Genomic DNA, 67,813 nt, shown 5'->3' with positions numbered 1-67,813 from the left:
CGGTCAACAAACCCTGAAAATTGAAAAGGAAAGAATAAACAGAAGAGAGTGAGTGCATTATCGAATTCGAGGGCAAACCTCATTAACTACAAAAGAAAATAGGATAATAAATTAAAAAAATAAAATAGGGAGAAGGTACTTAGCTTGGCATTTGCCTGACGGGGTTGAGGGCAAGGGTTTTCCAGAAGCATCGACTCTGACCATTAGGAATAAGCAAAGAAACAAATAAGGCGTGAGTGTATAGGCAGTTCGTTGATATTTAATTTTATCCCTAATTTACTAAGGAAACAAAATAAAATGAAAAAACGATTATTTGAATTAGATACGAGATAATACTTAGCTTTTGAATTTGATTTGATATGGTTGCTAAGGCGCCTTTAGGGTTGATCCTGAAAAGAGACAAGGCAGAAGAAGAATGAAGACGAAACAAACCCTTATATAAAATAAACCAAATAGAAAGTTAAATTAAATTAAGTAAAATACTTAACTTTGGGTTTTTGAATCAGGCGCGTAGTCGGGAGATATTTGAAGAATCGATCCTGAAAAAGCACAGAAAAAGAAATATACTCAGTGTATTGGAATGTTCATCGTAAACCCTGATTAGGGCGAAAATTGAATTAGCATAAAATAATTGATTTAATTAATTATTGGTCTCTCGACCTAATTAATTAAATCGGAATAAGAAAATAAAATCGGGGGCCAAAATAATTTTTAAGAACTTTTTGGCATTAAGATAAAATATTTATGAGTTTTTTTTAAAATAATTAAATATAAATGAGAAAAGGAAAATAATAAATGTATAATTTAAAAATATAATAAATATATAAATATATATAATAAACAAATAAAATAAACATATTACATAAAAAAACTATTTTTATAAAATATATATATAAACTTATATTAGAGAGAAAGAAAAGAAAAAAAAACAAATTTGATATATAATACATATATATATATTAAAATAAAAGGCTATGTAATTAAAAATAAAAAAAAATTGCAAAAAAACTTAGCTGTAATCGTATGTGGCGCACGTGTGAGAGTCTATGGTGTACCTACGCTTCAGCTTAGTTAGATCTGGCGAAGGAACGATCTGGGGGTTATGGCAACGAGGGAACACACTAGCGCGAGGACTGAGAAGCATGGGATCCATCTGCACCACTACACACGCGCGCCAAAAATGGTTTGAAACCGGCCAACCAGACGACGCCACGTCTCGTCGTCTTCCCCAGATTTCTGCAACTCCCTTTTTTACAGCGCCTTTTCCATGGAACGCTATAAAAGCTTGGTTTTTAACACCTGCGAAAAATAGCGAACAAGCCAAAACGCATACAAAAATCCTTCGCGACCACCATGTTACGATCGTCCAGACATACTGAATCTCATGGTAACCACAATTAGCTCTGATTTTGCTTAGAACAAAAAAACCTAATTTAAAGTTCTAAACCCTAACATGGCACATCATTCATAACAACATAATAACACACCAAACTTTCCAGAAACAATGAACACAACATTCTAAACACGAATATGCGATTAAATCATGATATGGATGCTTAGACAAATGCAATCGAACCAATTTAGGTTTAGACAAACCGTGAGCTTTTGGCGTTGGTTCTTAGCGTTCTGGAACTCGATGATGATTGAGAATCGTTCAGTGATGATCCTGGAATGTATTGAGATCAATGGAAAACCTTGAATCGGCCTGCAACCAAGAATTGGTATTTGAGATTTTCTTGAGTTTTTATGCTCGGATTTTGTTCTCTTGAGGCTGCAAAAAACGTCCCCCTAGCATTTGGACTTGTTGCATACTTATAGGAGATTGAAATTAGGTCAAAGCTTGGATCAAATCTCAATTAAATCATGAAATTGAATCTTGAGAAATTTGATTGAAATTTGCCATGAAGTCTTTCTAAAAATGTCCAAAATTTGATTCACTTATCTCAATCATCCAAGGCACGAAATTTGATTGAATCTAGAATATATATGATGATTAATGATGATTGAAATTATATTTTTTGTAAAATATTTGATTTTTCTAATTTATATGATTTTAATTCTTTTTTAATTAGAATAAAAATCAAAATAAATCACATAAATCATATATTTTCGTGGGAGGAGATATCTTAGGCTTTGGATAACTTGTGGATAAGGATTGAATCAAAATCTCTTGGGCCCATTTGCAAAAAATTCAAAATTCCTTCACCCTTTTCCCTCCAAAATAGTTCAACTTTGACAAGGTGTATCTCCCTCAATTTTTGAGGTATGGAGGTGTTCTAGGACTTTTTAGAAACCTTAGAGAGTCCTCTAACCAATGTCTTTGGTCTCATATCAAAATTATTTTCCATGCTCATTTTATGTCCTTTTAAAAAAAGTGTCTTTTTGTTGACTTTTGAAAAGGACCTATAATGTATGAAGCCATATCTCTTAAACCATTGACCTATGAGCTCTGATTCTTGGACCATTGGATAGAGGAATGAATTTCCTTTAAAATGAGCTTTGGTGGGAATTTTTCTGATGAAGTATGAATATTTGGTGAATTTTCAAAGTTTGGTTGACTTTTTCAGTTCATGCCCAAAATAGTAACTCTTGACTTTTGACTTCTCTGATCTTTCCTTGCATCATCATGATCAACCCTTGATCAAATGATGATTTTAGGGTTATGAGAATGTTGTTGACCAAATATCTTGAGTTTTGACTGTATAATGACTGTTTTGCCCTTGGGAGTCGACTGTTGACCTAATCAGGATTTGAGGGACTAAATTTGCTCTGTTTGACTTGAAACTTTATATGGAGATACTTTGGGATGTTAGTGACCCTATGGAACCACCTTGAGCCATTGATTCAATGATTTTCCTCTGAATCATTCAAACCCTAGTTTAGAACTTCTGTGTGGGAGACTGTGTTTCGGAGCTTTGTCTTTTGATTTGGTTTTGTGTATGAAAAATAGCATGGGCAAATTTTGGGGTATGACAGCTGCCCCTGTTCAATTATCTTAAACCTGAAGATGTAGAGTGCTTTGCGCGCCAGTCGGTATCTGAAGGTGGAAGATGATTGAACATAAGAATACCAAGAAATTTGCCCTATTTGAAGTAGGGACTTTTGTCGGAGATGGGCTTGTGGATGCCATCTGGTAGTTGAATTTTGAGAAGATGTTGTTTGCGCGTTGACCGTGTCATTACCGTTCGTGGTAGATGAATTAGATCCTTGGGAATTGATCGTGTCAGTATCGTTCGTGATACTTGAATTAGATCTTGGAAAGATGATCGTGTCTTCATCGTTCGTGATGATAGAATTAGATCTGAGGAGATAATCGTGTCTTCATCGTTCGTGATGATAGAATTAGATTCTCTTGTCGTGTCAGCACCATTCGTAGTGACTGAATTAGACCGTGGACGTCAGTGATCGTGTCTACACCGTTCGTGATGATAGAATTAGACATCTGAAATTTGATCGTGTCAGTACCGTTCGTAGTATCTGAATTAGATCTTCTGTCGTGTCAGTACCGTTCGTAGTAGCTGAATTAGACTGAAAAGGGTCAGTGATCGTGTCTACACCGTTCGTGATGATAGAATTAGACCTCTGAAATTTGATCGTGTCAGTACCGTTCGTAGTATCTGAATTAGATCTTCTGTCGTGTCAGTACCGTTCGTAGTAGCTGAATTAGACTGAAAAGGGTCAGTGATCGTGTCTACACCGTTCGTGATGATAGAATTAGATCTCTGAGAGTTGACCGTGTCAGTACCGTTCGTAGTAACCGAATTAGATCTTTTGTCGTGTCAGTACCGTTCGTAGTAGCTGAATTAGACTTTGAAAGTGATCGTGTCATTACCGTTCGTGGTAAATGAATTAGATCTTCGAGCGTTGATCGTGTCAGTACCATTCGTAGTAGCTGAATTAGATCTTGGAAAGTTGGAGATTTCGTTCATTTGTCGGTACCTGTATTCTGAAAAAGGTAAGATTAAATTTATGCAATGTCATGATGCATGGATTACATAATGAGTCTCTCAAAATAAATGAGAAGCTTCGTATGTTATGTATGGATTTTTATGAGGTAATGTATGCAAGGTATGAATGTGAATATGATTTATGAACTATGCTTTATGATGTAGTCTTGATTGGGAAAGTAAGTCTCTGTTTCGTTGTAGTTTTGATATCTGGTTTCGTCTTGAAGATGCTCAACTGGGGATTTATGATTTCTGCTTGGGGATGATCAGAATCTTGATGTTCCCTGATTGGTGATAAAGATATTGATAAATCGTGTTGGAGAAGAGCAAAGTGTTGAAGAAACCAGTAGTGTTGAAGATGTAAATCTCTGTTGGGGAGCCATGTCTTTTGTCGAGAGTATTTGAAGATATCTTCTTAAGAATTGCTCTGTGGGAATATGATCTTGTGAAATTGGAGTTGCGGGAAGGCATGGATGCCCTGAACATTGCCCCCAGTATTATAATAATTACCATTCATGGATTTGATTAGGACACACTGCTAAGTATTGATCAAGATGTCGAACTGGACTTGCATAGATTTTCCCCAGTTGGCAGGAACTTTGGAAAGATTCGCTTCGCGAGAACTTTATAAGATGTGCACTTTAGGAGACATGCCCCTAGTAATCATATGCCCAATATGATGTCCTATGTTGGTTGAGCAGTAGCTTCAGATTTTCTTGGATGCGTGCCCCTGATTATTTTGGCATCCTTGAGAGGTTCTCGGAATCTTGACTTGATTGCCCCAGATTGTTTGGACAAATAGTTTGAAACCCACTTGAGGTGTATGCCTTTGATTGTTTGGCTTTTGAGAGATTATTTGAATCTTGACTTGATTGCCCCTGATTGTTCGGAAAAAACGTGCCATGCCCCTTGTATACATAGCAGACATTGCTTCTGAAGTGGTTTTGTTTGTCGGGATAACTTTCAGTCATTAGTTGTACTCTGTGCAAGTTCTTTCTGATGCTAACATTTGAAATTATGTAGCAGAATATGTTTAATAATGAATTCATGAGATGCAATGCATACGTTTGTCTTGAATTTTTGAAAAACCTTTAAAACCTGAGATGCAAAAACACGACACTTGTAAAAAAATGATATTTGTAATAATGTTTGTAAGAATGAAATACCGACTCCTCGTTTTTGGTAAACCTTAAGGAGTCAGGATACCTTTTTTTTTTGTGACAGTATGCTTTCGAACTAACCATGCTTCAATTAGGACTTTCAAGGGTTGTAACGTGGCTTGGTTCACGGTTTAAGAAACAAAGGATAATGGCTCAAAATTTGATTGTACCCACCCCTCTTCGTGATGAACTTCAGTCCTAAGCTCAGTCAACTCAACTTATGCATTCAGGTTCCAAGAGACTTTTGGATTTGCGCTTTTGACAACGATGATGGTTCATAAGCAGAGAGAACTTTTGAGATGGCAGTCACTTCTTCCTTGGGGTAGTCGCAACTTTGAGTTGTTCAAGAATTTATTGACTTCTTTTTTTCATCTCTTTGATATCCCTAACTTTTGCCTGAACTGTCTCTTTGGAGCTTACAGTCAGCGGGATGCCTCGATTTTTGCCTAAGTCATCTTTTTGTTTTTTGACTTAGCAGGCTTTTCTTTGTATATATGTTTTTTCATTTTTTTTTTTTTGTGAAAGATATTGACTGCCTTGCTTAATGATTGATGATCCATCATTGTCTTTTGATTGACATCTCCAACACTTCTTTGATATGTGTGGATGAACGCTTGTGATTGAAACCTTTGTTGAAAGGTGTACTGAATGATTCTCTTAAAATAGAATGCACAGCCAAATTAACTGAGAACTAACCTGCCCCAGGTTATGATCAAGGTTTTGAAATTTCAAGAAATAAAACTCCTACGCCTTAGGCTCAAAGGGGTTGACGAGGGATTAGCATCCTTATATCTCCACTGTTTAGGAATTGAAATAATGCCTGTACATCGTCAGCATAGTCCGCTCAAAAGCATACTGTATGAGGCTGCGATATCGTTTTCGTCATCCTCCCTCAAAAAGTATACAACTTTAGCAGGAGTTGAGTATCACAAAAACATATGCAGAATAAAGACATAATTTAAAACGAGTGATAACGAAATAATTTATTCAAGACAAATATATGCAATGCACTGATGATGATTATTAAAACAAATAATGTCTATCATAATTTGAATGTTTAAACAAACAGAATAGAAATTGCAAATGAAAGTAAATCTAATGATCTAAAGTTCATCCACTATGACATTAATCATTCTTGTCGTGATTGTGCCTGGGAGCAGGGATCACTATAGGAGTCTGGGGATGAGGGAATTCAATTTCACCAGCATCGATCATGTCTTGAATCTTGTTCTTCAATGGCCAACAATCATTTGTATCATGTCCAGGACTATCATAGTGATACGCACACCTTGCATTAGGATTATAACGAGAAGAGGAAGTACTAGGATTCCTCGGAGGGTCCTTCAAAGTGATTAGCCCTTTCTTCAGCAATTGTTGCAACGCTTCGGCCAGAGTCATATTGATCTTTGCGAATTGGCGCTTGGGTGTATCTGACTTGTGTCCTTGTTGTGGAACTGGTGTAAAGGTCAGGATTGTCCCCACAGATTGGTTGGGTTCATCGCGACTTTTCCGATTGTACTCCGTATTGGCCATATGAGGTTTCTTAGGTGAATTGAAGTCAATGATCTTGCAATCAATGAGGTCTTGGATCATGTGCTTTAATGGTCCACAATCCTCTGTATCATGACCAGGACTGTTTGAATGATAAGCACATCTTGCATGGTACTTGTACCCAGGAGCGGGATTAGTAGGAAGTGAATATGGAGGCAATAGAGTTATCAAGTTCTGATTGAGCAGTTGTTGCAGAGCTTGGGACAGCGGCATATGTAATGGAGTAAATGACCGCTTAGGCTTGGATCTCTGATTATCTTGACCACCTTGATGCTTATATTGATTCTTCTCCTTCTCGATCAGAAGTGCCTTCAATTCTTCTTGCCCCTTGGCCAAGTGAAAGATTACTTTTTGGAACTGGTTATTCTGAGCCTGAAGATTTTTGACAGATTGTTCGAGATCCATCTTTCTTACTGAAATAAACAGCGGAAAGATGAGGCATTTGTTTTTATGAAACCTGTGATGCGATGTTTTATGAATGATATGATTATGCATATGCAATGTTTTCAAGGACTTTAAAATTTAAATTTACTTTAAACAAGGAAGAAAGAACAAGCTTTGTTAATAATAATAATAATAATTAAATTGTTCTTTAGTTATGGTTCTTTGCCACTTTGGCTTACAAAAATAAATATGTAAACAACTAGGAATAATAATAACAATACTAGAATTTCTTCAAGCTTCCCATGGACGCTTCCTCTTTGATCCAATGAAGTTGTTGACGTTCTGTTCTGCTTGAAGTAGCCTTGTGAGTTCTAACACTTGTTTCTCTTTGGCGCGGAATTGAGTCTCAAAAGTATCCCTTTCTTCTTTCAATTGGACCCATGACTTTTGTAGTTCTTCTATATCAGTGGGCATGTCTGGATGGAGAACAACCAAAGGAACCTTTTCTTCACATTCAGGTTCAACAATCACAGGTCTAACATAAGGATATGGCATGACAAAGCGTTGAGCGCGAGTGCGTACCCATCTAAGATAAGGTTCCGAGGGAAGGGAGTTCTTTTGCCCCCAACTTTTGCTATCCACCCTGTACACCTTGTTCCAAGCGCGTATGAACTCTTGGCGTTGATTACGAACATCTTCTTCATAATTGAAAACAACCCCTTCAATGAGCAAGTGATGAGGACCATCCCTTCGAGCATAACCAAATTGTCGTAAAGCTAATGAAGGATTGTAGGTGATTCCTCCTCTAATGCCAAGGAGAGGCACATTAGGGAATTTCCCACAATGATCGATGATAGTGACGTACTCTTGAGACATAACATGCCAACGAATATCTGAGTGAGAAAGCGACATGATTCTTCGAGACCATTGCATCTTTTGATCGTTTCTGACTACTGAGCGTGGAAGGTGCGAAATAAACCACCTAGCCAGCAAGGGTGTGCAACACATAAGAGTCCCTCGCTTCTTCATGACACGAGAGTGAAGGGAATGTAGAATATCTCCAAGTAGCGTAGGCACGGGGTTGTGAGTCAGAAAAATCTTGATTGCATGCACATCAATGAATTGATCAGGATTAGGAAACAAAACCAAACTATATATTAATAAAGCCAAAACATCTTCAAAAGCATGGTAGCTCATGGCCTTCAGAAATTGTCGAGCTTTTCCAAATAAGAATTTGGCTGAGAGATCTTCTACTCCATTCTTGGTGTCCCAGTTGGAGGCGATGTCGGATCTCTTTAGGTGAAGTGCAGCAGCAATAGTCTCGAATTTCGGAGTGCTTTCCAATCCAGTAAAGGGCAGATACTCAGATATAGGTACACCAAGTAAGTTTGAGAACTCCTCCAAAGTAGGTACCAACTGATAATCCGGAAAAGTGAAGCAATGATGTTCGGGATCAAAGAATTGGCATAAGACTCTCATCATATCTTCTTCAAATTGAGAGGTGACCAGTCGAAGAAGATAACCATGTCTTTCAGCAAACTTAGAGTCTCCAGGGACTTCCAAGGCGAGCTCCTTAAGCTCAGAAGGTATCCCTACAAAGTTGAGTCGTACATAATCTCTGGTAGAAAAAGCCATGTCCTGCAAAACAGTGTAAATATAAATTTCTCGGTCCTTGAAATTTGTTAGTGGTTATGATATGTCATGATGTTATGATGTTATGATGTTATGATGCCAAGTAGATAACAAACACAAACAAGTCACACAATTGCCTTAAGGGTAGGCTTGCATGAAGTTCATAGGTATATACCCTTCTTCCTTTCGTTTAGTTGGTTCAACCTGTCCTAAAAAGTAACCAGGTTCTATGGTGCTCATATCCCTGATCTTTCTCGTGGGCATTGTCTCAACATAGCACTCAATCGGCCAGCCAAAAGCATCCCTTGAGTCCAATCTCAATGAGTGTAGCATCGAGTATCAACCGGCTTCAGTCAGGAATCCGAAGCCAGCCATCTCGCTACTTCTTATAAGCCAAAGTCAAGTTCGACTAAGGTTCTAAGGGCGAATTAGTGCTCATGACACCACGCGGTAGCCAAATGTCTCCTCGATCAGATTCAAGGGCCATCAGGACAAACCAAAGCGTCGCACTAACGGTGGCCACCAGTTCAACCATAACGATACATGTCGTACAGTCTCCCTGATCTCATGCCACATACCTAAGGTACTCAGATCCGGGTTAGGATCTTTCACACAACAGAATACCCAAAACAGCCCTGCAAAGATAAAGCAAGCAAAATAAACAATAGAAAACATTTAAGTGAATCCTAAACTTTTAAGGTAACCCCTCTTAATCGAAATAAATCCCCAGCAGAGTCGCCAGTTCTGTAACACGGTGAACTGACTTTTTATTAATCGGAATGTCGCGGTAAGCAAGAGTCGCCACCGACTTTTATTTTATCCAAACAAATTCGGAAAGGCAAAAAGAAACAGAAAAAAACCTTTTTTAAAGAAATCTAAGTTCGGGGGGTAATTTATGCAAAGGGAAGGTGTAAGGCACCCTTTGCATCCATGGTTTTCCATGGGCTCTTAATTGCTTTGCTTGCTCGTTTGTTTAGAAAATGTAGATGAAAGAGATAGGGACTTTAGCTTGTGAATAAGCGTTGCCCTTTTGAAAAATTATGAGAAAGAATATAATAAAAAGGTTTGAGCATTGCAAGGCAATTAGGGGCAATTACCTTAAACTCAGATAATAGGTCTCTTTTTGCCTTTCAGAATGAAAGGGTCTATCCTTGCCATAAGAGGGCAGGAAGCCTTTCGTTTGGAGGTTGAAGGGTCATCGAAGCATCCTTTGCCATAAGACTATCCCATGCCATAGAAGGGCAGGTAGTCTAAGGCAAGGATCAGAATAAGCCATTTTCGTAGGCAGCCAGAAGATACCTCAGCCTTTTTCCGTAGGCAACTTCCGAGGGTCGAGGTCATATAGTGTATCGAAGGCAGCATCATTAGGGTCGTATGACCTTTATTTACCGAGGCAGCATGGCTGAGGTATCCTCGTATTCGAGGGACTTGGCTTATTCTGCAAAAACACAAAGGCAACAGGCAACAGGCAACAAGGCAACAGAGAGGTTACCCCAAAAGGGTGCGTGTGTGCAACAGTCACGTGGTTAATTCAATATATTATCTTGTAAATTAGTGATTCTAGGTTAATTACAATCTTGCACTCCCTAAATTACTAACCACACAATAATATAAAGCAATAAAGGGGGCGGGAAATTGTAACCAGCGGATCCCTTATCAGGGTTTGACACAAGTAATAATAAAGCATAAAATATTAAGGTTAGGGTTTAGGGTTACCAACACTCGTAGTCTTGGCGGTCAACAAACCCTGAAAATTGAAAAGGAAAGAATAAACAGAAGAGAGTGAGTGCATTATCGAATTCGAGGGCAAACCTCATTAACTACAAAAGAAAATAGGATAATAAATTAAAAAAATAAAATAGGGAGAAGGTACTTAGCTTGGCATTTGCCTGACGGGGTTGAGGGCAAGGGTTTTCCAGAAGCATCGACTCTGACCATTAGGAATAAGCAAAGAAACAAATAAGGCGTGAGTGTATAGGCAGTTCGTTGATATTTAATTTTATCCCTAATTTACTAAGGAAACAAAATAAAATGAAAAAACGATTATTTGAATTAGATACGAGATAATACTTAGCTTTTGAATTTGATTTGATATGGTTGCTAAGGCGCCTTTAGGGTTGATCCTGAAAAGAGACAAGGCAGAAGAAGAATGAAGACGAAACAAACCCTTATATAAAATAAACCAAATAGAAAGTTAAATTAAATTAAGTAAAATACTTAACTTTGGGTTTTTGAATCAGGCGCGTAGTCGGGAGATATTTGAAGAATCGATCCTGAAAAAGCACAGAAAAAGAAATATACTCAGTGTATTGGAATGTTCATCGTAAACCCTGATTAGGGCGAAAATTGAATTAGCATAAAATAATTGATTTAATTAATTATTGGTCTCTCGACCTAATTAATTAAATCGGAATAAGAAAATAAAATCGGGGGCCAAAATAATTTTTAAGAACTTTTTGGCATTAAGATAAAATATTTATGAGTTTTTTTTAAAATAATTAAATATAAATGAGAAAAGGAAAATAATAAATGTATAATTTAAAAATATAATAAATATATAAATATATATAATAAACAAATAAAATAAACATATTACATAAAAAAACTATTTTTATAAAATATATATATAAACTTATATTAGAGAGAAAGAAAAGAAAAAAAAAACAAATTTGATATATAATACATATATATATATTAAAATAAAAGGCTATGTAATTAAAAATAAAAAAAAATTGCAAAAAAACTTAGCTGTAATCGTATGTGGCGCACGTGTGAGAGTCTATGGTGTACCTACGCTTCAGCTTAGTTAGATCTGGCGAAGGAACGATCTGGGGGTTATGGCAACGAGGGAACACACTAGCGCGAGGACTGAGAAGCATGGGATCCATCTGCACCACTACACACGCGCGCCAAAAATGGTTTGAAACCGGCCAACCAGACGACGCCACGTCTCGTCGTCTTCCCCAGATTTCTGCAACTCCCTTTTTTACAGCGCCTTTTCCATGGAACGCTATAAAAGCTTGGTTTTTAACACCTGCGAAAAATAGCGAACAAGCCAAAACGCATACAAAAATCCTTCGCGACCACCATGTTACGATCGTCCAGACATACTGAATCTCATGGTAACCACAATTAGCTCTGATTTTGCTTAGAACAAAAAAACCTAATTTAAAGTTCTAAACCCTAACATGGCACATCATTCATAACAACATAATAACACACCAAACTTTCCAGAAACAATGAACACAACATTCTAAACACGAATATGCGATTAAATCATGATATGGATGCTTAGACAAATGCAATCGAACCAATTTAGGTTTAGACAAACCGTGAGCTTTTGGCGTTGGTTCTTAGCGTTCTGGAACTCGATGATGATTGAGAATCGTTCAGTGATGATCCTGGAATGTATTGAGATCAATGGAAAACCTTGAATCGGCCTGCAACCAAGAATTGGTATTTGAGATTTTCTTGAGTTTTTATGCTCGGATTTTGTTCTCTTGAGGCTGCAAAAAACGTCCCCCTAGCATTTGGACTTGTTGCATACTTATAGGAGATTGAAATTAGGTCAAAGCTTGGATCAAATCTCAATTAAATCATGAAATTGAATCTTGAGAAATTTGATTGAAATTTGCCATGAAGTCTTTCTAAAAATGTCCAAAATTTGATTCACTTATCTCAATCATCCAAGGCACGAAATTTGATTGAATCTAGAATATATATGATGATTAATGATGATTGAAATTATATTTTTTGTAAAATATTTGATTTTTCTAATTTATATGATTTTAATTCTTTTTTAATTAGAATAAAAATCAAAATAAATCACATAAATCATATATTTTCGTGGGAGGAGATATCTTAGGCTTTGGATAACTTGTGGATAAGGATTGAATCAAAATCTCTTGGGCCCATTTGCAAAAAATTCAAAATTCCTTCACCCTTTTCCCTCCAAAATAGTTCAACTTTGACAAGGTGTATCTCCCTCAATTTTTGAGGTATGGAGGTGTTCTAGGACTTTTTAGAAACCTTAGAGAGTCCTCTAACCAATGTCTTTGGTCTCATATCAAAATTATTTTCCATGCTCATTTTATGTCCTTTTAAAAAAAGTGTCTTTTTGTTGACTTTTGAAAAGGACCTATAATGTATGAAGCCATATCTCTTAAACCATTGACCTATGAGCTCTGATTCTTGGACCATTGGATAGAGGAATGAATTTCCTTTAAAATGAGCTTTGGTGGGAATTTTTCTGATGAAGTATGAATATTTGGTGAATTTTCAAAGTTTGGTTGACTTTTTCAGTTCATGCCCAAAATAGTAACTCTTGACTTTTGACTTCTCTGATCTTTCCTTGCATCATCATGATCAACCCTTGATCAAATGATGATTTTAGGGTTATGAGAATGTTGTTGACCAAATATCTTGAGTTTTGACTGTATAATGACTGTTTTGCCCTTGGGAGTCGACTGTTGACCTAATCAGGATTTGAGGGACTAAATTTGCTCTGTTTGACTTGAAACTTTATATGGAGATACTTTGGGATGTTAGTGACCCTATGGAACCACCTTGAGCCATTGATTCAATGATTTTCCTCTGAATCATTCAAACCCTAGTTTAGAACTTCTGTGTGGGAGACTGTGTTTCGGAGCTTTGTCTTTTGATTTGGTTTTGTGTATGAAAAATAGCATGGGCAAATTTTGGGGTATGACACGCACGTAACCAATCCACAGAAGGATGGTGCCCCAAATCCTTTGAGTAGTCCTGCATTGAAAATACAGATGATTGATAGACTCGGGTTCAGTACAGAAAATACACGACGGATTCATAGTCTATCCGAATCTTTGGAGTCTATCTCTCGTAGCCAATCTCCCTATAAGAAGCAACCAAAGCTGGAACTTTGCACGGGGTCTTGCCATGTTATGAAAGAAAATAGTATCCCATTTAACTTGTTGTTTATCTCCTCTAAGCCTATGGTAATGCTTGGCAATAACAAACTTCTCTTCAACTAGGGTTATATGCCAGTCTAGTTGCTGCCCGCAGAAGTTCTTACTCTTCACAATCCTCTTCAAAATCCAAGAGCAGTCCTGAGGTGGGGACCAGTCCTAGAAGTTTTTTTTTCTTGGAATCTTTATACCTAGGAATAATTATTTTCAATCTTGTAACAAACATGTTTATACACTTTTTCTTATTCATGTATTCACGGGAATCTTATTTCTAAACTTGAAACAAACACACCCTAAGTCTTTACTACTAGGCCAATATTTATTTATGACAAATAATTTCCATGATTTTTAGTAATACTAAATAATTATGAATTTAAAACAAAAATTATAAAATTTGTACCTATAGAGTCTCGAACTTAAGTCCGTTAAATGATAATCACTATACAACTAGACAAATCAATTTTTATTGTTAATATTCTTAATGATAAATACTTAACTTAATAATTTAGAGCAAACATTTACTTAATTCAAATAACATACAAATAAATATTTAATAATTTCAAATATTACACAAATTTAAAACAAATATAATCAAATAGAAATAATTTATATTATGTTTAATTGAAATTAAATAACACATAAATAAATATTTACATATTTCAAATTAATTTAAATTAAATAATAATTAATTAATTTAATAGTAATTCAATTAACTGTTAAAATATTTAATCAATTTAAATAAAATAATCAATTATTTTTTTAATTATTTAGTTATTTCAAACTAAATAGTGATCAATTAGTTTAATAGTAATTCAATTAAATATTTATTTATTTATTTATTTATATTTGATTAATTATATTTAGGATTTAATGTTACTATAAATCATGGAATTATTTGTGTGACTAAGGAATTTCATTATTGATCTACTCCTAAATATAATAAATCAAATAAAAATAAATAAATTAATATTTAATTGAATTACGATTAAACTCATAGATCACTATTTAGTTTGAATTAACTAAATAATTTTTAAAAATTAATTTATTATTTAATTTAAATGGATTAAATATTTTAACAATTAAGGGTGTGTTTGTTTCAAGGTTACAAAAGATATTCCTGGGAATATGTCTATGGGAATGAAATATTCTCATGTTTGATTCAAGTTTTAAAAAGTTATTCCAAGGAATATTATTTACACATAGTTTTTCAATTCTTATTTCAAGGCATAAAGGGTGAGAATAAAATATTCCCATGGGAATAAAATATTTCTATGGGAATAAGTTAATCCAACTCTAATTTCCAACTATAACTCATAATTATTATTATTTTTATTTTTTTATAATTTAAAATTAAACAAATTTTCTTATTATGCCTAGGAATCTAAATTTCTACCAAACACATAGGTTGGAACAATATTCTCGGGAATAATAATCCTAAGAATAGTATTCCAAAGAATATAATCTTAAGCCATGAAAAAATACACCCTAAGAATTACTATTAAATTAATTATTGTTTTATTTGAATTAGTTCGTAATAAGTAAATATTTATTTATGTGTTATTTAATTTCAATTAAATAGAATATAATATTTTTCTATTTGATTAAATATATAATTTTATTATTAAATTTGTGTATTATTTGAAATTAATAAATATTTATTTGTATGTTATTTGAAATAAGTAAATATTTGTTCTAAATTATTAAGTTAAGTATTCATCATTAAGAGTATTAACAATAGAAATTGATAATTTGTTAGTTGTATTATCATTTAACGGACTTAGGTTTGAGACCCCATTGGTATAAATTTTGTAGTTTTTGTTTTAGATTCATAATTATTTAATATTAGTAGAAATCATGGAAATTATTTGTCACGAATGAATATCTTAGAGGTAAAGAGATGTTGTTTAAAAGTCTTTGGATTCAATTCACAAGAAATTTTTTTGGTTTAGAAGGACTAATATGGCCTGATTAAATTTTATAAGGATTAAATCGGGTCCTTTTTTTGTAAGGGAATAATTTAAGTTGTGTACCCGAGGGCACTAGTTAGCATGATCTTATATATATTTATTATATATCAATATAATAAATATTTTTTTTCTTCTAATTTAAATTAATATTTATATGACAATTCTAATTTAATCATAATTTATAATATTTTTTTCTTCTAAATTTATATATATTTTATATTCATTTTTAACTATCACTTTATTATATTTATTTAATATTTATAACGATATTGCGCGACCCGTACGTTCGCACAGGTAGATGACTAAATTATTTTCTTTATTTTTTTACTAAAATATATACTCCATTATCTATGACTACTTAATTTGTATATTTTTTATATACATTTCTTAATCATCACTTTGCTACATATATTTACTATTTATTACGATATTGTACGACCCGTGCTAACTTAATTATTTTATTTATTTATTTTACTAAAATATACATTTTCATCATGCCGAGACGACTTAATTTCTATTTTTTTTTTACAATTCTAAACCATCACTATACTTTATTTATTTATTATTTATAACGATATTGCGTGACACATGTGAAAACACGAGTGAATGACAACTTTATTATTTTATTTATTTTTTTAATTAAAATATACATTTTCGATATACCGAGACTATTTAATTTATATATATATATATATATATATATATATATATATATTTTATATACATTTCTTAATTGTCAGTATATTATAATTATTTATTATTTACACAAAAATTACGAGACCTATGCAAAAGCATACATCGCTTTCTAGTATTGATAGATTATAACATTTTTATCCCTTAATATTCTAAATTCTCATTTCTATCAAACATTTCTATCTGTATAAAGAAAATAAACATTATCTTAACAAGATTCGTGCACTATACGGGTGGCAAAACAGGCCGTGGCCCGTCGAATCGGGCCCGCGCACCCGCCAAAAAATAGCGGGTTAGGTTGGGATTTTAGGCCCGCCGCTCGTCAAAGCCCGTTCTGCCTAAACCCGCTGCCCGTCATAGTCCACCTCGCCAAAGTCTGCCGCTCCTCCAAAATTCTCTCTTTTTTAGTTAATTGTTCTTGATGGTTTATTTTATATATTTATTTATAAATATATGTAATATTTTTTTAAGTAAAATTTGTTAAAAAGTTGCTTTTATAAAAAATCCTTGTGCTTTGGCCTTGTTCCTGTACTTATAGAGAGCCTATTAGGTTACTATAACTTGGGCAAATCTTGTTGAATCAAAGATTTGCAATTTGGAGAAATTTGATTCATGGAAGCTTCCAAATTTTGTTCAATATTGGTCCAATCTCTTTCAATTTTAATATGCACGAAATTTGGTTAATTAAGTGATATAATTGTTGATTGAAATTGGTTCAAAGATAACTTAATCATAATCTTTGATTTTTTATTGATTTACTTAATTTTAATCCTTTTAAATGAATAAAAATTCCTAATAAATCAAATAAACCAAACAATTTCGTGATAATTGAATCTTGAGGCCTTGGATAACTTGAGAGTGAAGATTGGGTTAAAAGAACTTGGGCCCATTTGCAAAAATATTTAAATTTCTTCATATTTTTCCCTCTAAAATAGTTCAACTTTGACAAGGTCTATCTCCCTCAATTTTTGAGGTATGGAGGAGTTCTAGGACTTTTTAGAAACCTTGAAGAGTCCTCTAACCAGTGTTTTTTGTCCCATGTCAAAATAATTTTCCATGCTCCTTGTGTGTCCTTTTGAAAAAAAATGACTTTTTGTTGACTTTTGAAAAGGACCTATAATGTTTTGGTCTATATCTTCCAAATGAAGCATTTTTAGCCTTGGCTTGTGAGACACAAAATTGTAGAGAATCAAATTTCCTATAAAATTAGCTATGGATGGAAAATTTCTGATGTTCCTTGTGAGAGTTATGGCTGGTCAAAGTTTAGTTGACTTTCTCCTATACAAACCCTAATTTAGAAACTTTTTGAATTGTTGATTTTTGATCTTTCCTTGATGAACCATGATCAATTCTTGATCAAATGGTGAATGATACTTTAATATGAGGATGTTGACAAAAAATCAGGAGTTTTGACTGTACTTTGACCGTAGTTGACTTTTAGGTCAAACCAGTCGACTGTTGACCTTCTGAACAATTGAGTGACCAATCCTTTAAGCTGAGACTTGATACTTGTCATAGAGGTAATGTGAGATATTATAGGACATATGGAGTGCCTTGGAGCTATTGATTCATTGATTTTCCTTCAGAACAACAAAACCCTAATTCTCTGATCTTTTGCTTAGGAGAGTGTATCTTGGAGCTTTGTATCTTGATTTGACTTTTGAATAGGAGAAATAGTATGGGCAAATTTTCGGGTATGACAGAAGTGTAGTCACTTTGTCTGGTATGATGAAGTGATGTCTAAAAGAGCCAAGGAAGTAATATTTTCAATGCATAAAAAATTAAACCAAGAAAAGGTCAAGCTGAATGAAGCCATAAATAGAGAGGATCAAGTTTTTAAAGATGATGAATAAGTTTACCATGGGAATGAAATTAGCTCTATTAATTGGATTAGTTGTATCAAATGTAATCAATTAGGATTTAGGTTAAGTAGAATAAGCTGATTATGTTAAGTTGATTATGCTAAGTTGATTATGCTAAGTTTGTATGTTAGGTATGTGTAATTGATGTAATGAACACACTTATGTACAATATCAATGGGTTGATTATGTTAAGTTGAATGAAATGAGCTTATGTGTAATTTGGTATGTTGAGTTTATGTGCAATCTTAACATTACATTGAATACAACTCTGTGATAAGACAAAATAGTAGCTCTGCAACATGACCTCTAATTTTAGACTTGTAACCGCTTACATTATAATATGACATGTAACTTTCAATTCAATTTCAGACCAAAAATTTCAAACCTGATCTGTAACATTGCAATTTCACACCAAAAATTTCAAACCTGATTTGTAACATTACAATATAAAAGTACGAGTTAAGCTATTCCTGAATCACGATTTTGGGTCTGGAGATTTGTGAACGAATGGATTTAGTTTTCTTTAGAAGGAAGGGGGTGATATGATGTTTTGAAGCATAAGACATTAGGGCTCGTGGTTTTATAAGTTTAATGAATTAAGTTATTAATGTTTAATTGAAAATTTATTTTATTAATTGTTTAAAATAAAATCATATTATAATATTTTTAAATGACGTGTCAAATAATTTTTCAAACTTGGTAAACTTTTCCTTTGCCACGTCATAAATGAAGCTGCCACATAACCAAATATGATAGGGGACCAATAAAATTCCAAAAATATTCAAAAGAAGGAACCTGCAACCAGTTTTTTTAAAGGGGGACTAATATGTTAGAAAAAACAAAAAAAAAAAGAAAAAAAAAAGACCAAAACTGTATTTAATTCTAAAAGAGTTATATTAGTCAAAAGTTAAAATTTATGTAACGATCTTGAATTAAAAATTAGTCGAAATAATAGGTCTAAAGTCTCCAATGGTATCCTCTCACACCCTTGTGAATAAAATTAACAACATTAGAATTCATATTAGGAATAATCTAATTATGAACAATGAATTAGTGAAATGAAATAAAAATATTTATGTTATTATATACCCCCAATATTGTTGGTAGAAATAATTAACAAACCCATATGGGTTTGGAACGCCAAAAGCATTCATGAAAAACACCACATTCTTAACTTTTTTATAGATGATACAACTTAGTCTACAAAGAATTATAAGAATCATTAACCATAGAAGGAATAGTAGAATTCGTGATATCTTTAGAAACACGAGAATTGGAAAAGGCATAGACAAAACTAAAATATTAGGAAACTTGTTTCTCATAAGTTGTAGAGAAGTATAGAAATGAGTCCATTATCTTAAAGTCGATATTATTTTAGAGGTATGTTTGACTTTTAGAGCCATGTGAAAAAAAGTTATATTACGACCACCCTCTAAAAACTATTGAGCCTTGTCTTTCTCTTACCAAATATTTTCTTTAAAAAAAAGAGAACTTGTTGGAGATGAAGCTACACTTGAAGCTATTGATAAATAAAATTATATAAAACGCTAAAAATGGAAAGTTTCTCCTAAATTATATCTCCTTTACAAAGGACTTCATTCACATGTTGATGAACATCACAAAAAAATAGCTTCATTCCAAATTTTAAGCTATTTCTTACAAGCATGACTCAAAAATACAAACGTCTATCTTATTAGGACACTCTGAAAACTCTAGAGATAATTTTGCATAACAAAGAAACTTTAATTGTTGAAAAAATTCATGTGAGATTTGATGCACTACTACAAAAAAACATATTTAACCCCAGTTGGATATGAGGTGTTACCTCAGTTTCATATGTGCATAACAAAGGGCGTCATAAAAAGTGTGTCACATTAACTCTCACTTGGAGTTCTACTGACAAGAAAAGTGTAATGGTCATAGGTTCGAACCCTAGCAATAACCTTTTTGAAAATTTAAAGGGCAAAAACACATTTCCCCTCGGTTTTATCATTTAACCGACGAGTAAAACACAATTGAGTTTATTATATTTAATGTGGATTTCTTATTCCACCAAAATCTAACTGAACATATAACTTTTCAAATAGGTTTAGAAAATAATTATATGAACAATTATGTTATATTTGAAGAACAACTTACACTAATCAATGATTTTTAAGAATCTTGTAACCAGTGGCGGAGCCAGAAAATTTATAAAGCCAGGGCAAAAATTTAAAAACGCAAGTTTATATTGTATATAATATATAAATAGTCATCAATCAAAATAAAAGAGACTCTTCATTTTGTCAACAAAAATATAGTTAAAAATAAAAGAGAAACATAATATTAAATAGCGGGTTAAATAAAATTACAAGGCAAGTGTCCTTTCTAAGACTTCTTTGCGGTAAATATTCGAATAAAATCAATATCATCAAGTGACTTGAATATCTCCCGCTCAGTGTAATTTAACATAAAAAATTATAATAATATGTGAGAACTTTAATAAACTTGATGACTGACTGCAATTTTAATAAAAAAAACGAAAAAATAAAAATTATTATTTAATTGTGTCGGCTAGAGAACATAATTTCCTAACTTAAGTTACTTTCATAAAAATAAAAATTATTATTTAATTGTGTCACATTATTATTTATCAAACTTATGTTATATAAATGATTAGTAACTTGTTGATATTTTTCTAATTAAATAACATGGTACCATTTTACGTGGTTTATGCTAACCTATGAAAAGGTGAAAATTGGTTACAATTAGTTTACGCCTTACATGTCATTGAGGCAAAGGAGTTAGAATGGGAAACAGTGAATGCTAGATTTTTAATAGTAGTGTATAGGTAGGAGGATTATAGAATGAGAACAAATTAGTAGTAGGTGGATAGATTGTAAAACATATAGTAGTGGTTTGGTTTAGAGCCTGGGCACTTGCCCAAGATCGCCGTATGCTAAAACCGCCAGTGCTTGTAACTCATTTTTCATCTCTCGTTCTTTAATGGTTTGAATCTCGTTCAACATTTCAAGTTCTTAATTCGACACTTCCTTTTCTCGTTCAATTTCATTCAATTTTTAGGGAAAAATTTGGTCTTTCTGTCCCCTTCTTGCAACCAATGGATCATGACTCTCTCATGCCCAATAGATTTCTTTCAATTGGTAAAGCTTGTTAAGCTTGCTTTGGTTCTCTTTGACAATTTGAAAATTTCTATTATGTTGATTATTACCTTGGAGCTTTTTAATCCCCCTTGAGCTTATGAATCTTTTTTATGGGATCTCCAAACTTTTTGTCTTCCCCAATGCCAAAGGGCATTAAGGGTCACCTTGATATTAACTCTAGGGACTCTAACACTATTAGCATTCTAATTCTCGTAAATGATATACCTGATTTCCTCATTCACCAAAGATGAGCCATTTATCATAGTTGTATCCTTGAGCCAAGAAATTTATCAAGTTACAAATTAACTTCTTTTAATCATACTTTGGAAACCCATACACACCATTACCTCTCCAAATCACATTATTACCATCAATATTATAAGAGTCAATACAATAGTCAATCATAATATTATAAGAATCACATTCTTACTCTTCACAATCCTCTTCAAAATTCATGAGCAGCCCTGAGGTGGGGACCAATCCTGAAAGTTATTTTTTCTTGGAATCTTTATATCTAGGAATAATTATTTCAATCTTGTAAGAAACATGTTTATACACTTTTCTTATTCATGTATTCACGGGAATCTTATTTCTAAACTTGAAACAAACACACCCTAATTCTTTACTACTAGACCAATATTTATTTATCACAAATAAATCCCATGATTTTTAATAATACTAAATAATTCTGAATTTAAAACAAAAATTATAAAATTTATACCTATAGAGTCTCAAACTTAAGTCCGTTAAATGATAATCACTATACAACTAGACAAATCAATTTCTATTGTTAATATTCTTAATGATAAATACTTAACTTAATAATTTTTAACAAACATTTACTTATTTCAAATAACATACACATAAATATTTACTAATTTCAAATATTACACAAATTTAAAACAAATCTAATCAAATAGAAATAATTTATATTATGTTTAATTGAAATTAAATAACACATAAATAAATATTTACTTATATCAAATTAATTTAAATTAAATAATAATTAATTAATTTAATAGTAATTCAATTAATTGTTAATATATTTAATCAATTTAAATAAAACAATCAATTAATTTTTTAAATTATTTAGTTAATTCAAACTAAATAGTGATCAATTACTTTAATAGTAATTCAATTAAATATTAATTAATTTATTTATATTTGATTAATTATATTTAGGATTTAATATTCCTAGAAATCATGGAATTATTTGTGTGACTAAGGAATTTCATTATTGATTAGAAGATATTCATTCATGATAATTAATTGATTTACTCCTAAATATAATTAATCAAATAAAAATAAATAAATTAATATTTAATTGAATTACTATTAAACTCATAGATCACTATTTAGTTTGAATTAACTAAATAATTTTTAAAAATTCATTTATTATTTAATTTAAATAAATTAAAAAATTTAACAATTAAGGGTGTCTTTATTTCAAGGTTACACAAAATATTTCTGGGAATATGTCTATGGGAATGCAATATTCTCATGTTTGATTCAAATTTTAAAAATTTATTCCAAAGAATATTATTTACACATAAAGAATATTATTTACACATAATTTTTGAATTCTTATTCCAAGGCATAAAGGGTAAGAATAAAATATTCTCATGGGAATAAAATATTTCTATGGGAATAAGTTAATTAATCCAACTACAATCATAGTTATTATTTTTTTATTTTTTTATAATTTAAAATTAATTTTTTTTATTATTATGTCTAGGAATCTAAATTTCTACCAAACACATAGGTTGGAACAATATTCTCGAAAATAATAATCCTAGGAATAGTATTCCAAGGAATATAATCTTTAAGCCATGAAAAAAACAAACCCTAAGAATTACTATTAAATTAATTATTATTTTATTTGAATTAGTTCGTAATAAGTAAATATTTATTTATGTGTTATTTAATTTCAATTAAATAGAATATAATTTGTTTCTATTCGATTAAATATATAATTTTATTTTTAAATTTTTGTTTTATTTGAAGTTAATAAATATTTATTCGTATGTTATTTGAAATAAGTAAATATTTGTTCTAAATTATTAAGTTAAACTAGTGTCTTACCCGTGCGTTCGCACGGGTACCCGTCGTTTTCGCGCATTGTGATTGAGAAAAATAAAAGATATTAGTAAAAGATTGAGTTTTGGGTAAAATTGAAAAAGTTATAAAAATAGTAATATTTTATTTAACAAATTATAATGAAGGAAAAGTTTTAAAATCGCAAATTCACGAATTATAATGAAGAAATATTCAATCAAATTATATAATTCAATTAGTGATAACTATTAGCCCAATCTCAAACTATCAGCTAAGGAGAATCGATTATTTTTTGCTAGCTAAGGAGAAAATTAATTATTTTGGCTCAATTATAACTACAAACTATCAGCCCAATCTCAAACTATCAGCTCTGTCTTGTAGGCCAATGAGAAACCACTACAAACTCCATTTATAATAATGATTCATTCAAAATGCATAATTAATAGAAAAATACTTTGACCAGTTACTTCATGTTCCCGTTAATATTCATTATTTTGATAAGTAACTTCGTATTCCCGTTAATATTTCAAATTTCTTCCCGTTAATTTTCAAAATTTTGATCAGTAACTTCATGTTTTTGTTAATATTCATTATTTTGATCAGTAACTCCTTGTTCCCGTTAATATTCATTATTTTGATCAATAAGTTCGTGTTCCCGTTAATATTCCAAATTCGTTTCCGTTAATATTCAAAAAAATTATCAGTAACTTAATGTTCCTGTTAATATTCAATATTTTGTCAATAACTCCGTGTTCCCGTCAACATTTATTATTTTGATTAGTAACTTTGTGTTCCCGTTAATATTCAAAATTTGTTCCTGTTAATTTTTAAAATTTGGATAGTAACTTAATGTTTTCGATAATATTCAAAATTTTGATCATTAACTTTGTGCTCCCATTAATATTTAATATTTTAATCAATAACTCCGTGCTCCCGTTAATATTCAATATTTTGATCAGTAACTCCGTGTTCCCACTAATATTCAATATTTTGATCAATAAACTTCATTTCCCATTAATATTCAATATTTTGACCAGTAACTTCATGTTCCCCTTAATATTTAATATTTTGATCAGTAACTTCATATTCTCGTTGATATTCAATATTTTGTTCAGTAACTTCATGTTCCCGTTAAAATTCAATATTTTGATCAATAACTTCAAGTTCCCATTAATATTCATTATTTTGATCACTAACTTCGTGTTTCTGTTAATGTTTCAAATTTGTTCCTGTTAATATTCAATAGTTTGATTAATAACGCCATGTTTCCGTTATTATTCAATATTTTTAGCAGTAACTCCATGTTCCCGTTAATATTATATACTTTGCTCTGTAATTTAATACTCACGTTAATATTCAATATTTTGATTACTAACTTCATGTTCTCGTTAATATTCAATATTTTGATTAATAACTTCATGTTCCCGTTAATATTCAATATAGTCTGATCAATAACTTTGTTTTCCCGTTAATATTCAATAGTTTGATCAATAACTTCATGTTCTCGTTAATATTCAATATTTTGATCAGTAACTTTATGCTCTCGTTAACATGCCATTTTTTATCAGTAACTTCATGTTTCCGTTATTATTCAATACATTTAATATTTTGATCAGTAATTTAATATTATCTTTAATATTCAATATTTTGATTAGTAACTTCATGTACCCATTAATATTAAAAAAAATTCTATTAATATTCAATATTTTGATTAATAACTACATGTTCCCGTTAATATTCAATTTTTTTATCAGTAACTTCATGATTCTATTAATATTCAATATTTTGATGATATTTTTGAAACAAAAATAAATTAATTTTAACATTGTTTCAAAATATTTGATGATAATTAAATTTTTTTATAATAACAAAAATCTTAAATTGACAAATTATAATGAAGAAATATTCTATCAAATTATATAATACAATTAATAATAAATATTTAATATAATTGATTAAACTCAATTTACAAATCAAATATATTATTCCATATATAAAATATTTGAATCAATAGTTAATTATTCCTATATATAAATATTTTTGTTTTGGAATTATTTATAAAACTATTTAGGCTTAATTGCAACTTTAATCCTCCTATTTTGTCTTTTTCTTGATTTTGATCCCTCTATTTTAAAAATCACTATTTTAGTCTCTTTTTTAAGTTTTCTGTGCAATTTTCGTCCCTCTATTTTGTTTTTTTCTGCAAAATTAGTCCCTATTTCTGTCTCTTTTTCATTAGAAAACTCAAAAAGGGGACCAAAATCGTGGTTTTAAAAATGGGGGACTAAAATCGAGAAAAAGACAAAATAGGGGGACCAAAGTTGCAATTAAGCCAACTATTTAAATCAATTGTAAACTTATTCTCGTTATTACATTTAATTAAATATGTTAATATCAGTACCATATGTACGTACCATATAATTACCCGTGTGTATCCGTAATATATTATTTTGTATTTGGATAGAATTGACCCATTAAAGTTTTAATGGTAATATTTCAATTATATTATATTATATATAGATAAATATATATATATATATATATATATATATATATATATATATTTATATATATATATATATATTGATTATTGATGAACTTGTTCAATTAAATTTTAAATTTTATAAATGACAAACAAATTGTATGATTAATAAAAAATATCATACAATTTTGATATTATTTATTCATATATTACTTATGTTTCATTCTATTACTACTTATTCATACATTACTTATGTTTCATTTTATTACTATTTATTCATATAATACTTATGTTTCATTCGATTACTTATGTTTATTAACACCCATAGTTATTTTTAAATATTTTTTTTAAAAAAAGTCAATAGATCTAATATATTTATTTTATTTAATAATCTCTAAAAAAATTCATTTATATATATATATATATATATATATATATATATATATATATATATATATATAACTTTCATATTTTATATTTTAAATAATTTAGTAGTATTAGTAAGAAATCTTATTAAAGTGAAAATAGAAAATAGTAGTTAGTTTTTCTATACAGAGAATGACGATGACACATGTTGTATTTTAAATATTTTGAAAATATACTTTATTTTTATAATAATATCTATGAATTTTTTATCAAAAAACTCCATACAATATGCCTAAAACATTTTATCAAAATATGTATCTAATAATATTTATCCTTTTGTTAAATGAGAGGTTAAAAATCTTCTAACCATATGAAATTTGGTTTCAAAATTATGTTGATAAATTCATTATTTTGGAAAGTTTCTATTAAATAATTTTGAAGGAAATCAAGTGAGATAAATTATATTTATTAATTTTTAATGATAATATGATTCACTCAGTTTTTGGTGATACAACATCATTATAATTGGAGTACTAAATATATTTGTAACGTATTTATTTTATACCAATTAAGATATTGGTAAGTAATTGATATGATTTTAATGTATTGATTCTATATCAATTAAATTATTCCCAACGTACTGATTTTAAGGTATGGGTCGTTAAAAAGGCTTTTATATTATTAAAGTACAATATTTACTCAAAATTATATTATTTTTAGGTAAATCATACAATATTGTAAAAACAATATAATTTTGTAAGATATAAAAGTACAATATTTTCTCAAATCTAATAATTTAAATATACATATGGTAAGTACTAAAAGAATAAGAAATCAAAAGTTGCAATCACATGCATTAAATCATAAATTAAAAGTTGCAATCAATCGATCAATGATTACTAAAGATAATTATGATATTTAACTTTTTTATAAGTAAATGATTTATGTCTTTTCATTCTAAACTCTTTATTTACCTAAAAAAATATACTGTTTTTTTCTTTATTCTTTGATTCTATTTTCTTATACATTTCAAAATTATGTATATGTTTTGAATTTGTAATATTTTATTATATTCTATATTTTTTTTCCGACCTTAGAATAAATAAATATCAATAATATTTTATAAAACTAACTTTATAAATTATATATATATATATATATATATATATATATATATATTTTGATAAACTTAATTTTTTTAATTTGACCTAACTAAAATATTCTTTAGTTATATGAATTAATATACAATATTATGTTATTTATATATTATAATATCTATAATTTTTATAGCTACTAAGATTTAATATAAATATCAAGATAAAATCAATTAATCAATGAAATTTATTTATTAAAATTTGCAATAATATACCAATTATTTCCATATCAAGAAAATAGGTGTGCTGCTTCATTATTTCAACAAACCATTCTTTAAAATCACGTTCAAATCGACCATAATGCTTGGATTATTATGGATAAGAAGTTAAAAATTGTAATCACATTAAATCAAAAAATTAAAAATAATAAATCAAAAGTTGCAATCAGATTAAATCAAAAATTAAAGTTGCAATCAAGTAAAATGATTATGATATTTAATTTTTTTATAGGTAAATGATTTATGTCTTTTCATTTCAAAACTCTTTATTTACCTAAACAAATATAATGTTTTTTTCTTTACTCTTTGATTCTATTTTCTTATAAATTTCAAAATTATGTATACATTTTTAATTTATAATATTTTATCTTTATTTTTTGTTTTGTTCGACCTTATAATGAATAAATATCAATAATATTTTATAAAACTAACTTTGTATATATTGATAACCTTAATTTCTTAATTTGACCTAACTAAAATATTCTTTAGTTCTATGAATTAATATAAAATATTATCTTATTTACATATTATAATATCTACAATTTCTATAATTACTAAGATTTAATATAAATATCACTCAAACATAAAATCAATCAATTAAGATTTATTTATTAATATTTGCACTTAAAATATAAAAAATTAAAGTTCATTCTATGAATTAATATAAAATATCATGTTATTTACATAGTATAATATCTACATTTTTGACAAAACTTGCGCAAGCATAACCCAGTAATTTCAAGCAGATTCTCCATTGTATATTGACACCAGCCAACTTGATTTCTACTTCTACAGCTCAAACTTTCGGGACAGTCAAAGAAGAATATTTATTTCAAACGAATCGTATAGACGATGTTTTCTACTGTCTGCACCAGAAAAAAATCCAAAACACATATTAGGACAATATTTAAATTGTTACTAAAAAAATAGAAAATAGGGATTGGAAACAACCCATGTAAAAAACGACCATATACTATGGAGTGACGCCAATTGGTACTTCAGAATGATACATTACAAATTCAACCTGCAAATAACATGAAACGCCAATTAGTACTTCAGAATGATACACTACAAATTCAACCTGCAAATAACATGAAAGATATTTTCTATCAAGAAAAGAAAGAAAAAAATGTTAAATTCCGGTTTGTCCATGAATAGTCGTGGGAATGGCTGTAATTGCAAAAATAGTATAAACCAAAATTTTCCACATGAATAGTCGTGGGAATGGCTGTAATTGCAAAAATAGTATAAACCAAAATTTTCCACAATTAGGTTTGATGAATATGATAGATACTGTGAAAGTATGATGGTTATATATAGTAATGATAAAAGTGTTTTGGAACGTGGAAGGTGGAGGGCTTGGAAGGCAGAAGCATTATATGAGGTCATTAGTGCTGTAAGCAGTTGTGAATGTGAATGGCCAGAGAAAGTAAATAATTTGTAACTGCGAGATCATGAGAGGTTGGAGGTTTAAAGTTCAATCCTACAATGGAAAAGGAATGATGTGGAATTTTGTGAGAAGAGAGGCTGATGTGGCATAGCTAAGAGATGAGGAAATGGTAGACTTTTCTTATATGATAGATATTCATCATTAAGAGTATTAACAATAGAAATTGATCATTTGTTAGTTGTATTATCATTTAACGGACTTAGGTTTGAGACCCCACTGGTATAAATTTTGTAGTTTTTGTTTTAGATTCATAATTATTTAATATTAGTAGAAATTATGGAAATTATTTGTCATGAATGAATATCTTAGTGGTAAAGAGATATTGTTTAAAAGTCTTGGGTTCGATTCATAAGAAATTTTTTTGGCTTAAAAGAACTAATATGGCGCGAACCGTAAATTTTATAAGGATTAAATCGGGTCTTTTTTTGTAAGGGATTAATTTAAGTTGTGTACCCGAGGGAACTAGTTAGCATGATCTTATATATATTTATTATATATCAATATAATAAATACTCTTACCTTCTAATTTAAATTAATATTTATATGACAATCATAATTTAATCATAATTTATAACATTTTTTCTTCTTAATTTATATATATTTTATATTCATTTTAACTATCACTATATTATATTTATTTAATATTAATAACGATACTGCGTGACCCGTACGTTCGCACGGATAAATGACTAAATTATTTTCTTTATTTTTTTACTAAAATATATATTACCTATGACTACTTAATTTGTATATTTTTAATGTACATTTCTTAACCATCACTTTGCTACATATATTTACTATTTATTACGATATTGCACGACCCATACTAATTTAATTATTTTATTTATTTTTTCTATTAAAATATACATTTTCAATTTACCGAGACTATTTAATTTCTATATTTCATATATATATATATATATATATATATATATATATATATATTTTAATCGTCAGTATATTATATTTATTTATTATTTACACAAAAATTACGAGACTCATGCAAAAGCATACATCTGTTGTTAATACATTGAATAAAGATTCTCTTTTATAAGATACATTGAATAAATAATGTATCTGAACAACATATTGTCTAAATACATTATTTATTCAATGTATCTAAAAAAACAATCTTATCTTATAAATAAGACCGGAGGTAGTAACATTTTTATCCCTTAATATTCTAAATTCTCATTTCTATCAAACATTTCTATCCCTATAAAAGAAAATAAAAATTATCTTAACATGATTCGTGCACTATAGAGTGGGATCTCAATTTTCAAAGCACTTTTTAGTCTTTGATTTATAATTTTAAAATTGGATGGCTAAGAAATAATTGTGGCAACTTAGTACTTCCTCTGGTCTCATTTATAAGAATTTTTTTTTTAATATATTGAATAAATAATGTATCTTGATAACATATTCTTTAGATACATTATTTATTTAATGTATCTAAAAAAATATTTTCTTATAACATATTCTTTGTGGTTTATAAAACATATATCATAAAAATTTGACTTTTTTAAAATACATTAACAATAAAAAAAGCTATTAACAGATTTCTTAAAAGAAGAGTAATTATTATATCAATGTCAATTTTGCATCATAATCAATCATTAATTTTATTTATAAATAATTAAAATAAAAATCAAATTTCAATAAAACTATATCAATTAAAACAACTTAATGCAAAAAAAAAAAAAAGAAAGAAAGATTGTACAAATAAATAAATAAAATTATATTTTTTAAGTCTAATAATTAAATTATTTGTTACAAATAAAAAGAAATATAACTCAACACATTCAATTAAAAAAATTAATACTCTCTCTATAAATTATTTGTTGAATTTAAATGTAATTTTTTATAATTTTTTTTAGATTAATAAAAGATATTAGTTTATTATTTAAATATAAATGTATTTATTTATTTTTTATTCTCAACATCAGTATCTGTTACTGGACCGACGGATCCAATTCAAAAATCAATTCTGATATTAAATAATTTCAGGTCCCTCGCAATCATAATTGCGGAGATCTAATTAGATTCTTCATTAACAAGATTAGAGTCAATCAACTCTCAATCAAATCTCAATCAACTAACTGTTATAATATAAAATTTATTTTGTTATTAAATAAATTTATTTCAAAAAAAATTTAAAAAATCATATTTTTAAAAAATAATTCAAAAGTCTTTTTATATTATTTTTTATGATAAACTTTGTAGACCACATTACCACAATACATCTAAACCATTGAACTTTTAAATGATAAATCTATGGTTAAAAATGTCTTTATATAGGTACAAAAATTTAACCTTTACTGGTATAACTATAAAGCAATGGCAAATTAGCACCCACTTACATCAAAAGATAAAAAGCGTACATATTATTTCCATTTAAAAAGAAAAAGCATGGCCCACACCCATTTTATACCATATTTTCTATTTGTCTAAAAATCGACGTTATAATTTCACTCTCTATAAATACCCTCTTTTATTTCCATTCCCATTCATTCTTACAACCCACAACAAAAAAAAAACACAACAAAAACGAGTGTTTAATTTTCAACAACCTTTTCATCTTCCTCTCCGCTGTTCAATCTTTGCATGGAAGTGTCCTGTCTGTCATATGAGTTGTCTGAACTCTGTCTCGGTAAGCCGCCGCTGAAGTCGATCTCGACATCGGCTACCGTCGCCGAGGCGATTGAAGTCCTGAGAAGCTCCGGCGAGAGTTTCGTCAGTGTTTGGAACTGTGACTACTCTGAATGTGTGGGGAAGGTTTGTATGGTTGATGTGATTTGTTATCTCTGCAAACAGGAAAGTCTGGTGTCTCCTGATTCTGCACTTAAGGCTTCGGTTTTCAACCTTTTGAATAAGGTTCATGGTCTTGTTGTGCATCTAGAATCTTCTTCTAGGTACTTTTCAATTATTTATTTATTTATTTATTGCCTGCAATATTTTTTTCTCTTTCCTCTTATTTTATTATGAATTATTAATATTATTATTGTTATTATTGAGGTTTCTTTTTTGGATCTGGATTCAATGTGTGTAATGTGTATGTATATGTATAATTGATAATAAAATTTTGAAGAATGCCGTTTTAAGAGAATTAATTTTATTATTATAAATGAAATAACGGCATAGCTTATTGTCAATTTGTTAGTTTTTAAGAGGATTGATTTTGGTTATATCGGTTAACTAATTAACTTGTTATTTATGTGTATGAACTAATTATCTAATAATTATTTATGTGTAATTTCTTGTTGAAGCTTCAAAATTATGTTTAATGTGGTTTTAACATGGTAGAGATTAAGAGTTTAAGTTAATTAATCATCTTTCTTGTTATTTTGATGTTTCAGCTTATTGGAGGCAATTGATCTGATACTTGAGGGAGCACAAAATCTTGTGGTGCCAATTGTGCAAACAAGAAGAGGTAGCATTTCAAGGAGAAAACAGCTGCTTCAGAAATCATCAACAATCAGCGGCATCAACGGCGTTGAGTTCTGCTGGTTGACACAAGAGGATGTTATCAGATTCTTGCTTGGTTCAATTGGTCTCTTTGCTCCACTCTCTGCACAATCCATTTCTGATCTTGATATCATCAGCTCTGATGTGGTTGCCATTGATTACTATTCCCCCGCGGCTTCTGTCGTTGAAGCCATCACAAAGTCCCTTGCGCAACAAACTTCTGTTGCTGTTGTCGACAGTGATGGAACATTCATTGGCGAGATATCGCCCTTCACGCTTGCTTGCTGTGACGAGTCAGTTGCGGCCGCTGTGACAACTTTGTCTGCAGGGGACTTGATGTCCTACATTGACTACGGCGGCCCGCCAGAGGGTTTGGTTAGCGTTGTGAAGGCCAGGTTGAAGGAGCAGAATCTGGAGAAACTGCTACAGAAGTTTACAATTCTGACTTCTCTAGGCAGTGATATGTCGGCCTCGTCCTCCTCTGATGAGGAGAGTCCTACGAGGAGTTTGAATAGGTCGGGAAAGTATGCAAGGTCGTCGAGTTACTCGGCTAGATTTGTGAGGAAGGCAGAGGCTATAGTGTGTCATCCAAAAAGCTCTTTGATTGCTGTGATGATTCAAGCAATTGCTCATAGAGTGAACTACTTGTGGGTAATTGATGATGATTGCAGCTTAATTGGGATTGTTACCTTTTCTAATATCTTGAAAGTGTTCAGAGAACACACAGAAATGATTTAGATATTTAGAAAAAAATGTGACAATGTTTTTGCTTTGAATGTTCATAGGGAAGCATGAACTTTGGTCTTTGTTTTGCTTTATTATTTGACTGTGTGAATCAATTTTTAATAAGTTTCCCTTTGATTCAAATCTTTGTCAAGAATTAATGTTTTTTGTTTTCCTATGTTTTTGTTTTCCTTACCTTTGACTGAGTGATTATGATTCAAAATTTTACGGCTATTGAAAGGAAGATTCATTGGTTTTAACTTGTAAGTGTCACAAGATAATGAAGAAAGCTGCTTAATTTTTTTTGTTGCTTTGATAGCAACTGATTAATCAAGTTGTACGAGTTGTTGTTTTTTTTTTTGACGAAGACTTATTGAGAAAATTGAGACAGACTAAGCCACCTTTGTTGTTTGTTTAAAATAAGGTTAATTTTTAACCAGTGGTGAAAGAGGTGGTGGTCCTAATCTATGAGCATTTTCAAGTTGTTTTCAAAAATAAAATTATCTAAAATTAACGTAACTTCCACACAAGCACGCCTAATTGCACAATGTAAAATCTATTAAGAAAATAAACTTTTTCCACAAATGTTATTTTTCAGTGAGTAAGGTAGGAGTGGCAATTGGATAATTTAAAAATTTTAATCTTATCCATCTACTAATAATGTTTTTTAATGAATCTGATTCATCTAACATGTTTTAATGATTTATTGACTATTTTTAAATTTATTATACTATTTTCAAAAAATCATTAAGATTTTTTTTTGAAAATTTAAAAGTAAAATCAATATAATATGAAAAGTTATTTTTTCAAAATAAAAAATAAGATTTTTCAAAAAAAAATTCAATTTTCTGAAAAAAATCATTTTTTCCAAAAAAAAATTGACTTTTTCCAAAAAATTAAAGAACATTTTTTATAAGAAATACAAATAATTGATTTTTTCACAAATAAAAAAACGTTTCTTTAAAAAAAATTCCTAATTTTTTTTATTATATTAAAAAATTGTTTTCCATTTTTGAAAACATAAAAAAAAATTATATCTTTTTTATTTTTATAAGCAAGGAATCAATAAAACAAGAGCACTGGGGGTACTCGAACCCGCTCCAAATGAAACCTATGAAATATCAACGGGTTTTGACAAAACTCGTAAAAATTATACTTGCTATTAGTAATATTTCTTACTAAGGACCATCTTCAAGCTTTAAGCTTGATATTCCAAAGAAGTTGCACACACACACCGTCATTGAAACTAATATCGTTACGTAAATTCCATAAGCTTTAAACCCCTCTTTTTTCTCCTTAACCTTCTTCTTACATCTACCCAACCATATGCTATAATGGCTCTACACTTTCTCTTCTGCAACTATCTCAATACCTACCTAATTAACAATATGGCTCAAAACCTCCACCGCCACGGGACAACGAAACAGCAAATGAGGCAAAGACTCTTCATTCTCCAAACATAAAACACGTATATTATTATTCAATTGATTCAAAGACATACCTTTCCCTAGAAGTTGATCTTTCGTCGGCAACCTATTGAGAATACATCTCCACATAAAAGCTCTGATGTTAAAAGGAACCTTCGAATGTCAAACGTTATCGAGAGCCAGCGATAATCCTTCAACCGTTTCTTCACCATTTTGAACTAGCAGCTGATAACCCGACTTCATCATGTAACCCCGCACCACATCACTCTTCCACACCACCCTATCATCCTCTTCGAGACTTCAACTTTACAATTAACGGCTTCCACGTAACAATCCTCCTCGGGTTACAACCAATGGGCATCCCCAAGAAACTAAACAAACTTTTCTCAGTCTTACAAGTCAGAAAATTCGTTGCTACTCCAATGAAATGATCATTTAAATTGATTCCAATCAACCTACTATTATGAAAATTCACCTCTAAACCGACTCCACTTCAAAACCCCTAAGCACCGCTTTAAACGCCCAAACCTGCCTCCAATTACCTCGACTCGTAAGCTGAGTATCTTCCGCGAACTGCAGTAAATCCACAACACAATCCTTCCCCACCAAAAAGCCTTTGAACTCACCATTAGACGATGCTTTTTTAACCAGACACGACAGGCCTTTGGCAGCAATGACAAACAAAAAAGGCGACAAAGGGTCCCCCTGACGAAGCCCCTTGCTCACCTCAAACTCTTTGGTCCCGCTTCCGTTCACCAAAATAGACATTTAACTTCTAAATATAGTAGCTTCCATCCAATTCAACCAATAATTTCAAAAGCCCATCTACCTCATAACCTGCCAAAGATAATCCCAACAAACATTGTCATACGCTTTTTCGAAATCAACCTTAAACAACAAGTAGCTCTTCTTCACATTTTTAGCATAATCCACCGCCTCGTTAGCAACAAGAACTCCATCAAGTAAGTTTCTTCCAGGTATGAAAGCACTTTGACATCTCGAGACAATGACACCCAAAACCTTGTTCAATCTAGCCGCTAGCAGTTTTGCCAAAGCTTTGTATAAACAGCCCACAAAACAAACGGGCCTATAACCGTGTAATCCCAATAGAATTTCCTTTTTAGGAATTAAAAAAATAAATTATGAGACGGTAGCTTTTGATAAGTTTGCACAGCTGTGAAAATTATGAAAAAAAATTAAAAAGTCCTCCTTCATGAAACCCCAGTAATTCCTAATAAACGTAAAGTTGTAACCATCCGGACCCGGACAATGTTTCCCTTTGCAACCCCAAACAACGCATTTGATTTCTTCCTCTATGAAAGGACTCTCCAACATCTCTGAATCCTCATGAGACAAAAATTTAAAGATCCCCTCATTGAACCCACGATGCTCCTTGTCCGTCTCAACAAACTTTTCTGTGAAGAAACCTCTAATCCTCACTTTAACCTTCTCAACAGACTCCATCATAACCGAATCAGAATCAACACCACCAATGAAGTTCGTGCTCCGCCTCTCCTTTAAAAAACTATGGAAGTACCGCCTATTAAGATCACCTTCAAAATCCCACCTCACCCATGACTTCTGCATTAACATATTCTCTTTTATCTTCATTAGTTTCTACATACGTCTAGTTGCCGCACTCCTTCTCGCTACCACCTCCATCACTTGATTTTCTCTACAACTAGCCAACAAATTATCTGCTTCGTTGATTCCTAAAATCACTTCTTCAATCTCCAAATCATACCTTTCGAAAAAATCTTCGTTCCCCCTTATAAGGTTGAACTTAAGAAAACGAAGCTTCTCCTTCAAAACAAAATTGCTTCTCCCTCGTACCTCCTACCTACGCCTCTCTCTCTCTCTCTCTCTCTCTCTCTCTCTCTCTCTCTCTCTCTCTCTCTCTCTCTCCACAAAAGGCAGAAACTTATTGTCTTCAAACCAACAATCATTAACCATGAAAGGTTTAGGGACCCAGACGGAACGATCAACTACTAACCAGATTAGGCAATGATCTGAAATATCATGTCTAACTATCAATTGACCAACAATCTACCACCTTGAAATAACTAATTCAGATAACAAAAACATATCAAGTCTGCTTATAGACTTTCCATCACCGTTGAACTAGCTGAACCCTTTCCTTTGCACTGGACATCGATCAACTTATTATCCGCAATAAACTCCGCAAACCCTTTTATCTGAGAACTCTTGCTACTACAAACCAAGCCATTCCTCTCACCCCTATTGACCACAACATTGAAATTCCCCCCAATGACCCACTCTCCCTCTGAATATCTGGCTCTGCACTCCAATAAATCCTTCCATAACTTCTGCTTAAGGGGAAAAGAACAAGGAGAATATACATTAACTACATAATAACATTCCCCCTCCATATAATTTTAACCCATAAAAAACCATCACCCTTGAAGTTATATAAAACTTCAAAAGTGCCTTCCTTCCATATTAGGATTAACCCTCTTGAAGCTCCTTCCGACCTTGAGAAAGACCAACCCAACTTTTCGTTATTTTTGAAACTACTGATAATAGCATAATCAACCACCTCCAACTTTGATTCTTGAATCATGAAGATTTCAGTCGTACCAAAAGAAATAATCTGACTAATCTTCTTCCTCTTCAACTTACTACCTCCACCCCTAATATTAAAGGTTCCTATAATCATGATAACTATTTTTTGATCCGCTGTTTCCCAACAACATATCTCTATCCTTAAGCTCCAACTCTCTAATCTTCTTCATGCAGTTTTTCTCCCCGCCTTTTGCAACTATCCCTAAACCAGAGATAATATCCCATAGCTTCTCTCCCACGTTTGAATCTGTATGATTCCAGAATATGGAGTTGCATCTCACCTTATCGGAATCCATCGTTTTGTTGCAACACAAAATAGCCCCAATCGAGAATCCAACATTATTTTCTTCTTTTTTTGATGTGGCAAAAGTGAGAGATTTAGAAATAGACAACATTCTATTGTAAATTCCCACTTGCTTGTTATCCTCCTAGACCAAAGAATCTACGACCTCATATGGACCAAAATCCACCTCCTACAGAATACGCTTCTTGGGCCTCCTTTTATTAACAAATAAAGGCCCTATAAACTCCTCAAACCTTTTCTCTTTTTGAACCATACTCTTAACCACAAACACGTTACCTTTGCCCACTTTATTGTCCACCGTTTTAAAAAACGTGTCTACGGAATAAGAAAAAAAATTTGTTTTAGAAAGCTGTTCTAAATCATTCGTCCCAACTCTACGTAAACCTCCTGCCAACGCCTCCTTAGTCGCCAATAACAGATCATCAAAAATACCGCCACTCGAAGGGACCAACACTTTTCCAAAATCACCCCCTTCTCTCCCCTTCTCCATGACATCTCCCTCTATTGAAAAGACACCTCTACCTTCCTTGATACCTCTGGGAATCACCACTTGCGTACCTGAGATATCAGAAGAATCTCTTTAATCATCTTTAACAGAATTCGTTACCTTTTAATTTTCCCAGCTGTACTTAGAATTATAAGAAGACTTTTCGCCTACCTTATTCAAATGGGATATATTCAAAGTTAGATGCAGAGGACCATACGAATCTTCAGTCATCTTAATCGTGAAAATCTCACAATCAATCTTGACTTTGATGACCTCATTCAGAACAGCTGCGCAAGTAGTTCTCACAAGGAATCTAGCAATATCCATATTTTCTAGATTCATCGTGTTCTCATAACAACATGCATACTTACCCTCCGTCTTTGCTAACAGTTCAAACAAATCAAAATTCCAGGCATGGAGGGGATGTCGTACACCCTGATCCACGTTGCTTGTTCCCTATCAACATCATCTTGCTTCCACCCTCTAATCTCTGAGAACCATTGAGACCACCAACTTCTTCTCTCTTTTATCAAATCCCTATTAACCACTTCCTCAAACTCTTCCAATAAACATTAGTTTTCACCAAGCAGAGTTACTTTGAACGAGAAATAACCTTCCAATTTGAAGCTAGTTTAAATATTATACGACATACACGGATCCAAAACCACTCCAACGTAAGCTTTTTTATACTTAGATAAGTCGCCTTCCTTAGAAACGTACGCAATGTGACATAAAATATTGCTCCTTGGCGTTGAACTAGAAACCCTTTTACCATTGACCACCTTCGCAAAAGACCTAAACACCTTATTGCCTAACACCTTCAGCCTCTTCACAAAAGTATCTCCAACATCCTTCTTTGAGATGAACCTAAAGTTTGCTTCTGTTCCCGCTTTCTTGGACATAACTGATTCTCCCATTACCAACCTAGGTTTGTTTGCATGGATCTTCTTGACATTAATAATAATGTTATCCATCTTAACCGCAAACACCCTCTCATCCTCCACATCATAAAATTTCACAAACCTAAATCGTTTCCCAAATATGTTCTTCTTAGGGGGTATCACCAGCTCCACAATATCCCCAATGCAATCAAAAAGCTCAAATATCTCCTTAGCATGAACCCTATATGGAAACTCAGAGAAGAAGAACGACGGATATCTAGACACCACCTCCTCGTTTATCTTGCCATCCACCGGAAAAATTCTATCTTAAATGTAGTTGGTTCCCCTAAAATGATTTTCCTAGTTTTTTAGTACTCCTTTAAAAAAATCAACTATTTGGTCCCACGGTGTCATATTATGTGAATTTCTTGTGTTCTCCTTCATTTGTTAGCAATTTTAATGACATGATACCTAAATAGTTGACCAACTAATTGCCACGTCTTTCTTAAAAAAATATTAAATCATTTTTTATTAGTAATCGAATTTTTAAATCGCAACTAATATTTACATTCTTATTATGAATTAAAAAAATCAATAAAGTATTATAAAATTATGCAATTGACTTCCAGAATTCTTCACTTCATCATTTTAGATTACAAATCCTAGATTCTTTGTTTCGTCCCTTTTCAGCTTAGCTTCTTTGTTTCATTACTTTTCCTCTTAAATAAATCTTATGTTTTAAGTTTCGTCTTCTTTTCATCTTCATCAACCTTCGTTGTTGAATTTTTTTCATTTTAAAATGACGTCTCCATGCTCAAAATCCAGCAATCAATCACTTGACCGTTCATTTCGAAAGGAATGCAAATGTGTACTTAAAGCTCCATTGATGACTTCATGGATCGATCCAACCAAGGTCGCTGTGTTTTTGGGTGTGGGGTGTACAAGGTAATCTTCATATTTGCAGTTTCGAAAATCTAGATTTATTCAATGTTTTGACATTCCTTCATCTCTATTTTTTTAATTCCAATTGCAGGGGTATAAAAGGTGCGGCCACTTTATATGGTATGATGAGGAAAAGTATGCAGAACTAATCACTTCACTACACCAAAAATTGGATCAAGAAAAGACAAAAGTGAATGAAGTCAATATCAAAGTTGAAGAAATGAAGATGAAGTTTAATTCAATGAAGTTTAATTCAATGAAGTTTAATTCAATGAAGTTTATGATGAAATTTACTATGTCGATAACATTTGTATTGGAATTAGGATTAGTGTTGGCAAATGTAATTATGTAGTTGTTTTGGTCAAGTTAGGGTTGACCTTTTGATGTAACAGATATTTGTAATGAAATGAATGTGTTAGTTCAGTTAACATTAACATTTTGATGTACCTGGTCTATGTAATGAAAATATTTTTTTGGTTCAGTTGAAATGGATATTTTGACAGAGTTTTGTTTAACAATGTAGTGTTTGTTCATAAACAGTGGTTCAACATAACAGCTTCGATAACAAATTCAAAATTGTGGCAAAACTTTGGTTAAAAATAAACATTGGTTTATAAACATTTTTTCGGTAGCAGCTTCATATATAAAAACTTCATAAAAAACAACTTCATTCGCATTGCAAAAAATTGCAGCTTCATACAACTTCAAACAACTTGTTCATGACAGAAACATGTTCATCGCATAAAACATATATAGGAAAATAACACGAGTTTGTTCATGACAGTAACTTGTCATGACATTACAAAAAACACATTACAAAAATAAAAACTTGTAGATCCTATAACTATTCTTGAGTTGGCCGTGTAAGAGGCAGACCCTATGATGAACTGCCAATTTCAGTTATAATAGTTGTCTTTGTCTTTGTATTGATCTTGTCCTTTGTCTTGTACTCATAGTCCCCTTTCAAAAAAATAGGCACCCAGTCCTATTAATGGCCTGCAACTTTAGCAAATACAACTTTACATACTTGTAGACAGACATAGATTCTTTCAAACATAGGACCATCAATTGATTCAGAGCATTGCATCACAGCATTGATGTTAGGGTTTGAATTTAGTAACTCTTGTGCATAACTCCTTAAGTGAGTAAACTATTCTCTACCAGCACCTTCTATCAATTCCACGACTCTTCTTTTAGCCCTGTATGTCTGATCAACTGACAATTTCACACCCCATCTTTCAATTGATCCAAAAATTAACCCAACTGGTTTCATGTCTTGAGTGTGTCTAAGTATGTGGGAAAATTGATTTGTCAACTATTCAGTCTTGGCTTATCTATTATATGAAGTCCTAGCACATGTATGCTCATCAAATAAACTAGCAACTTGCCAATATTGATTTCTAATCCTCTTATTGAACCTTATGTAAAATTTTCATCCATCTTAACACTTAACTAAGTATGTATGCAAATTGCTTGCAAACCATTTAGTTTTGGCTTGTCTATTATATGCAGTCATAGCACATGTATGCTCATCAAATAAACTAGCAACTTGCCAATATTGATTTTTAATCCTCTTATTGAACCTTATGTAAAATTTTCATCCATCTTGACACTTAACTAAGTATGTAGGCAAATTGCTTGCAAACCATTTAGTTTTGGCTTGTCTATTATATGCAGTCCTAGCACATGTATGCTCATCAAATAAACTAGCAACTTGCCAATATTGATTTTTAATCCTCTTATTGAACCTTATGTAAAATTTTCATCCATCTTGACACTTAACTAAGTATGTAGGCAAATTGCTTGCAAACCATTTAGTTTTGGCTTGTCTATTATATGCAGTCCTAGCACATGTATGCTCATCAAATAACCTAGCAACTTGCCAATATTGGTTTCTAATCATCTTATTGAACCTCACGTAAAATTTGCATCCATCTTGACACTTAACTACCATCCTTTTTCCATCATTATTTTTGAAATAAACATCTTTATTACTAACCATAACATACTCCTTGACATAATTCTTTGTCACATATTTATTGTTAAACATCAAACCTAATTTGAACTTGATTGTCACCACTTTGGAAATTTGAAAAATGATCACACTCTTGTTCATCTTCACTAGCAGGTGGAATATATAATTGATCTAAATCCTCATCAAGATCTTGCTCAGGGGGTACTTATATTCTCTTAGTTGTTTCGTACCCTAATTTTTTACCCCTAAGATACCATATTATTTTGTATCATGCATTACATCAAGATCACAAACTTGTTTGCATTATCTCTCACATTTTATCTCTCTTGGGGTTTTGCCTTAAGGAGATCATTTAGTACCCTCTTGTGTATCTTATTATTTGTGTTTATATACCTTCATACTCTACTAACCTTAACCAAATCCAAAAATATGCTTGGTTTCTGTCATTTGTTTTGCAAGGTAGGGATTATATCAAGAACGTCAAACATGGTTTCATCAGCTAGGGTTTGGTTGCTCAAGCTCAAAGATTGATCAATCATTGATTCTCAAAGGATCATTCATCAAGACTTAACATATAATCTCACGCATGATCTCTTCAAGCTTCATCTATCATCATTTGATCAAACACAGTCCAACGTTTGATTGCTTGTTTCTTAAGGAACTTCAAGGTTCATGTGTTTATTCCCATGTCTTCTTCATCCAGTTTCCTCAGGCCTTGACCACATTATCAAAGTTCGACCAAGAATTCATCATGTGAAGTTCATATGTGCATTAATGAATCTTGAATTGCAAGAAAAGCTTAAAGGATTCAAGTTTGATCAAAGCTTAAAGGATTCAAGTTCAATTTCAAAATATCACAACTTACTCATTTTTTAACATTTTTTAGTGCTTCTTTAGGAAAATGACTCTTCTTGTCATCCTTTACAACTTCGCTTTACAAGTCAAGAGCGAATTGTGTTTGGAGGATCATCAAAATTTTGAAGACATTAGAGGTCATTTATGCACTTAGTGAAATTTGACCTATAATTCCAGTGATATTTTTCTAACTTTGAAAGATCATAATTCTCTCAATTCTCAACCTTTTGGGTGCTTCTTTTCAAAGATCAAAAGCCACTTATGCTTGGAAAGCCATGAAAAATTGGATGACATTATAGGTCATTTTGAACTTAGAATTATTTTGACTTTTAATTTCAGGTCATCATACCAACTTCAAGCTCATAACTGTTTTCTCAAGTGACCAAATCAATACCTTCTTTGCACATTGTACTCTTTGTAATGATGTGAACATTTCACAAAAGGGATGAGCAATAAATGTGCAATGTACAAGATTTCACGTATGGTTGAAGATGACCTCATGGATTAAATTTTTGTCTCAAAGCCAGAATTGAAAATGCACTCAAACTCAAATGGGGCCCATAAAACTTGTGTAAACTTACCTCAAATGGTAAACTGCAACTCATAGCATTGAAAAGAGTTTGAAATATATGTGTTTTGATGACTTCATGGTGAAGAATAATCACACACTCGGTCAACCATTGATTAACATGCTTGGCACTCAATTTCACACGTATGAAGCTCTCACACCTCAGCTATAAATAGAGGAAGCTTCTCCTCACAATTACAAGCTTTAATAGCCCCTAAAAACTCTGCTCGAGCTAAAAAAATTCTCTAAAATTCTCATATCGTATTCCATTTTTCATACAATTTCAGTCCAATTTCTTGATTCTAATAGCTTCATCGTCACTCTCTGAAGCTTCTGTAACAATTCCCAAGCCCTGAGACCTTCCGAAACTTTCCAACCAAGTGCCCAGATCATCATCTCCGATCACCACTTGGACAAGGTATTTAGAGGCTCCATTTTTGCTCAAACGAGATACCAGAATGTTTCTTGATGTTCACAGATGCTTTCCCCTAATTTACCTTCCATTGATAATTTGTTTTCATAATTTAATTTTGTTTTTCGTTTTTACGTTTTGACTTAGTTTTCTCCAAAATTCTCTTCACTAAGTTTGAATAAATTTCAATGGATGTATTGGTTGAGTTCGCAGCAATGAAACAGGTCTAATGGCATAGGTATCATGACCTGAAGTTACAAAAAGCCAAACTCTGGTGAGCAACTCACCGGAGAAGACAACCAAAGATGTTTTATGTTGCTAGAGTTTGTTTTAAATGATCCAGCCAATCATCATGTGCCAATTGTTTTATTTATATTGGTTGATTTAAAATGGATCTGGTGTTTTATTTCAACTAACTTCCATCACGTGCTTTCTTGTTAGATTCATTAGATATGCCACATCAATTAATGAAGTCAGATCCAACGCCCATCTCTTCTTGGTGTCTTAGGGCTCCATTAGTGTGTGGTTGAATAATTGGCGGGGTTCTCCTTTATTTCTAGACGTCGAAGCTCTGGACTCGATGGAAGATCATAAGGGCATCAATATTATTGTCATTGGAAACGAAATTTTTCTAAATGTTCTACCCATATTCCCCTCGCGGGGTTCTCCTTTATTTCTAGACGTCAAAGCTCTGGACTCGATTGAAGATCATGAGGGCATCAATATTATTGTCATTGGAAACGAGATTTTTCTAAATGTTCTACCCATATTCCCCTCGCTCTCCAGGTGTGTATTAGCAATTGTCAATTTCCTTTCAACCTTCAACAGAACAAGAGATTTTGGAGGGTCTGGCGAATTTGCGGAAAATCAGGGTCTGAATTTGAATTTGCGGAAAATCAGGGTCTGATCATTGCAAGATTATTTCTAAAGTGGCAATCATTCATATTTTCAACCCTATTTGGAGGGTTCTGAGCATGGTAAGATTTAAAGATTGTTTTTTCAAATTTCTTCTATTTCTATATTATGGCTGCTGTCTTAACTGCTGGAAATGTGGTTTCTACTGCTTCTCATTTGAGCATTTATGATTTTATGATTCTTAAGAGATTTTAGGTTATTATTCGTCTTCCGAAAGCTCCCAATATTACTGAGGTTATTTGGCAGCCCCCTCCAAAAAAATTGGATGAAATTGAATTGTCTTCCGAAAGCTCCCAATATTATTGAGGTTATTTGGCAGCCCCCTCCAAAAAAATTGGTTGAAATTGAATTGTGATGGAACTTCCTCAGAAATTGAATTGTGATGGAACTTCCGAAAGCAGTGCTCCATACAAAGAACACAACACATTTCATTGGAAGAATTTAAGCTGAGAAAAATAAAGCCAGACTTGCAGATTTTTTCTTCTTAAGAGTAATAATACATAAATATTAATGACAAAATAAATAATACAAAACTTTACTGAACTAAATTAAAACACTCTTCAACTTATTGAAAAATGCTTCCTATCACAATCGTGCATGTTACTGTCATTATTTGTTTGTTTATAACTTTTGAATACGTAGTATAAAAACATTAAACTTTTACAACAGAAAATGAGGTTGTTTTTTACTTGTCACCTTTAATAAATAGAATCATAATCTTCATTTGATTTTCCTATGAAAATTTCAGTTGGTTCAGTGCATTCTCTCAAAGAATCATGACCCAGCTGAGCTCTTTCATTGTCACCAAACCCAAATATTTGTCCATGGTTGGTGACAACCACAGTATGGTAAAGGCCAGTGCTGATTTGAGAAACATGGTGAGATCTCAAAGTGGTTAAGAGTCTCGGTTTTAAGATTTTGTCATTTATTCTTTCGATGAAAAATCCTAGGCTGCCGAATCCCATGGAACCAAAAGCATACACCGAACCTGATTCAAGTAGAATAAAGGTTTTTCTCTTTCTTGCACACACCTGATAGGATGAAAAAACATTCGCTCAGACACCAGACACGGCACAGACAAATCAGATAGTAATAGTAAATACTAAACAACATTCACTCAGACACCAGACACGGCACAGACAACATTCACTCAGACACAGACACGGCACAGACATATCAAATACAGCACAGTCATATCAAATAGTAATAGTAAGTAATAAACAGATCGAAGTAATAATACCTGAACAGCGACGTGATTCTTGAGACTAGACAACATCTCTGGTCTTGTCTTCTCAATTTCATCACCATGGCCTAAAGCACCACAATATCCCTTGCCCCATGTATATACCTGAACCATCAATATCAGAAAATCAAAAGCTATTCTCGCAAGTGTGACAGAGTAATAAAATTGAAAAATCATCTTGTCAGGCGAAAGCGAAGCTCACAATTCCGTTTGAATCAAGCGCGACTGCATGCTCATCCCCAGCAGATACGCGGACAATATGAATACCTTTTCTTCTAAATTTCTGTATGCAACGAGGAAGCAACTCGTCGTGTTGACTACCGTGACCGAGACAAAAATTAGAACCTGATCCAAAGGAGTATACTGATCCATCTTCTGTTACAGATAAGATATAGTTTGATCCAGCAGCAACTTGAACAACAGGGCCTACATTACCGAGGACTTCAACCATTTTGGCATTTGGTCTGTCCTGAGTGTCCCCAAGACCAAGTTGGCCGTGCGAGTTGTTTCCGCAAGTATACACATGACCTTGCCTAGTGAGGAAGACTGTGAAGTTTAGCCCTGTTGAAACCTGAGAGGCATTCATGTTATTTCATTTCATTTAGAGAATACCTTATAAAACAGGCTTCTTGAATGCGGAAAATTTGGATAATTACAGGTAGTTATTTTTATGTTTCACTTGGGTTCCTTAAGTTATTTTGTTTGACTTTGGTCTCTTATGCTACAAAAACTGACGCTTAATAACCAAAATGTAATGCCCTGTATGACGTACTCAAACGGAAAACTGGTAGAAAAAGACCGAAGCGCCTAATAATTGTAACTTAAAGGACTAAACTGGAATGAAAAATATTTCAAGGGACCATGGTGAAATCTAAAAATAACTCAAGTACTAGAAGTATATTTAAGCCTGAAATAACTGAGAATTTAGGAGGTAGTGCCTTCATGGATATCTAAAATAGTACTGACTACTGAGCATATAATACATCACGGCAAACTGGATGAACATCTTATGCCAACTGGAATGGACTTGTTATTATCTAACTTGGAAGTTGGAACATACAGTGTTTCAAATATATGACAAAACTACAACACTTTTATCCTTCAAATAACTTGGAAATGAACTAAAACCACAAAGTGCTTTTTACAGTACAGGCTTTCTCAATATATAAATCTAAGATCAAAACATATTGCAAAGTAAAAAATATAATAAATATTGGAATCAGAGTGAGCTTTGGTATCTGACAGGAACTTTTTTGGTATTGTGGTTTGGCTTTTCCCCTTTCATAGCTAGCTTTTAAAGGAAGGTTACCCAAATACTCGATTGCTTATCAAGATATTTAGACTACAGTGGGATTAGTCATCCCATGAGAATTTAGATTGATGTTAACTTAAACGGTTTTTCTAAGGGGTACAAAGACACAAATGTTAAGAACCATTAAGAGTAAATAGTAAATACTACAACAACCACCAAACTATTAAGTGGGATCAATTACATGGATTTAATTCTGCCATAATGTTCTATTCAAAACCATGTTTCTATCCAATTCGTTAATCTCGAGATCTTTCTTAATAGTTTTTCTTATAGTTTTTTTGATTTTCCTCTACCTCTAGTTGTTTGAGTCATCTACTTTCCTTACAACAAAATCTACAGGTCTTCTCTCTTCATGCACAAACCACTTAAGTATGCTACCCAAAAACTCTCTAATATTGTCATTTTAATCTTATCCTGTCTAGTCTTACCACACATCTAACACAACATCATCATCTTTGTTACACTTACTTTATTCTCATGTTGATTCTCAATCGTTTTGTATTAGAGACACAAGATATTTAAACCGCATGACTTGTGGTATGATATGGTCTCTAACATTCACCTAGACCATTTTTTAGATTTCATATACTTTTCCCAAGTTTCGGCATTTTTACACCCAAACCATTTTTTTAAACATTCCTTTTTACTCTAACTTTACTCTGAACACTTTCATTCTATCACCATGACTCTTTACCATTAGGTCCAAAACCTCTTGATTCTTTCAACGTTTCTTTTGCTACTTTTCTAATCTCTCGTGCCATCTTTTTTCACATATCATCCACACTTCCTTGTGGCTGTCCGACCCCTCTCTCCAAGATCTTGTGTTAAAAAACTCCCTTGTTTTTCACCATTTAAATGTCGCCACTTGACCCGTGGGACTCCCGTGTGACTTCTTATCTTCGCTCTCCTCTTGTCTCTTACATCAATAACCAATACTCTCTGATGGATAGTCAAGCTTTCTCTAGATTTACAGTCCAAACAAATCTTTTTATCTGACTTCCTAATAAGAAAGGAATCTATCTGAGAACATGTGCTAAGATGCTCACTTCTTTTCCTCAAGTATGTATTAGATATTGAAAGATCAAAAGCCAACGAAAAATCCAGGACGGAAAATTGTGAGCCAAGTATTTATCCTTATCGAGTGCAAAATTGCACACGTTCAAAAAACTGTAACATAAAATGTTGACCGGGATGAATTACTAATTAAATATGTGGTCCACCCAAATCACCATTTTCACATGCTGGTATTGGTTGCTGTTGAGAATTCTGCCTCATTATGATCCGCCCCTAGCCATCTAATTTCGGCATTTGGGTTGTCTCATTGCACCCTATGACACCTTCATACGTTGGGTGTAAAAAGGGTGGATTTAGTCTTACATTCTTTATAGATATGACATTTGTAGTGTTTATAAAGCTTAGACAACCCTCATCTTTCAAGTTGATTTTGTAGGGTTGAGTTAGGTCCAATCCAAATTCTAAACATTATTAACCAATCCTTTCTAGAGTAAAGATCTCATTTGATTAAAATTGAAAACAATCCCCAATTGAGTCATCAGATTGACCACCTCCCTCTTCATCAAGTCGGTCATGATATTCCTTAATCAATCTTAAAATCCACTATGTTTTCTCAAATCAAATTTTAATTATAATTAAATGAAAAACGATAGTCAAATCTTTCCTATTTCAAGCTTCTCTTAATCTCAATAAAACATGAGCAAAAAAGCAAAGTAACTAGGGATGAAGACAGTTTTACCAACAATTGGGTAAACCTTGTAAAGTAAAGGAATAACTCCCTGAATCATTTTCCTCAGTCTTCACTCGAATAAAAAAAAAAGACGAATACAAAACAAAAATAAAACAATAATAATAAGAGGAGGTCGTTATCAGTTCTTGAACTTATTTCTTCCTTTACTTCACAACCTCCTTACTACGATGAACTAGTTACTCCAAGCACCAATCCATCCTTACCGCCGATAACACCCAGCTCTCAAACCAACAGAAATTATATACCCTACTTGATGTTAGGCCACACCGAGGTGAACCATTGTCTTTCATTGAATGTGATGTCAAACCATCATACCCCACTTCTCTCTTGAGCAACTGCTAGCATGTTGCTCTATGCCCTAGTACCAACTACAATTCTATGAACCCTAGTATTCTTGGTTTTGCCTCTCAATTAGTCAGTGCCTCAACCATAGGATGATGGATTCAATAGAAACAACAGAACCAACAAGAATTTTTGAACTTCTCAAATTTGATGTATTTGAATAAAAATCTAGATCGTTTATTAAAATATTGATATACCTGTTAAGAGTCTCACATCAGACAATATATGGCATTAACATATCTTTATAAGTGGGAGCAATCCTCACCCTACAAGCCGGTTTTGTAGGATTGAGTTAGGCTCAACCACATTTCTTAACAATACCCAATGACTAGAACCGATGATCCACAAATGAACTTTATGTATGATGGTCCATCCTAGTTAGAACCATTATCGTAGAACAGGCTGTGACAAACAACCTTTGAGAAAGGGAAAAGAAACCCACTCAAAATAACTTAGCAAGAAATTGGAACTATATTGGGGGCACATAGTCAGTGCGCTCTTAAAAATATTGTATTACCTAATTATAAGTTAATAATTACATGGGAAAAATATATAAAATACCATCAATGAAAATTTCCTTGAAATATTAAAATTAAAATACATATATCAAACATAAATAAATCTTAGGATTAAAGATAGACTTGAAGGACATAACATTGGGGATTTTTCATATCTTCAACCTTAAATATAATAATTAGTTAGTAAATTGATTAGCTTTATAATTTTTTATGAAAATGTAATGTAATTAAATTTAGAAAACATCTACCTATTTTAAGAATTAGCAATTTATCACTTCAATTAGTCCACTACTTTTTTTTTATTGAGAAGAGCTATTACTTATTAGCATTCATCTAAAAATTTGCCTTTCAGGGTCTCAGTTATCAAAGAAACACTGCGCTCTACTATAAATTAACCTTCACTTCATTAAATAGAATTCTCTACTTTGATAACTCCTCTTTCATTCCCACGAGAGAACTCCCTCCAAAACACTTACTTTTCCATCTTTTTTGTTTGTAGCTTTTTACGAAATCATCCGGAATTTCAATGAATCAACTCAGAAAAGTGTCGCGAATTGGCAGTTGTAAACCAATTCACAATTCCCTATATACTTCAGGAAATTAAGTGACTATGATTTGAACAACAAAATGGAGCTTATTGGAGACTTCATGGAAAGACTTGATAGCAAACTTAAAACAATATCACTCAAGATAAAATATAAAGCAAAAGAAATCAGAGCAAAAATAGTATTCACAAATAATAGGGACCAACCATCAACTTTCAATTCAGCCAACATAAGAGTGATGATGAAAGTGATCAGCATATTACCTGCTTGCAAGGAATCCCTGTTAAGGATTCAACAAGACGTGGCCTGAAAATTGCTCGATTTGTATCTCTATGACCACAGCAGAAATACGAATTATCTCCACACGTGTATACCTGCAAAGTGAAAACACAAGTTCAAAATGGAAACAAGTACTAATCACTTTACAATTTAAAACAATTGGTTTCAATTTCAAGAAAACAACACATTAATGGTACAGGCAGGCATAGTAGTTTATTCCAGACTAGTGACTTGCTCACGAGTCATAAATAACTGAATAAATATTAAGCCGCTACAAACCTCTCCAGACTGCATAACAAATGCTGCATGGTTATAGGAGGCTGAAACATGTGTGACACGCGCCAAAGGTGGGAAATTGATTCGGGCCAATGCTGGAAGCTGTGTTGTTTCAGACCCTTGACCAAGTGCACCACACAAGCTTGAACCACATGAATAGACCGAGGAGTTGCTGATCGCTAAGGTGTGATACTTTCCTGTTGTAATTTGCATCTGCCAATAAAATGCCATTCATCATTAAGAAAACCGTCCAAATTGGAGATTTTTTCTTAAACTATCATGATACAACATTTAAAATTCCAAATCCACTTCCTTTTAATTTTTCTATTCTATTATTGGACTAATACATTATTATTTCATTTACATCACTTGTTACAAAATGTATGATGGTGACAAGTCATACCATATAAGCTGTTCTGTTTAACAAAGTGAAAAACATTAAACATAACCAATCTTAAGAATTTGCCTAACATAGATTAAAAACCGAAAAAACAACTAATAATCCAAAAGTAAAACTAAAAAACAATGGTCTACATATATAATGAAATAAATATTACACTTCCTGATGGTGTCTCAACCATGCCAGAGGCTTGTTCCACGGACTGCAAGAACCTCAAAACCCGCTTCCAATTTCCGCCGCATCGATCATACAACTCCTTTTGAGAATTCAAACTCATCTTACAAAAGATGGCATGAGAGCCACACAATTGGAAAGCAGCATATTCCACCAATGACTTAAATTTGGAAGGGCATAACCCATTAGTATTACCAAAGATTTTCGAAGTAAATTCCAAACAAACTAGGTCAACAGCACTGAGCTTCCCAGAACACATAATCTCCAAAACCAAATATGAAGGTAATTCATCAAAGGAAACAGCTCTATGACGATCTCCCATACTTGAAACTGGAAAGTTGAAAATATTTTTCTTTCAACAGCAGATAGATTCACACAACCAGCAACACAAAGTATCAAATTTTAAGACGAAATCTCAGGCAATTGAAGCAGCATATGAAAAAGACATCATAAGGGAGAAAAATACGGGAAATTGAATAAGAAAAATTAGGTGTAGATGATTGGAAATCATACATCAGAAGAGAACTAATCACGCCCCCAACAATCTCAGATGAATTGAATACAAATCAAACACTGATCTGAAAATTTGAAAAGGTGAAACGGAAGAGCACTAGGATAGGGGAGTGAAAAAAGGAAGAAAATTTAGCGGAAAAGGGGAAAATTGGATTGATGTGTGTGAAAGAAATGGGAAAAAAAGTTAGGGTTTTGCGGAGTGTGTTTGTATATGGGGAATTTTGAGGAACGTTTGTGAGTGAAAAGGAAAGAGTGGGAAAAGAACATGATGGTGTTTGTCGGTGAAATCAAGGTTTGTTTTGTCATGTTTTTACACGTGGCGGTCTCTGGTTGAGCCACGTCGGCAGGTGTTAGGTTAGGAATTTTCGTTTGTTGTTTGTTTGCTGTATTTGCGGTAGTGTTGTTTGTAAACTATTGAAGGCTGAAGCTATCTTTTTGGTGACACAACTTGTTTAAAGTCGTGTTCTAAAAAGGATAATTTTGGTCAAAATGATTTTTATTTCTTTATTAATATTGTGAATTAATACGATAATATAAGTTTTAAATCTAGTTATATTAGTATATTTTAAACTTAATTAAAATTTAAATTATTGTTTTATTTGTGAAGTATTTTTAAATGATTTTATTTGAGTAATTATTATATGAAACTTTATAAATATATATTTGAAAAAAAGTTAAATTTTAAGAATAATATAGAAAATCAATTGATTATATTTATAGGATTTTGTTCCTAATGAATTTACTTAAATAATTATTATATAGGAGTTTATTATAATATATGAGAATATGCTGAATTTTAAAGAGTAATAAAAAAAAGAGACATAGTTGTAAATAATATAGGAATTATATTAAATTTTATCAAATATCTTAAAAATTTAATGATTTTAATTAATGAATAATATATATAAAAAACAGTTTGATAACTTCTAAATTGTTAATAGTCATCATTTATAGATTTAGGATTGGATTGATATATAATTAGTTAATAGTGACAATTTTTTTTTGGAAAATAATATATATATATATATATATATATATATATATATATATATATATAAAGAGCAATCCCGAGGGTCCAACCCACTACTCCTAGCAAACACATACTATAAACTCAGTTGAGCCACATACTATAATGTCTTTATATATACTTTTTTTTTTTTGAATTCGTCTTTATCTATACCACTATGATTAATATGGCTACTATCATTTCTATAAACTTTTCTATTTCTATACATCTAGCACACATACACCATTTCCGCAAATGTTGTCCTTAAAATTCTAATGCGCCAACCTTTATGCTTACTCATTTTCATCATCCAGTCAATCTCATGATCTCAATCATGGGGATTATGAACAACACTAACCCATTTAAGCATCTTTCTACAAATATCATGCATTTCCCTGCAAAGGAAAAACAAGTGTTGTAAGTTCTCATTTTCACTACAGAATTCGTAGTCGTCTCTTAGGTTAACATGCCAAACTTCCTGAGGAGATCTTTAGCGGTTAAGCGCTTATGACAAGCTAGCCATAGAATGAACAAAGCACGGGGAAAGCTTTAGAATCATAAAGCACTTTTCTCCAAGGAATCTTCTGATTGTGTACCATAAGACCATAGTAACACTCTCTAATCTTGAACTTACCAGCTATATTCATATTATCCCACTGATTCAAACCCTCAGCAATATGCCTCTTGTTTAGGATATTTTTCAAGATCCGCAAACAAGAGTTCTTTATGGGTACATTCATCATTTGATCACCTTTGACATAATACGCGTGAACCCACCGCACCCATAAATTATCATCTTCATTATGCAAATTCCACAACAGTTTCAAGATTCAAGCAAAATTCCACCTCTCTGGGTCCACAATGTTTAGCCCACATTGACACTTAGGCTTACAAACTTTGCTCCACGTGACTGAGGATTTTCTGGAAATGATTCCCTTACTAGCCCATAAGAAAGAACGACAAAGAGATTCAATATGCTTAGTGACCCCCTTAGGGGCAGGTAAGGATCGAAACAAATAATTTGTGATCCTAAACACTGCATTGTTAATCAATTGGATACGCCCGTCATAGCCGAGCATATGAGCACTCCAGTGCTTCATCCGGACAGTAATTTTGTCCACCAAACTCATGCACTGATTATTCGATAACTTCTTACTCTGCAGGGGAATCCCAAGTACATGAAGGAAAAACAACCAGTCGCATAACCCGTAATCTCACAGAGCTTATTAACCATCTCATTTTTCATGCCTCCACAATAGATTTTGCACTTGGTGGGGTTAACCACTAAACCAGTGGCTCTAGAGAACTCATTAAATCTATCCATCATTAGCTTCAAGACACTTCAACACCTCTTGAGAATAACATAAGGTCGTTCACAAAAGTAATATCAACAATCTTGACTTTCTCACACTTATTGTGGTAATTAAAATTAGGGATACTGTGCAGGTCCTCCAGATTCCTATGGAGATATTCCATAACTATAACAAAAAGCATGGGGGATATTGGATCCCCTTGCCTAATCCCACGTTTAGCTTCTGTGACCTTTGAATAACACCCATTAATATTGAATTGGTAGTTAATAGTTTCCACAACATGCATAATCCAACCAGTAGATTTCCTAGGAATCACAACTTCCTTTAGAATTGTCCTCATAGCTTTCCAATCCATAGAGTCGTAAGCTTTTTAAATATTCATTTAAAGCATGCATCTTGGCATCCCACACATCCTATTATATCCTTTCACAAGTTCATATGCTAACAAGATATGGCCATAAATTCTTTGCCCCTGACACAAACGCATCTTGGTTCCTACTGACAATACAATTCAACTCACTTCACAATTTGGTTTCCAAAATTTTAGAGATGAGTTTATAAACAGTAGTGCAACAGGATATTGGACGAAACTCTCTTATTGCTCTATCCTGATAATGTTTTGGGATTAGAGCAACAAGGGTTCTATTAAACCTTCTGTCCATGGTACCTTTGTTGAAAAACTCCATCACACTGCTATTTACATCATCTTTGATGATACTCCAAGTGTGCTTGAAAATTTTCACACCATAAACATCCCCCCTGGGGCTTTTAATATCACATATACTTTTTAGAGAAACTTCAATCTCATTGACAGTTACAGGTTGTACCAGCTTAGCTCTTTGCGCCATACTCAATTGATTGCCTCTCTTTAAGACCTTTATATCAACCCCCTCACTGGTTGCTTTATCAGTTCCCATGAGACTGCCATAAAACTTAAGGACCTCATCTTCAATATCACTCTGGTTCTCTAGCATTTTGCCATCACCCCTGTATAACCTGTGGATCCTGTTATGTTTCTGCTTGCACCATTTTTTCATAGGATCTAACACAAAAGAAATTAACAATAACATGTTAAATTTCTCAAGACTGTCCCAATACTTATCATATTTCTCCTTCGTCTTTAACGTTATATTTCTTGTATGAGCTAAAGATAAATCTTTAGATGTTAAGAAGACTTAACATACTTAACAGCCCCCTGATTCTAGAAACAGAAATGGCAATTTCTTTTAGACCCGCTTTAACCACTAAGTTCATGACATGTGTACAACATCTTGTATGAAAATGATCTCCACTCAAACAAATTATTCCTCAACCTTAATCTCCTTTTGAGATTGTCAATCCTAAGATCATTTGATGTTGCATTGTCAATTGTTACACTCAAAACATTGTTCAACCTCTAATTGTCCAAGCATTTTGCAACTATATTTGCTATTACCTCTCTTGAATAGCTTAAGACTCAAACAAAACTCCAAAACTTTGTGTGCAATGCCCAAATGTTGTCTACAAAATGTGCTGTTATGTACGAGTAACTTGTGTTTTTAAGTCCAACCATCTGTGGTTAGACACGCACTTTGACAATGTTGGGAAAGAAAGTTCTTCAATTTTTCCCTTTCAAAATCTCACAAAGACAAAACATCATGTGTTACAATGCTTAGGGAGATTGGAATAAATCTTGATTGCAATACACTTATACAACAATGATAAGCTTTATGATCCACATGCATACTGAAGCTCAATTTTCACAATCATGTTAACCACTGCCTAACTACATTTCTCTTTGTCAAATTTACCTGATATAATTACTAAAGGGGAAGTCACATTTGTTGTTGATGAAGGGATAGTTTTCAATCTCTTATTTTCTTCAATGTTTGGGTTACTTCTTACAAATCTTAGAATGTCTAGTCATGGAAACCGTTCCATTATTGAACTTTAACTTAAGCCACAATAGTTGCATCTAGTTATCCCAATCCAATTCATGAGTGAAGTGAGTTCAGACAGAAGACTTGTTTCTTCAATAGGGTGGTGTTCGAGTAAAAGTGGTTTTCAAATCTTACATTGTCTTAGTCGTCGTAAGATTTTGATCAGACATTTTCTACTTTAAATAAACTAACCAAATGTCAAATTAATTAAAAATAAATAAAACTACCATGACTTTCTTTCATATTAAAAAACACATGTGCAAAACTTTCTCAAATTTTTAAAACATTGATTACTACTCTTTTTCATTTGTACCACTTATTTATATATAAATTGCAACTCGAGTATTATAAACCCACTAAATTACCAACCCCGTCAAATATAGTTTTTTTTAATAAACAAATAAGAACATAATTAATGAAAACACTACAAAGTGTAAGACATACTTTGAAAGTGTAAGCAGACAAATGATTGTGATGAATTTTAACATCAAGCCATAGAAATAATCTCGAAACATAAGGCTTTGCATGTTTAATTTAAATTAAAAAAATATTTAATTTACACTCTAAACCTGAAATTCAAGTTCATAAAAAACAAATGTAAATTAAAAAGCTAAATAGATATTCTATATACTAACCTACTGAAATAGATTTTTTTAATGTAGCGACGACACTTCTGAAAAAATGTGTATCCTTGTTCGTGTCATACAGTTGCAATCCTTGTTCGTGTCATACAGTTAGTTGCACAAACACTCGTGATTATGTTTAATTTATTCATTTTTTTTCAAATTATTAACGGTGTCGCCGTGTCAATGTCGAGTCATATTCAAAGTGGATGTGTTTCATAAGATAAAATCAATCTAGGAAAAGTCCAAATGTTCGGTAAGGCTGCCTAGAACAGATCCATGTTATTGATGTCAAAAAACGGTTATAGAAGTGCCATGGTAGTAAGGTAGCACAGTTTATTGACAAGCATCCATATACATGCTTTTGCATAATGGGCTATTTATTAACATAATAAGGCAGCACATTTATAGGTCATGATTGTAGAAAAGAGCATTACTATATCAGTGCATTCTAGTTTTCTATCTCCATCTCCACCCAGTATAATACTTTATCTCCATCTCCACTCAACAATTATCTAGTTTTTTCACTCTCCTCTGTAATAAACAATTATGCAGCCTCACAATAAACTAAAATAAATATGAAACTCAAGTATCTTACTAAAATTGACTCATTCAAGCCTTATGCATTCTGGAACTGTTATTGAACGAATTCAATCGGCAAGCATAAACGAGAACCAACACAACTTAAATCCATTCAATTTATAAACCATAATATTAGCATATAAGCAGCAGTCCGAATTTTGGTTCTATAGCAACAACCTGGCCAGTATAGCAGTCATTAACACCCTTAACATTAATAATAAAATTGAAACAACGAATTTCCAAACCTAGATAGAATACTATTCCATCTCAACCGTCCATCACAAAAGTATTAAAGAGCATAAGTCAATAAATGGATACTCAACACATATTGTAGGCACAAAGAGACTCTTCATCATGTTCTTAGCAACAACAGATTGCACTGTTGTGAAAGGAAACAAAATATAAAAAAAATGGAACACGATCAAACGTAAAATCAGAAAAAAGAACAATTGAAATACAAGGAACAAAATTAAAAATGGAACACAGATCAAACATAAAATTCGAAATATGGAACAATTGAAATACAAGAAACGTGAATGCATTTACCTGATAGTCAATATCCACATTAAATAGTCAAAATAGATCCTATTGGGAAAAAGAAACTATTTACATATCTAGAACATAAATGTCAACACCCACCACCAAAAAATTTATCAACAAAATAAGGAAAAATTGTATATTATATCAGCTTTCAAATTCAATTGTCTTCCTCCGCAGTGTGACTTCGAATTTCAGAATCAGGTGATAATTTAAACTTGAGAACCTTATGAAGCTGACATACAGGTTTGACTTGCTTTGTTGGAGGTTGGCTTGAATCAATTAGTTTTCTTCCAGCAAAAAGGTTTGCTTCAGATGGTCCTGTCTCTTCATGAACCACTGGTGTATCTGCACAATGGAGAAAGATTGATCAAATCAAACAACTTATTTCAGGTAATCCTAATAAGTAGGCAACAAATGTTATTAAAAATAATTTCATACAATGCTCACAAGCATGTCATCCATAATATAATATTACAATATTATGACTCCGATACTATGTTACAAAACTTGATAGAAGTCATGAAAGAGAGAAAAGATACACAGATTATAAAACGAATTTGTATTGAAAATGAGAAAACATGTTTACATGAAAAAGTTGCATCAGTTACATAGATACCAAGCGAGTAACTAACTACTAACTAATTAACCTGTAACTCGCATGATTATCTTAAATGTAAAATTAGAGACATCGTTAATGAAAATGATTAATGGTTGGCAATGATTTTAGCAACATCTAATTCACCACTTGTTCTCAATAGACTGAAACAAATACAAGTGTTCATATTTTTAGTCTGCTTGAAACTTTAACAACAGCAAGGGTGGATGAGAAGCAACTCGAGTGAACCATAGCTACATAAACTATGTTTACAAGTGTACTAAATCATTACAATTGAAGTAAGTGTATTATTAAGTGATGAAAATTCTTTACTAAGAAATATCGAAAACAATATTCAAGTAAGAAACAATGACACTTCATTCTCAACAAAAACATGAAAACAAATACATTAAACCCATTACTTTAATGAAGTGCGGGGTGAAGCATCAGCTTTTGAAAATCAGTTATCGCTTGGAAGGAAACTGGTATATATAAAAATATTACTTTTAAAAGCATCATAACAATTTTTCAGTCACATGTTTTCTCTTTGATGACATTGATAACGAACCAGAAAATGAATTGTATATTTGGTTTAGGTGCTATTTTATATTAATCTGACAGTCTTCATGTGTGCGTTATTCAAGTGTAGCCTATCAGAGTATCTATAACATGAAATGTACATCCATGAAATGTAACTCACCATGTTCTTCAAATGCGATACATGTTCCAATTGTCTCATCGTATTCACCAATCTGTAGACAACAATGAACCATAACAACACTCAAAATCACTACATCTAAATAACTTCCAGCATCTAAACCACACTTAAATCATATCACACTTAACCAAATATTCGAATTCATAAAATTGTAAAAAAACCAGGGAATTTTTAAGTAGGAAACTTACCAGCTTAAATTTGTCATCAATGATTAATACTGGGTTTAAAGTATCAAGACCCTGTAATTAACAATAGTGTGATAATAAGTTGATAATTAATCAAAAATTGAATAAGAATTATAAAGAATTTGATGAGAAGAGGATTGGGAAGTTACCCTAAGAACATAGCTAGCATTTGGTGGAATATCAATTAGGTCATAAACACCATCCAAGTCAAGCAAAACAAATTCATCTTGATCCTCATGATTATCATGTGGTGTTGCATTTGTCTCCATATTCCTATGTATTGAAATATTGAAGTGAAAATTGACGGATAATGCAAAACCTAATCTCGCAGAATGAAAGAGACATACCGTGAATCAGATTTTGTGACGCAGCAAAGAGAGAGAGATAGACGCTAGCCGAATGAATGCGACCACTGGAGAGGAACACAACCGGGATTCTCCAGTTGAGAATCAGTCGCCGGCTAGAGTTTAGAGAAGAGAATGCGTGAGTGCCGCAGTGGTTAACGCGCGAGAAAGTGATTTTGAAGCTTGAAATCGATTCTAGGTTAAGCAATTATTACTAGCTTTCACTTTGGTTCAAATGAGGGGAGGGGAGGGGAGGGATTTTAATGGAGGGAAGGGGAGGGGAGGGGAGGGATTTTTTTGTAATTATATACTACCTCTGGTCCTATTTATAAGAAAAGATTCTTTTTTCAGATACATTGAGTAAATAATGTATCTAGACAATATATTGTCCAGATACATTGTTAATTCAATGTATCTGAAAAAAGAATCTTTTCTTATAAATGGGACCAGAGGGAGTATATGTTTGGTTCAAACGAGGGGAGGGAGGGATTTCGTTTAAAAATATGTTCTCAAATATGTTTGGTTCACTTATCCTTGTAATTTTATATAAGTGATATGATATTCAATTGTAAAAATTTCATAAATATTTTTTTGGAAATAATATTTGTATAAGTGAGTGATTAAAAAGTCTTAACTTATAGCATAATATTAAAAAAATTGAGCACACTTGATTCGTATTATAACTCTCGACACAATATAAACTATGCGTTGATAACAACTCCTGAATACATAAAATAAATTATAATAAAAAACAAAAAACTATAGTAGTTGTAAGTTTTATTAAATAAAAAAATAAAAAATAACTTGAAGATGAAGAATAATTATAATAAGTTAATGGAAAGCTCGGAAGCAATAGAGAAAAAATCACAAAAAGAAAAGTAGGAACATAAAAGAAAATAATATTTTTAAAATAATAAAATAAAATTGAGGATATTTTAGTAAATATATTAATTTAATTAATATTAAAACTCAGATCCCCTCCCCTCCCCTCCCCTCCCCTCTGAATCCCCCGATTCGGGGAAACTCAAGAAGTGTCATTTGGAGGGATTTTGCTCCCCTCCCCTCCTAAAAATTGAACCAAACACGTTTCATTTTAAATATTCCCTCCCCTCCCCTCCCCTCGCTCTACCTCGAACCAAACAGACCCTTATGGCTGAAATATTTTCAATGGAAGGAATTGTTACTGACATGGGTTTCTGCTTCTGAAGAAAAACCTTTCTCTCTTTCTCAAGGGTGGAGAAGAGAGGGCACATTGGTCATTAAGGTCCGTTTTTTATTGGATTATATCCGATGGTTATACCCACCACTATAATTTTTTAAATATTTTTATTATATTCTTTTTAACTTAAATTTTATTTTTTTATTTTTATTATTACAATTATATTTTTTTAAATTGGAGAAATCTGTATTTCTATACTAGTGTATAAAAAAATTTACTTTAAATATTATTTTACCTCCATCAAATAGTTTGTTAGTATTCTGCCATACTGGTTGATTGTCAGATAATTTACATCATAATCATCCGAAATTATTATTTTTAACGAATTGTTATAAATCTTTTCAATATTTTTATATTGGTTCATTGATGTATGTATTTTTAAATTATTTCTTTTATAAATATGAATATTTCTTTGTAGATATGTGATAAAAATTACAATAAAATATGTATTACTCATGTATTTTCAACAATAATAAATTTAAAATTCAACTGCACTTTATGAGATAGTAAGAGATTACTTCATACTTAATCAGAAATTTTGGATTCAAATTCAATTTTAGCCATGCAACAATGTTAAATTTTCTTGAAGAAAAATTTTGCCGGTTCAAAAAAAAATATTAAAAAATAAGTGATAAAGTGGATTAAAAAGATAAATATAAAAATATTTTACACTATCAATGAATCATAACCGCTTAATCTTTATACGTGTTTGACTTTGTTTTAATCAAATTTAAAATACTACTCGTTTAATTGACATTAAGATGTCATGACACTAAATTCTACTCGCTTATTATTATTAAACTAAAGATTAATAATATATAGAGTAAGATTTAATGTCATGACGTCTTAATGTTAACGGATCATATTATATTTAATATATATAGGGAGCATATCAAGTGAGAACATTTTTAAATGAGAGATGAGAGAAAAAAATATCAACCATTGGATTCATCAAGAGAGTGAATGTTACTACATTAATGAGACTATTATTTTCTCTACATAGGAAGAAATATCTTATACTATGTAGGAACTTAACGAAGTCTAATAAAAAAAGTCCATTGTGATAATTAAATAATTATATGATATGTATTATTCCTCCCTCTTTTTCATAAAGAGTGATTCATTTGGAATAAAATGATTTTCTAAAATGAATAATTCATTTCAATTTTCAATACACTTTTTCAATTTTACTCTCTAATTAATAAAAATTTCATCATTCTCAATACATAATAAGGGTACTATAGTAAAAAAACTATCACTCTTACTTTTAACCATTTTTCTATATGTGTGAAATGGTGAGTTGGATAACTCATTTTAGGACATAGGAAGGAGTATTTAGAGGTCAAAATTTTCAACCTCTTATTCTTGTATTATTTATAAAAGAAAAGAAATATTTTTTACTTAAAAATATTTATTATTCAATAGGATACTTTTATTCTATTATTATTTTTATATAAATCAGAAGTTATTTTTTTATACTTTGAACAACAATTTGAGAGTCATTTATGTTAGAAAATCAATTCAAGTCAAATGTATCGAGGCTAGAATCGTGAACGAAATCACTTTCCTTATAATTATTTCAAGCACTCTCAATATGTCTTAGAGTTGGAACGCAAGAATACCCAGGATAATTCAGCCTTTTATCGAGTTTGCGTAAGACCGACGAAAACTCGGATGTAGCGAAGAGTGTCTGGAATTTTAGTGAAGATAATAGGCTTATCAGATGTACAATTTTGTTATTGATTTCTGAATCAAGAATGAGGTTTTTATAGGCCACTTTAGTATTGTTTCATAAGGTAGCGACCCTTCGTGAAACAGTTCCTTTTCCAAAAGTTACAATGCTTGGCCTATTGCAACATTTACCAAGAGTTGCATATTTTCATTCTGCAACACTTCACGAAGTGTTGCCTATTTCTGATTCAAACTACAAACAACCTATTGCAACACTTCACGAAGTGTTGCCTATTTTCATATTCAAAATACAAACTTCACATAGATATTTTCTTGTCATTTTGGAACACACCTATGGTGATTAAATATTATTAAATATTAATAATTTCCAACAATCCCCCACTTGTTCTAATAATGACAAGATCAATTCCAGAAAAAGGGAAACAAAGAATGTTAATACAATTAAGTATCTTTCGATTTTAAACTTAATCTTAGTAAGGATAACGCAAAGTCTAATCGGAATATTAGGTAGCAATGCTTTTAAACCATTAATCCATATGATTATACCGGCGTTACGTTACACACATTCTTTAAGGGTTCTTCGCCTACATTTCTCGCCTAGCACTTATTTATGGCCATGTGCTATCCTGTTTCATGAATTTTTCATGAGAGAAACTCCAACTCTCACTTTGAGACGGCACCATCTCGAAATTCACATAGGTGAAGTTCATATTGTGTCTTTTTCCATGAGACACGTACCCTCGGTATTGAACTTCATTAAGAGTTTGAAATAAAACTCAACCCTCGTTTTAAGGTCAATATTACCACGAAATATTTGACAATTATCCAAATCAACGACTTGTTGTTACCCATTGAAAATCTTGAGGTTAATGTTCTGTTAACGTAAGATTGGGTTGCCGCCGCTGTCGGAACTCTTACTCAAGGAGTTTCAACCTCATACCTCTCGAGGTTGTTTTTTTTTTTACTAAGTCTCTGGCCAGTGGCTTAGTAAATGAATTTCCCCAAATTATAGATCGATCGTATATATGCGAGTAAATGATTACATCTTTAATCAATTTTCTCACGAATGTCTAAGGTCTCAGTGCCTAGACTTTTTATTTTACACTTATCTGAATTCTCTTGTTAAATTGGCTTGACTAACACATTGTGTTAACACCTTTGAAACATTGTGTTTAGCCAATGGAACTTCTGAAAGAAGGTCCCTCAACCATTTAACTTCTTTGACCAGTGGAAGCGAGATCCACACACCATGGCTCCATGGTCAAGATAGTGAAGTATGCTTGTTTCTTGCTCTTCCAAGAAATCTCACCCCCAAATAATGTAAATATCCACTTAGTTGTAAATATATGATCTCCAACACTCGATATCCAACTCATATTGGTATATCCTTCTAATATGGCAAGAAACCTACCATAATGGAGGTCAAGATTTGGTTTTAAAAGATAATCAAAATCCTTGTGATGTCCTTCGAGTGCTCACCATTTGGATTGCTAGTAAATCTACTCATTTACTATTTGCAACTGCTATATCGTATATAGTACATTGCATTAGAAAACCAATTTCACTTGTGTATTCTAATATAGCCATAGCTCTCCCATCATCATTTTGACACTAAGATCAAATTGAATATTCACTTTTTGAAACGTGAAAGTTTGAACTTATCAAGAACTTTCTCAACAAAGTGTATTTGACTAAGTTCATAACCCCCACTATTTTTGCATTACTTTGATCCCCAAAAGAGTGTCAATTAGTCTAAGATATTTCATCTTGAATGTGGAAGTTTTCTCAATATAGTGTGTTTAACTATGTTTTAAACCCCCACTCTTTCGCTTTACTTTGATCGAAAAGAGTGTCCACTATTTCAAGATTTTCATCTTGGTTGTGGAAGTTAGAAACCTCTCTGTTTCTAAGATTCCATTCATTTTTTTTTTGATAATGATCAACATGTAATCAACATAGAGACAAAGGAATATCACAATATTCTTACACAACTTTGCGTACAAACACTTATCACAAGAATTAGATGAAGAAGGTTTTTAGATGATCATGCATGATAATGCAAGAAGGTTTTTAGATGAAGTGAGAGATAAAACTATGAGCAATTTAAAATAAATAGTATGAATTGCAATGAGTACCTTAGTTATGTTCACTTCTCTCAAATTTTCTTTTGAACTTCTATGTTCAACCTTCTTGATCAACTACATCGTTGATGTGCATGACACTTTTGAACCTTTTCTTCTTTGATAACCTTTGTCTTCATCAAAACTAAATATAAGATATAATTTCACAATCTCCCCCTTTTTGATGATGACAGACTTTTTGAATTCTTGTTTTGATAAGATTGAAAATTCTCCCTCTAACTTGTGTGTCTCCCCTTTAGTTTGTGTGTCTCCTCCTTAATCAGAGAATCTTACAATGACAAATTCAAACTTTTAATGTCTTTGTTTCGGTGCTTGTTTTAATCCATACAAGGATTTAACAAGCTTATACACCTTTTTGTTCATCAGTAGGAACTATATAACATTCTGATTGCTCCATATAAATCTCCTCATTGAGATTTCTATTTAGGAATGTCCTTTGACATTTATTTGATGAAGCTAATGCAAACAAAACTATAATTTTCATTATGCTTGCTTCTAGTGCACATGTGTCAAAATAATCAACATCTTTATTTTGTCTAAAACCCTTGGTTACTAATCAATCCTTGTAGATTTTTAATGTACCATCACTATGATACTTTCTTCTAAACATCCATTTGCATCCAATGAATTTTGATCTTTTAAGTAGATCGACAAGTTCCAAGTATGGTTTGACATTATTGAATCTATTTCATCTTGGATATCATTATTCCAAAAATAGAGTCCTTTGAAGCTACTACTTCCTTATAAGGCTTAGAATCGTCTTCCACTTGAAGAATAAGAACATCACGAACAAAACTCTCACTATTTCCTTCTACACAAGCGAAATAAGTCGAAAAGTGATTTTGTTCGGTCTTATATCCTTAGCCTTTCAGACTTTGCTTATTCTAAGTTCGATTTGTTTTCAACATTCATTGACGAACTTTCGATTTATTTTTCAACAATCCTCATGAGGTTCTTCGAAATTTCTTATCCTCCTTGATAAGATTCTTAAAATTCCACATCTCAGAATTTAATAGTTACATAAGACTCAAATTTCAGAGACATTATGAACGATCTTTGAATAATATTCATATTTCTTATAATAAATTTTATTTAATATAAACATGTTATTTCCATATTTAACATTTTATTTCATATTTATTATTCAGACAAAAATATATAAATAGATTTGACTACAACAAATCTCTTGTCATTTGTGTAGAAAATAAATCCACCAATCCATATTATATAACATAAACAGATTATTTATATAGCTTCAAATCAAAATTCATTTGATAATTTAGAGTTGTACACTTTAACATAATAGTTCTAAAATAAATTAATTATATATATAATATAAAAGAAGAGTCATGCATTGTTTGAAGCCTTATGTCCACCACTTTAACACAAACTTTCAAACATACAAGTAACAAATCTGTATATGTTTATTTATTTAAGTTTTTCAATTATAAATCAATAGTCTCTCAGTATGTATGTAGAATGGTGGCTTTGTTTCAAAATTAACGAACCGACACCTTGTAGTATGATGCTGGCTTTATTTCAAAATAAACGAACCGGCACTTTATAGATTAATAAAGGAGGCTATTAGAACATACATAACAACGGACATTAAATTTCAAAGACATTAAATTTCAAAGACACACAACTGCAATTATTTTTTACAGTAAATTTCAAAGACATTTATTACGGCACTTTGAATAATCTCTATACAAAATGGTTTCAAAACTATTCTAATCATATTGAATAATTATTACCGAAAATGATAAAATCGAAAATCAAATTCTAAAATCAATTGTTAGATTATTTCAATTTTTTTAGAAGCTTGATATTATGATTTTCAAAGTGCTTTAATATTTATGAGAAGCGGTAAAACGTACCCGAGTTCATGATACTAATTCTTCTTGTATTCTTGATTTGATTTATTTTCTCTTTTCTTCGATGCTTGAAATTGAAACCTCGATAGCCATTATTGAAATACTTATAAGATTGTTAGAAAATCAATTCAAGTCAAATGTATCGAGGCTAGAATCGTGAACGAAATCACTTTCCTTATAAGTATTTCAAGCACTCTCAATATGTCTTAGAGTTGGAACGCAAGAATACCCAGGATAATTCAGCCTTTTATCGAGTTTGCGTAAGACCGACGAAAACTCGGATGTAGCGAAGAGTGTCTGGAATTTTAGTGAAGATAATAGGCTTATCAGATGTACAATTTTGTTATTGATTTCTGAATCAAGAATGAGGTTTTTATAGGCCACTTTAGTATTGTTTCATAAGGTAGCGACCCTTCGTGAAACAGTTCCTTTTCCAAAAGTTACAATGCTTGGCCTATTGCAACATTTACCAAGAGTTGCATATTTTCATTCTGCAACACTTCACGAAGTGTTGCCTATTTCTGATTCAAACTACAAACAACCTATTGCAACACTTCACGAAGTGTTGCCTATTTTCATATTCAAAATACAAACTTCACATAGATATTTTCTTGTCATTTTGGAACACACCTATGGTGATTAAATATTATTAAATATTAATAATTTCCAACAATTTACACCTTCAAAGATCTAGCCACATGTTTTTGTTGTAATTAATAATAATTAATGATCATAAGTGTGTTTTAAAACGATAAGAAAATATGCGAGTGAAAATTGTTTTTTGAATTTAGAATATGCAACATTTATGAAGTGTTAGAGTGTATGCAGTTTATTTTTTAATTCAAAAATAGGTAAGATTTTGTGAAGTTTCGAAAATAAACAAAACTTTGTGAAGTGTCGTAGTAGACAAACTGTATTTTGAATTCGGAAATGAAGAACACTTCGTGAATTGTTGTAGAATGCAGTCAGAATAGACAACGCTTCTAAAATGTTGCAGTGGACAAAAAGTTGCAACATTACTGAAAAGTTGTGTTTCATCAAGGATTGCAACATTGTGAAACAACACTACTTTAGCCTATAAATTGAGCATTCTCAATCCAAAAAAAAATACATTAAAAAAGTATATCCTCTTCACACAAAATTCCAGATTT

General features: G+C 31.8%; 3 protein-coding genes across 3 annotated transcripts; 1 reads left to right on the top strand and 2 right to left on the bottom strand.

The window, feature by feature from the left end:
* Nucleotides 1-31,509: 31,509 nt before the first annotated feature.
* Nucleotides 31,510-33,557, top strand: LOC131647981 (CBS domain-containing protein CBSX5-like). Its single transcript, XM_058917787.1, has 2 exons — nucleotides 31,510-31,919; nucleotides 32,364-33,557. The coding sequence occupies exons 1-2, from the start codon at nucleotides 31,612-31,614 to the stop codon at nucleotides 33,208-33,210; spliced, it is 1,155 nt and encodes a 384-aa protein (XP_058773770.1). The 5' UTR covers nucleotides 31,510-31,611; the 3' UTR covers nucleotides 33,211-33,557.
* An 11,434-nt stretch (nucleotides 33,558-44,991) lies between these two features.
* On the bottom strand, nucleotides 44,992-52,253 carry LOC131653647 (uncharacterized). The gene is made up of 6 exons (XM_058923900.1): nucleotides 51,382-52,253; nucleotides 50,828-51,037; nucleotides 50,533-50,643; nucleotides 45,990-46,358; nucleotides 45,785-45,892; nucleotides 44,992-45,575 (listed from the first exon to the last, which is right to left on the bottom strand). Exons 1-6 carry the CDS (start codon nucleotides 51,718-51,720, stop codon nucleotides 45,243-45,245), a joined length of 1,470 nt encoding a protein of 489 aa, XP_058779883.1. The 5' UTR covers nucleotides 51,721-52,253; the 3' UTR covers nucleotides 44,992-45,242.
* Nucleotides 52,254-57,876: 5,623 nt separating this feature from the next.
* On the bottom strand, nucleotides 57,877-59,992 carry LOC131647980 (uncharacterized). Its single transcript, XM_058917786.1, has 5 exons — nucleotides 59,740-59,992; nucleotides 59,542-59,665; nucleotides 59,396-59,446; nucleotides 59,190-59,241; nucleotides 57,877-58,239 (listed from the first exon to the last, which is right to left on the bottom strand). The coding sequence occupies exons 2-5, from the start codon at nucleotides 59,659-59,661 to the stop codon at nucleotides 58,052-58,054; spliced, it is 411 nt and encodes a 136-aa protein (XP_058773769.1). The 5' UTR covers nucleotides 59,662-59,665; nucleotides 59,740-59,992; the 3' UTR covers nucleotides 57,877-58,051.
* Between the last annotated feature and the right edge of the window lie 7,821 nt (nucleotides 59,993-67,813).

Source organism: Vicia villosa, linkage group LG2 (genome assembly GCF_029867415.1).
Source record: "Vicia villosa cultivar HV-30 ecotype Madison, WI linkage group LG2, Vvil1.0, whole genome shotgun sequence".
NCBI classification, from domain to species: domain Eukaryota; kingdom Viridiplantae; phylum Streptophyta; class Magnoliopsida; order Fabales; family Fabaceae; genus Vicia; species Vicia villosa.
The sequence above is the reverse complement of the archived record's forward strand: the minus strand, read 5'-3'. Positions and strand labels throughout refer to the sequence as shown.

What these genes read in the sequence shown, in the direction of transcription:
- LOC131647981 (XM_058917787.1), top strand. Translation starts at nt 31,612, where the DNA reads ATGGAAGTGTCCTGTCTGTCATATGAGTTGTCTGAACTCTGTCTCGGT. An exon ending in CATCTAGAATCTTCTTCTAG is followed by an intron (nt 31,920 to 32,363) that starts GTACTTTTCAAT and finishes TTGATGTTTCAG; the next exon opens with CTTATTGGAGGCAATTGATC.
- LOC131653647 (XM_058923900.1), bottom strand. Translation starts at nt 51,720, where the DNA reads ATGGGAGATCGTCATAGAGCTGTTTCCTTTGATGAATTACCTTCATAT. An exon ending in CAGGGATTCCTTGCAAGCAG is followed by an intron (nt 46,359 to 50,532) that starts GTAATATGCTGA and finishes AATGCCTCTCAG; the next exon opens with GTTTCAACAGGGCTAAACTT. An exon ending in CGCTTGATTCAAACGGAATT is followed by an intron (nt 45,893 to 45,989) that starts GTGAGCTTCGCT and finishes TTGATGGTTCAG; the next exon opens with GTATATACATGGGGCAAGGG.
- LOC131647980 (XM_058917786.1), bottom strand. Translation starts at nt 59,661, where the DNA reads ATGGAGACAAATGCAACACCACATGATAATCATGAGGATCAAGATGAA. An exon ending in TTGATGACAAATTTAAGCTG is followed by an intron (nt 59,242 to 59,395) that starts GTAAGTTTCCTA and finishes TGTTGTCTACAG; the next exon opens with ATTGGTGAATACGATGAGAC. An exon ending in TATCGCATTTGAAGAACATG is followed by an intron (nt 58,240 to 59,189) that starts GTGAGTTACATT and finishes TCCATTGTGCAG; the next exon opens with ATACACCAGTGGTTCATGAA.